The sequence below is a fragment of the Pyrus communis genome, chromosome 1 (assembly GCF_041283825.1).
Source record: "Pyrus communis isolate YQ-2024b chromosome 1, ASM4128382v1, whole genome shotgun sequence".
In the NCBI taxonomy this organism is placed as follows: domain Eukaryota; kingdom Viridiplantae; phylum Streptophyta; class Magnoliopsida; order Rosales; family Rosaceae; genus Pyrus; species Pyrus communis.
Window position 1 is genome coordinate 2,808,800 of NC_142565.1, and position 58,744 is coordinate 2,867,543.

Below are 58,744 nucleotides of genomic sequence, written 5' to 3' on the forward strand. Positions count from 1 at the left end.
CAATTATCCAAAGGAAAGGAGGCAGAGCTCAATATAGAATGTAACGCAAAATTGGAAAAATAATAATAATATAAAGGGTACTTTGGATATCAGCCCAAACAACACTTATTTTCTTGACAAAACCCATCTCATTTTAAACATCCAAATAAAACCCAAATTTGAAGTATATTGCCATGAAAACAAATAAATACTTATTATTTTCAAACTAATTACAATTGTGCCACAACATTTTAATTACGTTAATGAATTTAATTATCCACTATAATTGTGGGAAATAGGAGCCTTATTATTATAAAATTATCTACTTTATACTTCTCTTATCATCATATGTTTCATTTCTTTTATTTGTTTGACAATCATTGTAGGTAAATGATTTTACATGTATGTATTAGGCAGACACACCCCGATCGAGATCAGGGCATGTTGGCCGTCACGTGGAAGTGACGTAACCATGTGCACAGTGCGGAAGCTAATAAAATAATAATAATAATAGTACGAATAAATAAAAACCAGCTTTACACAAGTAAAAACAAACATGTGCAAGCGTAAGTGTGAACACAAAGTTCAAAGCACGAAGACCTAATGCAGTCCGGGAAAAAACGACACAACAAAAGCACACCCGAAGGTGGTCCTACACTGGTGATCGTCTGTCAGATATGCCGGGGAAATCCTCAGGGAAGCCACCAAACGTGCTAGCCAACTAGAACCTGGAGGGGCGCAAAACAAAAGCGTGAGTGGGCAAAAACAAAGCTTTTCAAAAACCATTTCATAAACAAGTTCTAACCCCTCGCCGTAAAACCTGTATACTTCCCAGAAAATATAATATACATATATATATATATATATATATATATATATATATCAATCATGCTCAGAAAATATCCTATGCCAAAACCTCAAAGTAAAATGCAAGTGCTCAGGTAATGTCACATCGATGCCATATAATCTGTCAGCCGAAGTCACCTAACGTGACCTGTACGGCTGAATCTAGAGCTCAAATCTCCATCTCACTAACTATACCTGCACACGAGTCGGAACCACCTAAAGTGGTCTGTACGACATGACTGGGTGTAATATAAGTACGCTCAAGTGCTACGATCACGTGAAGGCTGGGCGAATAATCGCGGGTCACCTACGAGTCGAAACCACCTAAAGTGGTCTGTACGACAAGACTGTGCACCTAACTTGGATCCAAGATGAGCGTGTGGTGCAGGAGGTGAACATCACGTGAAGGACTGTGCCCGACTCTAGGCGGGAGCACTAACACCGGGGGTGCAGGTTATGAGCTCTCTAAGTGTCTCAAATCACTACTGAACATAAACAAAGATCATAACTCACCTGGCACTTACCTGTGCGTCCGCATCACCAAACATATATAAACATATGCGATTCATAATGCGTAAATCAATGACAAACTATAAGCATGGCATATAAACGAATAAACATTTCATTTCACTTTCTGGGAAAAGTATAAGTATATAGGTATATACGGAAAACCAAAAGCCCACTCACTGGTATGTGGAAGGGTCGTAACCCCCTTGCCTCGAGTGATCACGCTCGTCCTCGGGATAGGTATCACCTATATGCGAAACAACTATAAAAACGTTAATTTTAAAGCACATAACCAACCTTATGAAATAACTTCTCATACAATGCTCAAATGGGGTGTATGAATACACCAACGTGATCTACTCAACCTCAAGAACATCCCCATATTTTAGAAAAAAATTTCACCGTCGCACGCGCCCCCAAGCGCCGGCCAAGGCACGGCCACACGCACCGGCCACGCGCAGGCACGTGCCTGGCACGCTGACGGCGTCAGTTAACGCCGTCAAGAATATTCCGTTAACTTTAACGGAATCTGTTAACGCTGTTAGGAATATTCCGTCCAAACTGGCGGAATATTTTGTCGTCTTCTCCGGTGAGGCTCCGGCGCCGTCGCCGGAAAATCGGGAAAACTTCAAATCGTGATATCTTCTTCGATTTTCAACCAAATTTCACAAAATTGGTACCAAATTGAAGCTTACAATGAGAGGATCAAGTTCATACCACTTTCAAGTGCTAAAATCCACGAAATCTCACCGGGAAAACACCACCAACTCCGGCCAACCTCGAAACTCATAATCCCGACGTCCAAAACCTTCAAACGAACCACCCCGAGCCTCCTAAGGACCTCACCAAGCTTCCTACAAGTTTGAAATTCCCAAAAACATAAGAATTTACGTGTGCATGAACAGTGACAAAAATCGGGTATCCCGAGTTCGACGTGAAAACGAAGGTATCCTTACTTGAAATGGGTATGGTTGAACTTCTACGGACCTCACGAGCATGAATATGTACTTTGTTTCTTCGATCTGTGAAGATTTGGGTGGTTTCTATGTAGGTCCGTACAAATGGAGGGGAAAATGGGAGAGAGAGGGCTCGGGACAGGGGGGTGCAGGGCAAGGAATGGTGAGGGTGTGTGTGGAAATGTGTGTGGTCCACAACTAGCCACACCAAGCTCAAAACAACCACACAACGTAAAAATCACACTAGGGGCAAAATCGTCCTTTCACACGTACGTTTTAAAAATTTTCGGAACGGGCTGTCACAACCTACCCACCTTATTAGAATTTCGTCCCGAAATTCAAAGCAACCATACAAAACAACCCCTAGTGATCAAAGAACAATCGAGGATACAAATCTCTCACCCGATCTTCAGTTTCCCACGTAGCTTCCTCCACAGAATGATTCATCCACAAAACTTTCACCAAGTTCACTGTCTTGTTCCTCAAAACCTTTTCCTTCCAATCTAGAATCGTCACTGGTTCCTCATCATAAGTCAAATCCGGATTGATTTCCAAGGGTTGAGGAGGTATCACATGAGACAGATCAGCAACATAATGTCGAAGCATGGACACGTGAAAAACGTTATGTACTCTAGCCAACTCCAGAGGTAACTCCAGCCTGTAAGCTACCTCGCCAACTCGCTCAATGACCATGTATGGTCCGATATACCTGGGACTCAACTTACCTTTCTTTCCAAACCGTACAACCCATCTCCATGGTGAAAGCTTTAAAAATACCCAATCGCCAACCTTATACACTCTGTCTGTAGCATGTCAATCTGCTAAACTCTTCTGCCTGTCCTGGGCCGCCTTCAGGTTAGACTTAATTACTGAACATTTTGAGTAGTCTCCTCAACAATCTCCGGGCCCACCAAAACTCTTTCTCCGACCTCTGACCAACACAACGGTGTGCGACAAGATCTGCCATACAATGCCTCAAATGATGCCATGCCGATACTCGAATGAAAATTGTTGTTGTAGGCAAATTCCATTAAATCCAACCGATTGTGCCAAGCATCACCAAACTGTAACACCGAAGCTCGCAACATATCCTCCAAAGTCTGAATGGTTCTCTCTGACTGTCCGTCCGTCTGAGGATGATACGCCGTACTATAAAGTAGTCTCGTACCCTAAGCTTCCTGAAAAGCTACCCAAAACTTAGATGTAAATCTTGGATCACGATTCGAGACAATACTCACGGGGACACCATGGTATTTCACGATCTTCGAAATGAACAACTCAGCTAATCGGCCCAAAGAATACTTCTCCCTCACTGGAATGAAATGTGCTGACTTAGTAAGCCGATCAACAATCACCCAAATGCCGTCAAAACCATTATGTGTACGCGGAAGCTTGTACACAAAATCCATAGTAATGTTTTCCCATTTCCACTCTGGAACGGGAAGCGGTCGCAACAACCCAAACGGCTTCTTCCTTTCCGCCTTAACTTGCTGACAAACAGCACACCTGCTCACATACTCAGCTATCTCCCTCTTCATACCCTGCCAATAATAGAATGGTCGAATGGTATGATATATTTTAGTAGCTCCTGGATGCATAGCATAAGCCGAGATATGTGCTTCATCGAGAATTGCTTTCTTTAAATACAATTTATTAGGCACAAACATCCTACATTCCTACATCAGCATGCCATCCGAATCACGAACTCTGAGGTCTCTCCTCCTCCCTCGATCTCGAGCTTGAATCAGTTCTTGAGTTTCTCTATCAGCCACCTGAGCTTCAAGCACCCGATCAACTAAAATTGGTCTAACTTGAAAATTAGCAAGTAAAGCCACCTCTCGATCTTCTGCCTCCAACCTCACTCCCGTAGATCGTAAATCTGCCAGAAGAGGAATGCGACTAGCGTACAACACATTAATACGGCCCTGAGACTTCCTCCTAAGTGCATCAGCCACAACGTTTGCACGACCAGGGTAATTATCAATCGTGCAGTCATAATCACTGAGCAGCTCTATCCACTTCTGCTGACGAAGATTAAGATCTTTCTGCATAAAAAGATACTGAAGACTCTTATGATCTATAAAGATCTTACATTTCTCTCCATAAAGGTAGTGTCTCCACAACTTTAACGCAAAATAATGGCAGCTAACTCCAAATCATGTGTAGGGTAATTCAACTCATGAGGTTTCAATTGTCGTGAAGCATAAGCAATTACCCTACCATGCTGCATCAACATACATCCCAGACCATTCAAAGAAGCATCACTATAGACCTCGAAATCACCACTATCGTCTGAGAGCGCCAAAACAGGTGCATGAGTTCGACAATACTTCAACTGCCGAAAACTCTGCTCACACTTATCATCCCACTCAAATTTAACGTCTTTCCTCGTCAATCTCGTCAATGGTAAAGTAATCACAGAAAAATCCTTAACAAACCGTCGATAATACCGTGCTAAACCAAGGAAACTCCTCACCTCAGTGACGGTTCACGGTTATTCCCATTTCTCCACAGCTGCCACCTTTTGAGGATCCACCAAAATACCCTGAGCTGAAATGACGTGCCCTAAAAACGCAACTTGGTCTAACCAAAACTGACACTTGCTAAACTTAGCATACAATTGGTGTTCCCTCAACCTTTTCAACACCAAAGTAAGATGTCGAACATGCTCCGCTTTAGATTTAGAATACACCAGAATGTCGTCGATGAAAATAATAACAAACCTATCCAAATATGGCTGGAACACCCGGTTCATCAAATCCATAAAAGCAGTTGGTGCATTCGTCAAACCAAATGGCATAACCAGAAACTTGTAATGACCATAACGAGTCTTGAACGCTGTCTTAGGAACATCATCCCTACTAATCTTCAGCTGATAATATCCAGACCTCAAGTCAATCTTGGAGAATACACAAGCACCTCGAAGCTGATCAAACAAATCATCAATACGCGGCAATGGATAACAGTTTTTAATCGTCACCCGATTCAATTGCCGGTAATCAATACATAGCCTCAAAGTTCCGTCTTTCTTTCTCACAAACAACACTGGAGCTCCCCAAGGTGAAGTACTAGGCTGAATAAAACCCTTATCCACTAATTCCTGCAACTGAACTTTCAATTCCCTTAACTCAGCGGGAGCCATACGATAAGGAGTCAAGGAAATAAGATTAGTACCTAGAAGCAACTTAATGGTGAACTCCATGTCTCGGTCTGGCGGCAAACCAGGTAAATCCTCAGGAAAAACAACTGGAAAATGTCTGACTACCCTCACATCCTCAACTCTACTAGAAGCAGCCTTATCCAGCACCACATGAGCTAAGTACCCCTGGCAACCCTTAGATAACAACCTTTTCGCTCGCACGGCCGAAATAACGCCATGTCTCACCCCACTCTGCTCGCCCACAAAAGTAACCACAGGCAATCCAGGACGATGGAACGTAACTATTTTCCCGTACTAATCAATATTGGCACGATTGAAATGCAACCAATCCGTGCCCAGAATCACATCAAAGTCAACAATATCCAACGGGATAAAATCAGCTAGCATAACCACATCCTCCACTATCACTGGACATCCTGGGTACACACGATATACAATACATCTCTCCCCTCTAGGCATAGCAAACTCTAAATCATACCCTAGATGTGTGGGGCGAGGTTGCGTCACTTGAGCAAATTTATGAGAAATCACAGAATGTGTAGCACCACAATCAATTAATACTCTAGCAAAATAACCAAGGATATTTAACGTACCCATGATCAAATCTGGATTGTTTTGAGCGTCCTGCAGAGAAATATTATGAATACGCCCCTGGGTCTGCTGTCGTCCACCTCGACCTCTGCTCGTCTGGCCACCACGACTCTGACTGCCACGCCCCTGACTAGGCTGACCAGACTGCCTCGAAGACCCCGCACTACTCGTAGCAATCTCCCCCTGCTAAATCTGTCATCCCTGAAACCACTGAGAACCGCTTGCTGGAACTAGAGGATACGGCGTATAGCCACCAGAATACTAGGGATAACCACCCTGAGAATATGGGTCATGGGGATATTGATATTGTCCCGGGGCATAAGGAACAGCATCGCCCTGATAGTAATAGGCACCACCTCGACATGTCTGCCCATAACTACCAGGACCAGGAATCTGCTGGATCGGTACAGGTGGTGGCAAGAAAGTTTGCTGCGGCTTCTGCTGACTCTGGGGACAATTTGCAGCACGTTGTCCCATCTGCCCACAAGTAAAGCAACCACTGTTGCCTCGCCTACACTCACCAAAATGCCGATTAATGCACCTGCGGCAAACTAAGGATCTACCTCTACCAGCATCACCCTATCTCTGGCCTCTAGCACCACCAGCAAACCTACCACCACGTCCCTGACCAGTGGCGCTGAAACCACCGCTAGAAGAGCTAGAACTAGTGCCACCCTTCTTGAAGTTCTGGGTCCTCCGAGGTCCGAGCGACGCCTGACCTTTACCCTTATCATCCTTCCTCTGATTACCGTCTTTCTCTTCAATTCTCAGCAGAATCTCATAAAACTCCTGGTAGGTATCACAAGGGGTAGTAGTCGCCATCGAACGCCACTTCTTCTTAGTGCCTAAACGGAAACGACGAAGCATCTCCGCTGGATTACCAGCAACATCTGGATGATAGCGAGACAAATCAGTGAACCTCCGGTAGTACTCATTTGCTGTCAACTTCCCCTGTCTCAATTCAGTGAATTCCTGCTTCTTTCGGTCAATATACTCAGGAGGCACAAACCTTCTCCTGAACAACTCTCGGAATACATCCCAATCAGTCTTCTCAGCTGGAGTCAAACGACGAAGTTCTTGCTCCCACCAGGATGTAGAATCCTTACCCAAAAACCACGATGTCGTCTCTACCCACTTCTCGACAGGGAGATTCCCCTGATTATGCAAAACACGAAAAGTCTTCTCAATATACTCTAGCCATCGCTCCGCACCCTCATAACCCTTGTTGCCTTTGAACTTACCCAACTTCAAATTATACATAGTCTCCAGAGGAGTCCTCTGGAGAGGGCGGATCGCCGAATGAATAGATGTGGCAATAGCTTCCCCCAGCTGAGCTATATCGGGGAAACTAGGCTCAGCAGAGCGACGTGGTTCCCGACGAGGCGACATAATTCTGACAGAAGACGCCAAAACCATTAGAATACTCACAAAAGTACAGGACTGCCAAACCTAGGCTCTGATACCAAACTGACACACCCCGATCGAGATCAGGGCATGCTGGCCGTCACGTGGAAGTGACGTAACCATGTGCACAGTGCGGAAGTTAATAAAATAATAATAAAAATAGTACGAATAAATAAAAACTAGCTTTACACAAGTAAAAACAAACATGTGCAAGCGTAAGTGTGAACACAAAGTTCAAAGCACGAAGACCTAATGCAGTCCGGGAGAAAACGACACAACAAAAGCACACCCGAAGGTGGTCCTACACTGGTTATCATCTGTCAGATATGCCGGGGAAATCCTCAGGGAAGCCACCAAACGTGCTAGCCAACTAGAACCTGGAGGGGCGCAAAACAAAAGCGTGAGTGGGCAAAAACAAAACTTTTCAAAAACCATTTCATAAACAAGTTCTAACCCCTCGCCGTAAAACCTGTATACTTCCCAGAAAATATAATATAATATACATATATATATATATATATCAATCATGCTCAGAAAATATGCTATGCCAAAACCTCAAAGTAAAATGCAAGTGCTCAGGTAATGTCACATCGATGCCATATAATCTGTCAGCCGGAGTCACCTAATGTGACCTGTACGGCTGAATCTAGAGCTCAAATCTCCATCTCACTAACTATACCTGCACACGAGTCGGAACCACCTAAAGTGGTCTGTACGACAGGACTGGGTGTAATATAAGTACGCTCAAGTGCTACGATCACGTGAAGGCTGGGCGAATAATCGCGGGTCACCTACCAGTCGGAACCACCTAAAGTGGTTTGTACGACAAGACTGTGCACCTAACTTGGATCTAAGATGAGCGTGTGGTGCGGGAGGTGAACATCACGTGAAGGACTGTGCCCGACTCTGGGCGGGAGCACTAACACCGGGGGTGCAGGTTATGAGCTCTCTAAGCGTCTCAAATCACTACTGAACATAAACAAAGATCATAACTCACCTGGCACTTACCTGTGCATCCGCAGCACCAAACATATATAAACATATGCGATTCATAATGCGTAAATCAATGACAAACTATAAGCATGGCATATAAACGAATAAACATTTCATTTCACTTTCTGGGAAAAGTATAAGTATATAGGTATATACGGAAAACCAAAAGCCCACTCATTGGTATGTGGAAGGGTCGTAACCCCCTTGTCTCGAGTGACCACACTCGTCCTCGGGATAGGTATCACCTATATGCGAAACAACTATAAAAACGTTAATTTTAAAGCACATAACCAACCTTATGAAATAACTTCTCATACAATGCTCAAATGGGGTGTATGAATACACCAACGTGATCTACTCAACCTCAGGAACATCCCCATATTTTAGAAAAAAATTTCACCGTCGCACGTGCCTGGCACGCTGACGGCGTCAGTTAATGCCGTCAGGAATATTCCGTTAACTTTAACAGAATCTGTTAACGCCGTTAGGAATATTCTATCCAAACTGACGGAATATTTCGTCGTCTTCTTCGGCGAGGCTCCGGCGCCGGAAAATCAAGAAAACTTCAAATCGTGATATCTTCTTCGTTTTTCAACCAAATTTCACAAAATTGGTACCAAATTGAAGCTTACAACGAGAGGATCAAGTTCATACCACTTTCAAGTGCTAAAATCCACGAAATCTCGCCGGGAAAACACCACCAACTCCGGCCAACCTCGAAACTCACAATCCCGACATCCAAAACCTTCAAACGAACCACCCCGAGTCTCCTAAGGACCTCACCAAGCTTCCTACAAGCTTGAAATTTCCAAAAACATAAGAATTTACGTGTGCATGAACAGTGACAAAAATCGGGTATCCCGAGTTCGACGTGAAAACGAAGGTATCCTTACCTGAAATGGGTATGGTTGAACTTCTACGGACCTCACGAGCATGAATATGTACTTTGTTTCTTCGATCTGTGAAGATTTGGGTGGTTTCTATGTAGGTCCGTACAAATGGAGGGGAAAATGGGAGAGAGAGGGCTCGGGACAGGGGGTGCAGGGCAGGGAATGGTGAGGGTGTATGTGGAAATGTGTGTGGTCCACAACCAGCCACACCAAGCTCAAGACAACCACACAACTTAAAAATCACACTAGGGGCAAAATCGTCCTTTCACGCGTACGTTTTAAAAAATTTCGGAACGGGCTGTCACAACGTTTTGTTAAAATTATATATACGTTTACAAATAATTCATCTATATTTTTTTATGTAAAATAATATGTATTTAATTTATTTTGAATCAATTGGCTAAAAACATTTATTGATTTTGTAGTTAAATTATTTTTCACGTGATATTACATATATAATAGCCACGTTTTGTTATTATTATATACAGTGTGCAATCAATCGATATTCTTTTACTTTGTAGGTAAATTATTTTATTTTATTTTTTGCACAATATTGGTCTTTAATTAATTTTGAATAAAAAATATTTATTTATTTATTTTGCAGGTAAATTATTTTGCATGTATCATTACATAATTTACTAGGAATTTATATTGTTATTATATATATGTTGTGCAAAATCATTTACTATGTAGGTAATTTATATTGTTATTATATTTAAAATATTGATAATTTTGAATAAAATTACTTTTTTCATATTCGTAGGATATACTAATTTACCTGTTAGCATCATTTGAAAACAACTATATAAGGAAGATTGGCATCATGTAAATTTTTGTTATTAAATGCATAGGAGTCATGACATTTAAATTTTTTTCCAAACCTCATAAGGTACTTGAAGACATTTAATTGAATGAAATAATGTAAAATAAATGTAGATAATAAGTGAGAGACCCAAGGTAAGTGTTATTAGGGGTAATTTAGACGTCCAAAAATACAAATTTTACCAAGTCAAACTTAATTATGGATATTGCTTAGTTGGAGCCTAGTCATTAGGTTTTTGTTAGAGAAATTTATCATGACGGGTTTTAGTTAAACAAAATTGAATTTCAAGGGTATACTCATATTTTCAGTAATATGATAATTGTTGAAAACCGAGAGGATCCTTGGGTGCCTAGACCACCAACATTCAAAGTCATGCCACGGATCTCTCTTCAGTACGAAGGTGGCGGATTTGATGGCTGATGATGGTACGGTGTGGAATGAGGAGGTGTTGAATGTCCATTCCGATAGTGCAGATGTGAGTCAAATTTTGGGGATTCCGATTAGTAGACGGGATCGGTTTATCAGGCATTTCACACATAATGGGGATTATACGGTAAAATCGGGATACAAGATAGCTATGCAGATGATGGAGGCGGGGGAGTTGGGAAGGAAGGCTTTGGGATCCACGAGTGAGCGGGATGCAAATAGCCCAACGTGGATATGGGGGTGTGGAAGTAGCGAATTCCAAATAAGTTGAAGAATTTTGTTTGGCGTTGTTGTAACAATGCATTAGCTAGCTGTGCGTTGGAATTTCCAACGTCGACATCTTCGAGTCCCTGAAACGTGTGGTCTCTGTGCAATGCATACGGAGACGGAGAATCGTCTGTTCTTTGAATGTGAGTTTAGTAGGGCTTTTTGGTTTGGCATACCGGTTCAACTAAATTTGCGGAAAGTGGTGGGGGTGGATTTCATTGATAGTTGGAAGCAAATTTGTTTGAAAGTGAAGGATGTGGTGGAGAAGGAAGATATTTTGCAGAGTATTGTGTTTGGGTTGTGGCGCATTTGAAAGTGCAGGAATGCTATGATATTTAATAAACAAAGTTGTCATCCTACGGAGGCGCTAGAACTGTGGAGGCAGCAGGTGGTGGAGTTCAGGGGGAGTATGAAGGGTGCAGCAGTTGAAGGGTCTTTAGGGGGAAGGAGAGCAGCGGGGGAGAAGGAGGGGGTGCGAGGTGGCTGGAAAAAACCGAAATTTGGCACATATAAACTGAACTGCGACGCTGCTTGGTGCAGTAAACGGCATGGGGGGCGCTGCGGGGTGGGTGCTGCGAGATTTTGCTGGTTTGTTGGTTGCTGCTGGAGGGGTCGGGCAATTGCAGGCGTCCTCTGCTGTGATGGCAGAGGCGGCTGCTATTAGGGAGGCGTTATGGTTCTGTCGGCAGGAGGGATATAGGAAGGTGGTTGTTGAATCTGACTTGCAGGTGGTGATTCGAATGGCAAAAAGGATAAACAGTGTGGATGTAGCAATGGAAAACATTTTATATGACATCCGGGCGTCGGCAAATGAAGTTGGGATTAGGGGTGGTTCGGTATGGGATACCATACCGAAACTAGTATCCCGAATCCCAAACCGAAATTTTTCGGGACGGGAATTTGAAGACCAATCCCAAACCAAATTTTCGGGATTTTGGGACAAATCGGGAATCCCAAATTGAAATATGAAATTATGAATTGTTCTTCAAATATATAATTCAAGAACACATTCATGAACTAGGAATTTCATTTCATTCACACTACCATTTAATTGAACACTGGCATGCTTGACTCTTTTTATCATAATCAAAATTCAAATTAATTAAACTCTTTTTGCAATCCGTTGAGAGACAAAAGAATCAAGCCTTCTGAAATCATCAGTCATGGCAGCAGCAATAATAAAATCCACATGAATATCAAACAGAACATGAAAAATATGCAAGGTGTAGGGCATTCTAGGTCACTGAGCATGAATTAGAAACTAATAGCATCAATTATAAAAGAATAATATATATATGTATAAATATATATATATATATAATAATTAATATTATATATTTTCGGTTTGGTATGGGATTCCCGAAATATCGAGAAGTCAATCCCGAATCCCATACCGAAATTTTGGGATTGGTTCGGGATAGCATCCCGAAAATTTCGGGAATTTCGGTTTGGGAAATTTTTGGTTTGGGATCGGGATTTTTTCGGTTCGGTTCGGGATTTTCGGGAATTTTTTCCACCCCTAGTTGGGATTGTTTTGTTCGAGTTTACTTGTAGAGAAGGTAACCAAGCGGCGCATATAAACCCTCGCTGGGTCGTTTAACTGAGACTGTATTGGCCCATAGTTCTTTTTTAATAGTCTAGTTAATGATGTAAACTTTTCAATTCGTATTTAATAAAGATTTGCCTTTCGACTAAAAAAAGAAGAAGATTATTGTTGTAAAAATAAACATAAATATCATTTTATTAATGTAAAAATCAACATTGAATTGTGACAGTTGTATCTTTATTAAGGGTTACGGGTTAAGTACCGAAAACTATCCAACTTTTATGGGTGATTCCAAATTGGTCATAATCTTTTAAAACATTCCAAATAACTACCTAAAGTTTTTTTAAAAAATGACATTTAGTAGGTCCACTAGTGTTCAGTGATGGCATGGATAAATATTGAACGTATTTTAACTCTCGAGTCATTTATGGAGATTTAAATCTCCAAATTAACATCATTTAGCTAAGCAAATCTATGGTTTAACTTAGCTAAAATGGGTCAATTTGGGGGATTAGAACTCCAAGGATGTCAACTAGTGAAAACCAACTTTAGGATTTGTCTACCTCATCATTTAATGTTAGTAACGTCATCATTTAATGTTGGTAAAGTCGCTTGGTGACCTATCAGATGTCTAATTTTCAAAATTTTAAATAGTTATTTAGAATGTTTTAAAATGTTGAGACCATTTGGAATCACCCCAAAAGCTTGATTGTGATCAAGGGCAGGATGAAATTCTACATAGCTTCTCAAGGCCTGGAAAGGATGGATAATCGTGACTTGCCACCAATTGTCCTCCTTTTACAAAGAGAAAGGAAAAAAAAGCTTGGATAGTTTTTTGTAATCATTTTTTTTGTCAAACATGCTTCATTGATCAAAAAGAAAATGTAACTAGAGATAAACATTAAAAAAAAAAGATGTAAATAAACCAAGTGAACATAGAAGCCCAAGCAAAGCACATAATGATCCAATCATACTCGGTGTATTGATACAAGTCGTCATCGCCACAACCACATGCACCATCATTTTGGTCAACTAATTCACTGTCGGCACCAACAAAACACAATGACCCAAAACAAAAACGCAGATACGGAACAACCCTAATTGAAAAACAAAATTGATTCCTGATTTCAACAAATATCCACAAATACATAAAATTGTGTCTAAAAAACTCAACCAACACCAGCAACCATATCCACCACCCGAAGACCAGCAAAGGGAAAATTTTGATGCCAACAAAGTAATTAGACAAAACACCATCAAAACCATAGAAGAAGGCAGCGCAAAGACCTGAACCACCAAAGTAGTTTTGCATACCTTCATCTGAGTGAGAGACAACTCGTTCTCAAAGTGGGTAGCAAACACCGTGGCTAGATAAGGCTTCTCAATTGAAAGAAAGTATCTAGCAGGCAATTGAAAATTTTGTGGGTGGAGGATGAGAAGGTAGAAGAGATTAGTTGTGTAAGGCACAAAGGAAGGAGATCCAAGTTGTTAAGGTTAGGGTTTTGAGATATTTTTTAGGCTAAACTGAATCTGGTGCAGCAAACTAAAAATCTATGTGAGATGAGCGGAATACTAAAATAAGGGAAACCAAATGCCCAATCTGAGACCGAGCTTAGGCCTACCACGACAGAAAATCGAGAATTGGGACTCTCGTCTGGCGGTTCTCAGTTCAACAGAGAGATATAAAGAAGACTACACTCCATAAAAACGGAGATAGAGAAAAGACAGAAGACAAAGGGAGACAAAGGAAGATGATGTAGGCACTACAATAAGTATGGTCCCTATATTACATATAGATGTTGGTGGCTTCTCATCTATCAAAGCCATGCTTTTATCTATTAGCTTGTTTGGATGTCTTTTGAAAATGATTGAAGACGTTTTTAGAGAAAATATTTTTGGATTCCAAAAGCACTTAAATTGTTTTTTTGCATGAAACACCAATTATTCCAAGAAGCACTTTAAGTGTTTTTTTTTCAAGATTTACTTGTATTTTTATTAAGGATTTCTTCTAAAAATATTTACACCAAAAGCGCTTTCAATCATTTTAAAGCACATTAAAACAGGCTCTTTTAATTATAAGTTGCATTGTAACTATAATATGTTATTAATTGTCTATCCAACCATTTAAGGTACCCTTATATTTAAAGGGCTCCATATGTAAGATTAAGTAGTCAATTAGTAAATTAAAAGTAGGGAATTTTTAACAAAAAACTCCCGGTATTATTCACTTTAACGAAAAACCACATTTTTACACTAAAAAGTCAATCTTGATACTATTCACTTTACCATTGATTTTGTCCTTATCGTTAAAACTCAAAGTTTTCAAGTTATTTTCATTAATTTTCCTTTAAAAGTAATCTAAGAAGAGGGTCTTCTCCTTCTTTAAATCAAGTATTAGACTTGATGATGTTGAGCGAATCCACGATTAGCAACGTCGAACGATTCTGTTGCTCTTGGTTGAATGATTCCCAGGTTATCTCATCCGCCTCTTGGAGATTCTCGATTTTCTCCTATGTCAGAAGACATAAGAAAAGACTGCCACCGACCCTAATGCCAGGAGGAGGAGGATTCTCTACCCTCCTATTCTCATCCCCTTCCATCCCCTTCTCTTACACATTGTTTTTTGTCTTATTATCTCTATTAAAAAATATCAATATAAGATGTTAACGTGGCTTAACCGTGACCATTCAAATAAGAGGGCATGGAAGGGTAGAGAGATTAAAAGGGTAGAGAATCTTCCTCCATGCCACGAGGGGTCGGCAATTGGTGATGGGGGTTTCTTTTTTTGTTTCTAGGGCAACAATTGTTTGGAAGGTTTTAAGAATTACGTAAGATTAAGAGAGAAACCGTACCAGAAAAGAATGTGTAAGATTTTGGTGAAGAACAAAAAATGCGTACAAATTTTATGACTTTATGCAAGTAAGATCCACTTATATTAAGAATGTGCCAACAAATACAATAATTGTGTTGAATTCAATGTCATATAATATAAGGAAAACTAATGAAAATGACTTGAAAACTTTGAGTTTTAACGATAAGGACAAAATAAAAGATAAAATGAATAGTATCAGGTTTGACTTTTTAGTGTAAAAATGTGATTTTTTGTTAAAGTGAACAGTACCGCGGACTTTTCGTTAAAACTCCTTATAATATATAGCTATCAAAGAGAATAAATAAAGAAACAAAATAGAGTAATTAGGGAACTTAAAATTCTGCAATCCGGTTAAAAGACTTTATGACGCGTTTACGTACCCGTAATCGGAATCAATTTACGGAATTGGATTCCGATTACGGGATACACTTTTGTTTACGTAATCTTGAGAAATCAAAATACATGTGGGGTCCACACATATTAAGGAATCCAACTCCTAATTTTGGAGGAATTGGACTCCCTACATGAGGGAGGTATTTCAATTCCTTGACACTTAAGGAATCCGGAATGGATTTCTTCTACCAATTATACCCTCATTTGTTTCTAATTATTCCAACATTGCCCTTCATTTGACACTCATTATATCATCTTTTAATAAATAAATAAAACCTATTTATATATTTTTATATAGGTGAATTTTATTATATAAAATTAATTAAGAATTTAATTTAATTAATTAGTATGAAAATAATTTATTTATGTAAGGGCAATTTAGTAATCAACCTAGTTTTCATTCCGATTGAAGTAAATTAGTAAACAACTTTTATAGACTCAACATCATTCCTGCCATCTTTTAATAAATAAATAAAACTCATTTATATATTTTATATAGATGAATTTTATTATATAAATTTAATGAAGAATTTAATATAATTAATTTGAATGAAAAAAATTTATTTATGTAAGGACAAAATAGTAATCAATCTAGTTTTAATTCCTATTAAAGTGAATTAGTAAACAACTTATATGAACTCAATATCATTCCTATTCCGATTCCAAACTGTTTTAGTAAACAACTTCAACAAGAATCTGATTCTGATTCCACCTCAATTCAATTCCTCTCAATTTGATTACAGATTAGTAAACACGCTCTTAAAGAAGAGAGCATATGTATATGTCCAAATAAAACTATGCCTTATCCTACATAAACCCTAATAGATCATATATCCAAGCCCATTCCCAGACGTACGCACCTATCAAAACCCTCAAATAATTTCTGAAAATATGTGAACTTGTGAAGAATACCCATCAGGCATCAGCTTTCAGTTTTCAGTGCGTCTTCCGCAAACTGCATTTCTGACCCTTTGATTTGATGGAACTAACCGTCGAAGCAGGCACCAGCCAGTGGCAGCTTCTGCAACCGCCGCCATTTCGCCTCCCACACAAACCTAGAAACCAAGCCCTTTTCTTCTTTTTTAAGGTATCTATAAAAACCAATTATTCAAGAGATTTTGACACATAAAATAGTACACTATGTATTATTATACAAATGATAAAACATGTGTTAAAAAATTAATTACTTATATAAAAACATATTGTGTATCACTTATGTTCCTGTCGCAATTAAAAATTTCTCTAATCATCCAACCAAAACGTGTCCCTCCATAAAGACAACACATAACGAAAAACAAAATCCAATTAATTAATTAATAATGTATTTTTGAGAGAGATAAGAGAGAGTCGCGGTCACATCAAAACTCCACCAGCTGTGGCTGACTGCAGAGACGACTGCAGCTGCAGCAGGTGGTGGTAGCAGTCGGCTGCAGTTGGCCTCTTCTCCGGGTTCTGATCTAAACACCGGTTTTGGAGCTCCCTCAGCATCTTCGGAACACCTGTCAACCCGCAACTCCTCACTAGATTCCCTACTCCCCATACGTCCACCTTCACACCATGCAACCCTCTCTCCATTTCCGGCGCATGCCTCCCACGCGCCGCCGCATCTCCCGCCATCACCAACTTGTGCGGGTATATCTGCGGAGCCCCGACCGCCTCTTCGAAGCCGCAGACAAACCACTCGTTGTCCCTCTCATTCCTAATCACTTTCTCCCAACATATATCCCTATGCATAAACGACAAGTCGTGCAAAGCCACAAGCGCTTTAGTCACGTACATGAGAGCCTCAACGAGCTGGTTGCAATTTGTAGGCTTGAACTTGCACCCTCTGGGCTTAAACACCAAAGCCAAATCTTTCTCCAAGGATCTGTGGATGTACTCTGCATGGGGTATTCGTTGGCCGAGAAAATCGTAGATTTCTTTGACCGCGGTCGCCTTCCGAATGTTACTATAAAATCTAGTCACTGTGGTTGGCGTCATTTCGATTGCATTTCCATTCCCCATGTCGAACCTCTCAAAATCGCTATAAGGTAGCTTGTTGTCAGAGCCACCATTGCAATTAGTACTGGGGTTGAGGCATCGATCGGCTAGCAATGGCAACAGGCTTGCAATTCTGTGACATGGGACTAGGGCTTTGAGTCTCTCCGAGGGCGATGACAGGTCAACCGTGCCCAAATCAGTGCGAATTATTCGATCTTGAACACGACTCAATGCACAAAATGTTACAACATGACCGATTGCGTAGTACCCTAATATATAAGGAAGATCCACGTAAGTCCACAGAAGTTTCTCAACTATTGAGCTTGACGGATTAATGTCGCGGACATCTTTTAAATTATGGGCTTCTTCCCCTCTCCATAGACAAAAATTTCGAACAAAGCCTGTCAGGTTTGGCCATTGATCCTGTAATGGTTCAGTCGGTGATGAGGAGTTAGGCTTGCGGATGAAGACCATTTCAAGTGAACAAAATTTGGAGACGATTCGGTTGATGCAGTCGTCCCAAATGGTAATGAAGGAGTCTCTACTTGTGGCAGTAGCAGCAGCTAGACTTGGATTGGTTCGGACTATAGGGCTTAGAATATCGTATGTGATGGCTCTACAGTCTAGCAATTCTGTTGAGGTGGTGAAGAAGATCTCTTTCCCTTGTGGTAAGTCGCGGTACACGTCTTTTCGGAGTGGGAAACGGAGTTCCTCCGGCGGTGGCTCTTGTACGTACCATTGAAGCTCGAGTAAGGTAGGAAGTGATGGCGGTGGGACTCGAAGACACCCCACGTAGTACTCCGTTGGGTCTTGAAATTCCCATGGAGGCATTGCTGCAAAAAATACACATGCAAATATTCTATAGAACATAATACAACCTTTAACCAAATCAATGTGTAACATAAAAATTGGACAAAAGTTAACACAACATTACCAAATAAATTCAAATTGGTTTTAGGGCTTACATCTTGATGAAGATTCTGGTAAGGAAAGCTGGACTTTTTCATTGAACCCTAATTAACATTGATTAAACACGTAGTGTTAGATGTGGAATTATAAATAAACCAAGATTTTGCGACATGGGACTATATATCTAATTTAGAGAAGCTGGTTTTCACCGGAAGTAGTGGAGGAAGGCTTTCTTCTGCCAAAGACTTTGACTTGTTGACCCGATACGAATCGGTCAACGGAGAAGGCTCCCAAATGGCCATCTTCAAAAGCTTCCATGCTGCAGGCAACCATGGAATCATCAAAGAAAGTGAGCTCGTCGGCGTTCAAGAAGCTCAAGCCTTGCAGCCTCACTCTCCCTCTGTGGTGCTCCCCTTCTTCCGCCCACAGACTCACCGATTCTTCCCAAGTCATTCGAATCTTTCCGATTCGACGAAGCTCCTTGGAAGAAGATGAAGAGAGGCCAGTTGTAAAGTCTATGGAAGACTGATCATGGTGATGAAACCCTAGAAAAGTCCCTCTTCCTCCGTGATAAAACGGTTCCCCTTCACCGCTCATGATCATTAGTTGCTTTACCCTACCTGCATATAATAACATATATATAGATATCAAATCAAACTAAAAGTTAAATAAATAAATGGCACAACTTAATTAACTTGTTATATGAACTAGCTAGTAACCTCCATTGTTTAGAGATATTGATCATAAAATTTTGTTTATTTTAGGTATACAGCTTGTGTTGTGGGCATTATATATATAACCAGTTAGCGGTTCAGCATTCCTCTATGTACCTGAGAGAGGGAAGTCGTCTTCTTTGAACGAAGGCGGTTGGGGAAGACTTCTAGTCGTAACAAGAGCCGATCGGCTGTCGTCCCCAACCGACCCTAATCTGCTCTGAGGAGTTCTCGTCCTTGACCCCATGAACTGCGAAAGTTCCTCGAAAACTTCCTCATCGAAAGAAGCAGGCAACCTATGTAGCTTTCTCTCGTACGGCGAAAGCCTGAAGTAACTCTTCCCGACTTGTTCTCTCTCAGAACCTCTCTCCCACTCATAAACCTTTCTAAACTCTCCCAGCATGTTATCCCACTTGGTTCCCGCCGTTTTCGCGTCTCTGTTGATGCCATGCTTCTGAAGGAAGTCGGCGACTTCCATGTCCTTGTCGCCTCTAGTTTTGCCTCTGGTGTGAGGAGTGGTGGTGGCGCCGCCCGACTCTGTTTGTAACTGCTCTGTTCTGGAAGATGAGCCCGACCCATGATCCGAATACCCACCTTGATACTGAATCCTCCACGCCCTCGCCAGCCATAGCATCTCGTTTGGTTTCCAAACCGGGCTTACGTACTTTCCTTTTCTGAACTGGTGGTGGTGGTGGGCCGGGTTTTGAGGGTCTCCTGCTACTGTCTTGTTTGTGTCCTGCCCTGACGTTGCTGACACAGACGGCAGATGAGAGTACGGCGGCGACGATGAGGCGGTGTCGGAGGAGGAAGCTGCTCCGATGGTGGAGACATGGGGTTGGGATAATTGAGTATTTTTTTTATTTGGAGATGGGGTTGATTCTGAGGGCAGAATTGGTACTTGGGGTTGTTTCTGTTGGGAAGACGGTGAAGGAAGAAGTTTCCATTGTCCGGTTGTACTCGTAAATCTTGGCCTCTTTGGATTCACAGCTGCCTCAAACTGATGCTGATCAAAGGGTGATGAAGACGAGGTTGTTGGAGTACCGGTGGGGACAAACAAGGGAGGAGGAATATTGAAGGGGACACCAGCTGCAGCTGCTGCTCCACTGATATTAACAGCCGTTGGCGGCGGTTGTTGGTCATTGGGAGAAGGTGAAATCTGTTGCTTCTGTTGTTGCTGCTGCAGCTGCTGGGGTTGTTGTGGGTTCTTCTTGGTTGTTTCTGCTTTTTTGTCACCCATTTCAAATGGGCTAAAAAATAACGGACTTTAGGTAAAGAGAAACCTTGGAGAAGAACTAAAACAAGTTCGGAAGAGTAGAACTGGTTTGGTTTTGTTGTTCCAATATAAAGCTAATTAAAGTTGAAATCTGATTACAAGAATTGGGGGTGTAAAGATAAGTGGTTCAAATTCTACTGATATATGTTTTGAAAAAAATTTCAACTCACATAGAGGAGTTAAAATGTAAAATTTTTAATCCAGAAAATTAAAGTTTTAATTTAAAAACAGTTTTTTCTGCTCTAATAATTCTTAATTAAAATTTTAATCCAAAATTATTAAAATATAAATCTAGGCTTTTTACCAAAAAAATATAAATCTAGGCTAAATTTTTTTTTTGGTAACTTGCTTTTAAAATAAAATTTGTGTATATTATTATAATTTACTTTTATAAAGATTTTAACTTAAAAATATTTAGATACCAATAAAAATTGAAAAGTTACTAAACGACTCGTGAAACATGTATTTATAGAGTTTTTGGGTGAATTTTGATTTATATAAAAAAATTTAATTGTTTTAGCCTTTGGATTTAATTTTGAACCATTAAATTTTTTTCTACCGTTAGGTTTGATCATATTCGATCTCATTCGCTGGATTTAATGTATTTAAAAATTTAAAATAAATAGGTTTGAATGTGGACCATTTAAAACTATCAGATCGAAAAAGCGCCGTTAGGCTTGTTTTGGGTGGCTAACATTCTCATCAGAGGCGGGCCTCACTTCCTGTCAACCTTTGCACGTTGCGCGCGTCGCCTTACTACGACCTTCACTTTTCTGGGCGCATCCACGCGCATAAGGTGGGCCAACCTTTTAACTTTGTCGAAATTCTTAGTTAAATTTGTTCAAATTTTAAGTTTTAAGTTGAAGAATAATTTTTTATTTTTTATTTTTTTTGTCAACTAACTATTGGAGAATAATTCGTTGGTTTAAAACCTAAATTTTAAATTTTACCCAAAAATTAGAGATTCTCTAGATGCCTCACTATAATATAGGGTTTTGGAGTTTTGAATGCTTTTTGGACTTTTGAGCACTTAGGTTGCAGCCATTCTCCAACAGGGAAAGTCACAAAAGAGAGGATATAGCTAGGGATCACAGAGCTAGGCCAGTTAAAAGGAAAGATCAGAAAAGCAGTAGATGGAAAAGTCGTGGTTGTGGAACTGCTATTGAATAAGACCCTTCAATCTAATTAATCACTTAATTTAGATAGCCCACAAAATGGTAAACTTTGATTTGTCACATTTTGTATAGCGTGTCTGAGAGAGAAAAAGTTTCTCGAGAGAGAGCGAAAAGAGTATGTACAACATGTGCATGATTAGGGAAGGGGGTCATGATTGTACTGCCACTGGAAAACGCGGCTCGGCTCTAATAAGAACTTAACATCTGCTTTTTTGCAAAGCGCTTTAATGTATTTTGATGTTTTAGAAAGAGAGAGAGAGAGAGAGAGAGAGAGAGAGAGAGAGAGAGTTCCACGGTTTCCCGCGCCAGATGAAGAGTGAGTGGAGAGTGAGAAGAGAGGGACGCCATTTTTTTGGTTCAGAACGATGGGGACCGGACGAATAGATGGGTCTGCTCCAGTGAGTGACTCGCAGGACTATTTTTTCGATAATGTCTTATTTTTTTCTATTTATTTTTATTTTCTCCACTCTATCACTCACTCCAAATTTATTCAATTTTTGGGCCCCTTTGTGGAGTAGCTTACTTTTCAGATTCTCTGCGCTATTTGATGATTTGGTTTCCTTTTGATTGAAACACAGCTCAAATTAGTGAATAAATGGAAATCTCAAAGAAGAAAACACTTTTTTCATTTTTTGTTCAAACTCATATGAATTCGTATACCGAAATAGATGCTACTTTTTTTTTCTTGTTTATTTACTGCAATAATGCCTGCATAAAGCTTTTGCAGCTTGCACGTTTTCTCAACTCTTTATAATTTAGATCAAAATTGAGTAATGTGTGCATGCCTTTTATTTGTTGATAAAAGTCATGATCACTTTCTTTAAGATTAGCTAGCATTGCATGCACATTGAGTTATTTCTCATGGAAGAAAAGAACTTTCATTCAATATAGATAACAGAGTGATGGGTTTTAAGCATAATTACACGTTGTTAAGTGAAAAAGTAAAATACACATATAAGTCTCATCGCTCGCTATTAGAGATGTCATATAAATGTGATATATAACATGGTAAAAATTACACTTTTGGATTACAATGCAGTCACAAAGATATTTAAACACAATCAAACGATGTTATGCAAAAAATTTAAAACACATAATAATGCGTAACTAGTTTAAGATACAATCAAAATATTATCTCCGCTGTAAGTAAATTTTTCTCTTAAAAGAGGGTCCAACATCTGTCTTTTAACTTTTCAACTCAGAATGCTTTCCTTGTACCTTTTTTTATGGTGATTAATACAAGAGGCATACATAATTAAGATTGTAAGTTTAGTATTGGGTACTTGTCGGATTATGCAGAGAAGCAAGTGCGTCCGAGGGTGGAGCACAACTTCTTAATGCCATTTGAAGTGAAAGTGTGTTCAGATGATGCCCTCATATGATCAATATCACATTCTGACATGACCACCACCATGGATTTGGCAATCAAGCACATTTCGAATACAAGCATTACTTTGTTTGCCAATTGGTAAGAAATTTGATCTATAAATCCATATTTATTTCGGATCTTTTCCGATCATATTGATTTCATTGGTAAGACGTAGGTTGTTCGGTTCTACCAAGAAGTAACTAGGAAGACATCTGAATTGTAATTTTTGTATAACCAAAAGCGAATAAAAAAGAGCCAATTTTTCTATAAGATATAGACTCAAATTGCATCAAATTCTATTTTCATTCGCATACATGTACAAAGAAATTAAGGAAATTGTTATCAAACAATAAGGTTGGATCTTCGTTTAACGCTATAATTCAATGTGGGCATTACCAGAAGATGGCTGCATGGTACTGAAAATGTTGCAACAGTTTTGCTATTATTCAGGTTTAGTATAGGATGTTTTTTCTAATATATTGGCGAGACATAAGGGCTGTTGTAGCTAATCGTAATTTCTTTCTCCTAAACCTAACTCGAGGGACTCATATTTTAGTTTCCCAATCGGTATGGACTGGCATTTTTATCACATGTTTGCTTTTCACTCTCTAAAATGTTTTTAGATAATGTAAGGAAAAAGAGTGAAAAGAATTGATCAACTCCGAATCAGTTTTGTTCTATACTTTTTATTAATGACTATTTGAAACATGCGTAATAAAGTAAAATTTGAAAACAAGGTCCTTTAGTTTTTACATCTTTGTCGTTCTATTTCGGCTTGAAATATGCATACTGGAGCTTCCTCTCCTCTCTTGGTCATGTCTACGATGTTTTGGATAAGTAATTCTTAATCTCTTTGGAGATCTCGGCTAAGTTGTGTAAAGCTTCTTCTATTGTTCCCGTTTTTTGGCATCTTACTGTGTATTTTTGGGTTGGATAGGCTTGCTAAGGCTAACGCAGATTATACGGCTTGTAGTGGGATTTTCCGAGATTATGCGGGGTTAGTTTTTTTTTTTTTTTTTTTTTTTTTTTGTTTTGATTTTTCCAGAGTTTGGGGCATCATACATCTTTCTATGTAGATCTTCATGTTGTCATCATGTTGTGGAGTTAGCTTTCACACGTGCAAAGTTGGCAAAATCTACGGCTTGAAAATGACTCTTATGGTGTGATCTCTTATTTTTCGCCATGCTCAATTTCTTCTCCTTGGCCACTTCAAAATCGTTGGAAAAGTTGCTTTTCTCAGTTGCAGCACTTCATTTGCTTTCGTTCTCACTTGTTTGGCATGAGGCTTCACCCTTAAAGACTCTTCCTTCTCTACATTGCCTCCCTCCCTCCTTCCTTCCCCTCAAATTATAAGGAAAACTAATAAAAAATGCTTGAAAATTTTGAGTTTTAACGATAAGGACAAAATAAAGGGTAAAATGAATAATACCAGGAATGACTGTTTAGTGTAAAAATATGATTTTTCGTTAAAGTGAACAGTACTGGGAGCTTTTTGTTAAAGTTCCTTTAAATTATAAGGAGTAAAATTTATGTCTGTATAACTTTTAATTAATACATAAATAATAAAATGGATCAAGTTCAACATAGTTTAATGCATGAATATTTTATCTTCAACTGAGATCAATATCTCACTTGCCACTTCCTAACACATTTCCAGGAAACTTCTACAATTGCAACTCATTGACCAATTCCTAACACATTTATGACTTTAAATGGAAACCCCAACATTTTCCACTCATGCCACAATACACAGAAAACGCTATATTAGATCGTTCAGTTATAAGCTTAATGTGGTGTGGTTTCTGGATCTAAATTCATAACCCAAATGAAAACCCTAATTGTTTTGTTTGTTTCTCTCCGCGAGATCATAATTCCATTGTTAAATCAAACAATACGTAGTAGTGAAGGAGGGGGCTGGCAACTGGCAAGCAGTTGAAGTGTGAAGCACCAGCAGCAGGCCGGCGCAGAGCTGCCATTTCAGCAATGTGGGTGGTTTGCTTTTGCCATATATAATATATTTTAGGAAATTTCATTTTAATCCTTGGCAAGGATGATTTTTAAACTAAAACTATGAAATCAAAATATAATTTTAGTCTCTTGATACATTAATCACCTCATTTATTAATTATATTTTTTATGTTTTTGATATTTCTCTTTTTCTTTCTAATTTTGATGTATTAATTTTATTTCATTATAATTATAATTTTTATTTCATTCATTGTAATATATTTTGTTGTAAACATTTAGATAAATTAATTTTTATTTTTTCAATATTTCGATATACTTTATCTTCTTTATTTAGGTACATTAAATTCATTATAATACATTTGAGTGCATACATTTAGGTACACACATTTCGATATATACATTTCGATACAAATATTTAGGTATATTAATTCAATATAATACATTTCGGTACATTAGTTTAATATAATACATTTCGGTACACACATTTAGGTACATTAGTTTAATATAATACATTTCGGTGCATATATTTGGGTACATACATTTCAGTACTAACATTTAAATACATTAATTCAATATAATACATTTCGGTACTAACATTTAGCTGCATTAATTGAGTTTTTCAAGTTTGAAGAATGTTAAGTAAAATTAATAAATTTAAAAAACTTTGGTTCGGTCAAAAAATATATTAAAATATGTATATTAATAAATTTAAATATTTAATGGGGGACATTGAATACAATACACATTAATTATTTTAAATTAAGGACACATCAAGGAATTATAATCAATATGTAATCTAATACCAGGTTTATTTTAAATTTCAATCTTCTTCAAGGACTAAAGTTAGAAAATCCCTATATTTTCAATGCCTTGTCTTATTTTCCATTTTCCCTTTTCTTCTAATATTCCCATGATCATTTTTGCTCAGTGGTTTATCTATAAAGTCGTATAACTTTTTATGGTGAAACATCGCATGCTTGCTGCTTACGCATCTTGTTTTGGCAAATTCATATATATGGACAACTAGCTACAATATCATAATATGCCTAGCTACTTGACAACTTGAATATTGTGTTTTGAGCCTGCATTATAATTGTTGTGATCCAAGTAAACTAAAGAATTCATACATTGTTTTTCCGTTGGGACATATGTCAAGCAAACTAGAAGGACTGCTCTTCGAAAGTGTCTTCTGCAGAAGCTAACTTCCCTTTACGTTTCGTATTTAAGAGAGTGCTTTTGATCGGTTTCTAATAAATGCAACAATATTGATTAAACAAACAGTATACCTAGGAGTGGCATTAATACACATATTGCCTGTACAATTATCCAACTGAAAATAGGAAGGGGCATGCACTCAATTTTTCTTTGCTTGGGCTTTTGTGGAAATGCCTGGCTAAAGCCTAAAGTGGAACCATTTATTGGTGGGATTGTGAATTGTGATATATAGATTCCTCATCAAAGAATAAAAAAATGAAAGAAATCAGTTAGAAATGAGGATTTCACAAATCTCAGCTGATTAAATACTTAAAATTAAAACGGCTAGACATCGTCCAATATTAATGATATTATCAATAAAAAGTGGATGAAATATTGACGAAGTCTCAAAAACTGTTTTAGCAAAGAAGTGATTTTGTCGCGCACATTATTTCTCTGTCAGTGATTTGATTTGTATTTTCATCATTTTGACCAGTTTTTATATATGAGAAATGCTAAGGAGACTCTCTCAAAAATGACTCTTAATGGACTCTCTAACATCTCATGTTTTTTATACAATATTTTATAATGTTGAGAAATGCGAAGGAGACTCTCTAAAAATGATACTCTTTAGAGCAACTTCACCCCAATGGGGTAGGTTGGGACAAAGCCTGAAAAATAGGCTAGCCTGCACAAAATCCACTCCAGCCGAGCCAAATAGGCCAGACAACAGCCTAACCAGCATGTAGCCCGGCTCAAAACGTGCTGAACAATGTCTCGACCTATGTGACGTCACACTGGCATCAACATGACGTCAACGAGGCCCATTGAGTTCTTTTGCGTCAGACGCATGGGAAACACGCACGCGTGGGGGCGCGTTCTAAACAGAAAAAAAAAACAGCGGGCTCGTCGTTGCAGCGCAATAAAGGGGAGCAGGGAGAAGCCACGTGGCGCGTCTTTGGATTTCCAATGGCTAGTTTTCTGGACCGTTGGATTTCCAACAATAAAAAAAAAAATTCAATGGTAAAAAAATTTTGAATTTCAAAACCAACGGCTAGTGATGTGGCGCGTTTTGGATCGTCCGATTCCTAGATCAACGGTCCACGATTTTTGGCTAAAAAACATAAATAAATAAATAATAGCAAATGGTCAGAATTATGATCGTTGGCCACGTGTCCAAATCTGAGCTGTTGGATTTCAATCTTTTTCAAATCCAATAGTCCAGATTAATTAACTTAATAAAAATTAATAACAAATTATTAAAAATTGTTTAAAAATACAGAAAAATAAAATAAAATATTATTATTTTTTTCTATAAATACCTGACCATCATCTTCCACCTTACACCACATTTCAATATTTTCAACACTTCCAACCAAAGCCTTCGTATACTTTTCTGTGCAAAAAATGGCTACATGGAAGGTCATCAAAGATGTTACATTGTGTGAATGTTGGGTTCAAATTACTCATGACCCGATTACGAGTAATGAGATGTAGTTGCGAGAACTGTGGGTTAGAATTACTGCATCATTTTGCGATATGTTTGGAAAAGACGTAAGAAGTAATCAAGGTCTTCAAGGTCGTTGGCAAAAACTCAAGAACTCGCTTACTAGTTGGAAAAACACCCTCTCTCATGCTTCCTCTAATCTGAGCAGTGGAAGAAGTTTAGCGAATGAGGTTTTAGATAATGCCACGTGGTACTACGTGATTGGTTGAAAATCTTATTGAAATCGTGGTTAAAGGATTGTAAACCGATAGTGACACGTGAAGCGTCGAGATTGGTTAAAAATCCTATTGGAAATCTATCCACAAAATAGTATTTTTGGATAATACCACGTGACACTACGTGATTGGTTGAAAATCTTACCAAAATTTATCCACAAAATAATACTTATGGATAATGACACGTGATGTGACAAAATTAGTTAAAAATCCAATCCAAAATTAAAACCAATTTTTTTATTATTCTATAAAAAAATTAATAATATTTTAATACGAATTGATTAGGCTTTGTGCTAGCACATTTTTTAGGAGTGAAGATGCATTTAGCCAATTACTATTTATTGGGGTCAATCACTATTCATTTGAGTGGATTAAATGGGTTGGGTGCCAACGCATTTTTAGGGGTGGAGTTGCTATTATGAACTCTTTACAATCTCATGTTTTATATATAATATTTTATATTGTAACACAAAAATTAATATTAAACTGTGAAATGACAGAAAATATATAAATAGTCATGCTTTAAGACAATCTTATTATCATAGGAAAACTAATTAAAATAGCTTGAAAATTTTGAGTTTTAACGATAAGAACAAAATAAAGGGTAAAGTGAATAGCACCATGATTGACTTTTTAGTGTAAAAATGTAATTTTTCATTAAAATGAACAGTTTTGCGGACTTTTTGTTAAAACTCCCTATCATCATTCATCTTTATATATATAGTTAACACTGAAATTGGATTTAACAATAGCTGCACAGCTAGCTAGCTGCGCATGCTTCTTAGTTCTTACACCCAAGGCATGTGATTCTGCTCCATGATTGTCGTTTTAATAAATTATATTCTTTAAATGATAATGTTAGAGAAACTAAATTTATAAACAAAATTTGCAAACTAAATGATGTATCACCAATATTATTCACATTTATTAACGCTTAAATAATAATACAATCATCAACTTCCATATCATTTAATTTATAATATTTTATCTACAATTTTAATATCCCTCGCGTTACTCTTTATCTCATGTATAAGATGCTCTTGACATTGCCGCTGCAACAACCAACAGACTGAAAGAGAACCGATCCAGGAACATTTTTCAAGTTTGAAAATGTACTGGACGACTTCATTCCTCAAATTCAGCTGCCCAAATATTGTAAAATGTTTCTGCCTTCGAGCTGCATATATCATGAGAGTAGTATTACATCAATTTCTGTAGCGTGGAGGATAGTGAAATTTCATGTACGCATGAATATGATAGTCACCGAATAAACATGGACTTTAGGGTTTTGACTCTATTACCTCTCGCGAATATTACTCATTCTATCTCTATCTTGTGCAATTTCATGTACGCATGAATATGATAGTCACCGAATAAACATGGACTTTAGGGTTTTGACTCTATTACCTCTCGCGAATATTACTCATTCTATCTCTATCTTGTGCACAATAAGGCTGCAACCCTGAAACCATAGTGTAACCATGGACCACCATAACTAATAAGTCGATCCCTTCTGTATATTCTTACATGATTACTTTGTGGGTGTTAACAAATTAAAGAACGAGAAATGAAAAAAGAAAAAGCTGATCACAAACTAAATCTTATTTCATTGACTAAAACTAAGAAGACTATAAATTGTTGCATAGCGAAATGATTTTGTATTGCCAATACTTAATTTTCATTAAGATAAAAGAAATTTATTTATCAAAATCTAATTAGGAAACGAATAGGAAAATAATGTTGAACCCTAGTAGCTAGAAAAAGGAAATAAATTATAATCACTATGCTAACCCTAATTTGTAAAATACAAAAAATGCTCTAACATACATTAAACAAATCTGAAACAATTAAATATTTTTTTCTATGAAAAAAAATTATTTTACATGCACCAAACTGACAATGCATAAAATGGTTAAATACTTTTAGATTTGAGTACTTTTAAATAGGGGTAGGCAAACAAATCATAGACCCGCAGCTCGAGACGGATCCAAATATTTCAAAGATGAAACGAGACAGGGTAGGGTCGGGCAGAGAAAATGACGGGGCGGGGTGAGTCCAACGGACCTGGCTTCTCTGCTCTCTCTCATTTTTCATAAACTTCCATTTTCTTTTATTTGTACGATCATAATTAAATTATGTTAATATTTTATATTATTATTACTTTTTCTCTTATTATTTTTATAAAAAAATTAATATAAAATATTGACGTGTCTTAACGTGACCACACAAAATAAAAAAAAATGGAAGTGTATGGAAAGTGGGAGCCCACAGAAGCCGGGTCCGAGTCCAACAATCAGGAGAGACGGGGCCCAGCTCGAACCGTTTCTATCATTTTTCTCGTTCAGCTAGTCTCGGACGGTCAGTCGGACAACAGAGTCACTCCTCACTGAGTTTCTCTCGTGACCTCGTCTCTCCCATTCATTCTCGACAACAATCACAATTCACCATCCCTTGACTCCGTCTCCCTCTCTAGCAACTTGCGACCACACCACCACGTCTACGGCTAGCGCCTGAAAATTGAAATCGACCAGGAGGAGTCGTGTTTGATAAGCTCATGCCTCCCAAATCGAAATCGTCTACGGCCACCGTCTTCTAGAAACTCGTGCATGAGGTGTCGCGTTTGGCTAGGTATAATAAGAGCCGACATTAGGTTCATACTGCTTGTTTTGTAGGGAGATCTAGACCGCCGTTAGGTTGGTGCTGCCCGTTTCTGAGGGTGGCCCAACCCGTCCCGTTTTATTTCTAACCGGATTTGGTCCGATCCTTCCAATTTTGCCCAAACACGAGCCCTAATTTTTAATATCTAGATGATTCAGATCATTCGATATGCCTTAATATTTGATCTTTAATCTAGCTAGCTAGGTATACAAAGCACCTCCATTTTAGGAAAATGATTTTAACGCACCCCTCTTTAACTTTTAAGACACCTATCTTTATTTAAGGTTATCTTATTGAATAAATTAAATATAATCAACGGCCATGAGTAAATAGGGGTGTTTAAGTGTTAGATTAGATTTTTTATTTTGAATAAACGATATTATCTACACTAAAAGGAAGGGGGAGTGAGCTAAGCCTCATAATGGGCTAGTAATAATATTGTTCAAATTCACCTTTGACGAGAATCGAACCTAAGACCTCTCACTTACAAATGAAGAGGAACCACTAAACCGTAGTACTAAGTCGCAATATTAGATTAGAGTTAATTAATATGGAATCATCTCTGAAATTATCGCATATATTATAAGAATATAATTTTTCATTATAATTAGTGTTGAATTTCTACCAAAATAAAAATTCTTATAACCATATATATTATTTTGTTTGCTACATATTAATACAAGAAGTCATATTGTTACATGTTACCATTTATTTAGATTTGCTGCGTAGTTCATAGAGTTTTATCTCTCTCTTTCTCTCTCACGCACCAAGCAACATCCACAAAACAAAACAAAAAAATACAAGCAAGCAAGCTTTGTTGCCGTCACCATAGTAGGTCAAACCTAAATTTCTTTCGTCTCATCTACACTCTTCTCATGGCTTCTTTCACTTCCCCACTTTTATTGCCATTCACATACAAATCACTGCAGGCATCATCAATATTACCTTGCTAGTATCCTTTAAATTTCTCAAAGCTTTAACCCTAGAAGCCACGATGATAAGTACGTAAACGGCATATCTGAGAAGCCTTTCGAGGCCCCCTACTTCATGCATCCTTATTCGTAACTAGGTTGGCTACGTACTTCCTTTTCATCCAGGCCCACCCGTCTCCAGCTCGTTTAAATGTTCCCTTCAAAGGGTACACAAAGCAAATGCTGTCACAAGCACTATATTGTGTGTTCTTGCTTTTAAACAGAAGCGGTGCTTTTCGGTGTGAATACATACAAAATTGGATCAGTCCTGATCAAGTTCACTGCCGTAGCCAGCTATTCCTATATAGCTATATAGCGACATTTTATGTGTCGTATGATCCAATATATATAGTCCAACAACGAAAGCTTCCTTGCTTTTCACCCAATTCGTAGAGGGTCCTATCGATTCTATTTGGGCTGTAGGTTTACTAGGTTACAACTCTTTTAACTACAAAGCTTGTTTTCTTTGGGATTTGGGACTGTAAAAAGCTGTTCTCCCTTCCATTTTTACTGGTTTCTTCCTAAATGATCTCTCTCCCTCTTGTCAATTGACTAAGCATATACAACATGAATGTGGTGATTTGAACTTTTTCATTGATTTTAACGTCAAAGTCCACTCTCTTTTTGTCGTTAAGTTTTTTTTTTCAATGTTTTTGTCGTTAATTTTTAGCATCTGGATTCAATATTTCTAATTATGTTGGAAATAAAATGATTACAGAGATAAGAGAGACAAATAAATTAGAGTAGAAATATGAAGAGTAACTCAACTTCATATAAGTTTTTGTTTTTTGTTTTTTTTTTTTTACTGATATGAAACTCTTTTGCCTTTATATCCTCATATGTCTTTTATGTGTGACAAATTTTTAAGTCAAACACGTAAACAATACAAATTAGGTAACATAGAACACGTAGCCGTTAGGCTTCACACGTTGAAGAAAGTTGAGGATCCATCATAAAACCAATTGACAATATGAGAATTAGTCCAACCTCTTATAAGCCCTTGTAATTGGTTTCTCCTGTTACCGATGTGCATGTGTGACTTGTTTACCTTCACATTCTCACAAATCTCCTCATGTGGAGCGAATTTTCAAGTCAAACACATGGACAACACAATTGAGTGACGTGGATTACGTGTGGTCGTTGGGCTTCACAAGTGGGTCAACTTGCTCTGATACGAAGAAAAAGTTGGGGTTCCACCATAAAACCAATTGACAATATGTAGAGTAGCCCAACTTCTTATAAGTCCATGTAAGGTCCCTTCTCCTATTAATGTGTGATTCATTCTCAACACGCACCCTCATGTGTAGCAGAATTTTTAAGACAAACAAGTGGACAATACAAATGGGGTGACGTTGAACATGTGTGATCGTTGAGCTTCACACATGAGACAATCTGCTGGTCTTACTCTGATACCATAAAGAAAGTTGAGGTTTCACTATAAAACCAATTGGCAATATGTGGAGTAATCCAACCTCTTGTAAGCCCTTCCAAGGTTTATCCTTTCACTAGTGTGAAACTCTTTTACCTTTACATCCTCAAATATGTGGCGTTGATAGTTGAACTCTTTATTTAATGGTTTAATTAAAGAAGAAATTCAACCATCAACTACCATATCATACGGTTTACAAGATACGGTTTAAGTAGACGATCTCTCTAGCATTACTCATATAAAAAACTAGAAAAGTCTAAATAAACGTAATGGACTGCTAAAAATAAATTAAAGAGACAAGCTAATAGGAGATAACTCAACCGTTAATTGCTTGTGAGATCAAGGTGGGAGATAGAACTCAACCGCTAACAATCAGATAAAATGATTATTCATTTGTATCAGAGAACAAGTCCGAAATCTCAAAAGTGTGTAATGTCCACTAAATTCAAATTCATGAAAGAATTGTTAATTTGTTTCAACTATTTTTCATTTTTCTTAAAGTGAGAGTCGGTAAAAATACACCAAATGTTTTGCGAACGGCAAAGTTGTGCTCAATGCCTACTTTCAATAGAATAAGTATAACCAAAAAAATTTCATTTGGTTGGTTATGCAATTAAACTGAAGAACTTCATACCATCAATTATTTAAAATCAACGAACTCTAAGTTTCGATTCACTCCAATAATTTGGCATATAGAATGTACAACTTCATACCATCAAAAAAGGATAAAATATTTTTTTTCATGTCGTGAAAAAATACTCAAGGTGGTTTGAGTTTACCGAATCAAACATATTCATATACCCATTCGGTTATGAACTTCCAATTGCTTAAATATGAATTTCATATTCATATGTGGGCTATTAACCTCCAACTCTAATTGATGAGAATGAAGAATCAATGGAGTGAAGTTCATTTCTCATTATATGATCTTTACCTGTATAATCGTTCAAACTAAAAACAGATGAGCATGAGGAAGTTCTTGGCGAGTATATATAAACTCTATCAAGGGGTGACTGTAGCTCAGATAAAATATAACATCTAAAGAAAAATATCATATTAAGAGCGCATACTGATAGTAGTGTTGAAAATAAAATTGATTAGAGAGAGATGAAATAGATTGGGAGGAGAAATATGAGTATATACTCTTGCCTATTTATAGGTGTACATCAATAAAAGACTAAAATAGTTAGATATTACATGTTGAACCCAAATACATATTTGTGGACAACCACATAAGTAACAATATTTACAAAAAATTATAATTAATTTTCTTGTCACAAATCCTTCTTCATTGATTTTAATGGACGCGTTTTACGTATTTATTATATTAATTGTTGTGATGAAGATTTACACAGAAATTATGGGTTCCTCTGGAAACCTAATCGTATTTCGATGGTTAATTAAAACAAAAGTCAAAAGCATTAAACCCTAATCTCGGAGAGTATTGAGATCATGTCGAGCTTACCCTACATGATACATCATAGATAAGACAAATTCTTGATTGTAATTGAGATGATATGCCGTAGTATGACCGAATACTTCTCCATAGGTTATAGATAGAGTATGGGTACTTGGACGTTTAATTACATTCAAAATCTCCCATAAGGGGAAATTTTCGTAGTAAGTTTATTAATTTTCATTTTATTCTCGGGTTAATTACACTAACACCCCTTAGGTTTATCGTCTTTTTAGAAAACCCTCTCACCTTTAAAACATAATACTAACACCTTTTGAGGTTCTAATTACTTTCACATAACCCTTTAGGGCTAACATCATCTTAAAATATTTTCTTAAAGACAAATTTGCCCCTCATTTTTAATTACTTTAAAAAATAAAAAATAAAAACTTTTTTAAAAATCAATATAGAGTTTAGGGCATCCCCTCCGCATTCACCACAACATATTGGAAATTCTTAACATGCTTCACCTCCTCCCTAGTTGTCCTCACAAGAAGCTACTCCTTCGCCTCCGTTTTTGGATTAATTAGCCTCTCCACAAGCTTGGCCTCAGTGGCGGATCCAGGATTTTAAACTCGGGGGGTCCCAATAATAAAGGTTAAAAAATTTATAGACAAAAATAACATTGAAAAGTTAAATATAATACATTTTATTCAAAAATCATTTGCATAACAATATTACAAGCTATAAAATCCTAATTCAAGCGTCCACGACGAGGTTTCATGGTCTGAAAATGTTCCATGATAGCTTCATTACCAATACATGAAAAAACATCTTTCTCAATGCAAACAACTAAGCTGTCACTCAACCATTGATCTCCCATTTTGTTGTGAAGTGGACCCTTAATGATATTCATAGCGGAAAATGCCCTCTCCACTGAAGCAGTTGCAACCGGTAAAACCAAAGCCAACTGAACAAGCAAATATACATATGCAAATGTTCGATGCAACCCTTTCTCCACCATTTTCTTAGCAAGATCATTAATTCCCAGCAATTGAGAAAAATCATCATCAGAACGCACAAAATGAATGTAAATATCAAGTTGATCTTGAAGTGCCGATCTATCTCGATCCGTGAAATCTTTAGGATATATATGAGCAAGGCGAACAAGCTTCTCTTTATCAAAAGCTACAAATGAATCATTCGGACTCAAGCATGCCAAGCAAATAAGCAATTCGGTATTACCTTCAGCGAAGCGATCATCTAATTCTGTAAGTTGGAAATCAATGACCTCGAAAAAGAGCTCCACTTTGTAATGATGATGATTGGTCTTTCTTGGAGCCTTACGCAATGACTTCCCTTGAATGACATATAAATCATCCATATTAGGCACCTCAATTTCATGTTCAACACAAAAAGATGATACTTTATCAACCAAAAGATCAAAATTTTCATCATTCCTCATGCAACGTAGTTGTTCTTTACATGTCTTGACTAAAGCCATTGCATTCACAATCTCTTGATCTTTTTTTTGCAATGCTTGTGACAAATCGTTTGTAACTCCTAATATGGATTTCATCAAAAAGAGGAGGAACACAAACTCAAAAGATTGTAAATCTTTTAATAACCTTTTTGCTTCACCAGCACTATCATTGTAGCAATCTTCAACAATCATGTCAAGCACATCCACCACAGATGAGAACATTGTAATCAAACTAATCAAAGCACCATAATGTGAATTCCACCGTGTATCCCCAGCACGTTTGAGACTAGTTTCTTGATTTAACCCTTGCCCCGTTTCAAGACAATCATTTTCAATAGCTTTCAAGAGATTTTCTTGTTGTTTCTCTCTAAGTGCATCACGACGCTTACATGAGCATCCAACAACATTTACCAAACTATTAGTCAATGTGAAAAAAGCGGCAACATCGGAGTTTTTCTTTGCTACGGCAACAAGAGCTAATTGTAGTTGATGAGCAAAACAATGAACATAAAATGCACAACTTTCTTCATCCAAATTTTTTTTTTTAAGGCCATTGAACTCACCTCTCATATTACTTGCACCATCATAACCTTGACCTCGTAGGTTGGAGTAGCTCAAGTCATGTAGTTTCAAGAACTCATCAATGGACTCCTTTAGTTTACATGAAGTTGTTTCGGTAACATGTTGGACTCCCACGAACCTTTCAATTACTTGACCTTTGTTGTCCACATAACGCAAAATCACCGCCATTTGCTCCTTTGTTGAAATATCACGTGATTCATCTACCATTATAGAAAAGAATTTACTCTCTTTCACTTCTTTCATAATAGCCTTAATAGTTTCGAAGGCACATGAATTGACAATATCTTTTTGAATTGAATGAGCTATTAGCTTGAGATTTCCCGGAGCATTTTCCAACACAACTTCCTTTATTTTCTTATCATGATCTGCAAGGAATTGCAAGAGCTCTAAATAATTCCCCCTATTATTCGAAGTGTCACTTTCATCACGGCCACGAAAAGGAAGGCCTTGTCGCAACCAGAACTTAGTGCAATCTATTGATGCATTCAAGCAAAGACGATATTTCATACACTCTTCTTCTGATTGTTTGATCACAACTGCTTCAATATGTGTCTTTTGGTTCATTAGATAACTAGCCGCTTCTCTAGCTTTATTGTGGAAACTACCAATAGGACCAACATGTTTGTCAAAACATTCTCTTGCATTCTTCCATTTCTTAAAGCCTACCCCAGTGAAGGCATCGCTTCCTAATTGTGAAAAGTTGATTTTAAAGAGATAGCAATGAAGACAAAATGCCGCATCTTTAGATATACTATACTTCAACCAATCATATTCTTCAAACCACGAAACAACAAATCGTCGCTTTTTCTTTGCATGCAAAGTGTATGGGAACTCATACTTTGTAGGCCTACAAGGTCCCATTTGCAAATATGCTTTGCGGACCTCATCTTGAATATTAGAAGGATAGCCCTTCATTCAAATTCTTTTTCCCGGGTCTCTCTCAAGATTATTAAAATCAATGTCACACTCATTTTGTCTTGAGCTCGAACTACCCGAACAAGTAGATGGTGCTATTGGCTTTGGCTTGAAAAATCTTTCCATATTTCTTATTTCTAAACTACACATTTAACCAAAAACACAAAACATATACCAATCAACCAATAAACAAAAATTCCATCTAAATTTCAATTATAAAATGAGTATACAAACATAAAACACATCAACAATCATATCAATAATAGACTAAAAATCTCCACCAATATCTAATATAATTTAATTGAGATTAGATTAGAATACCAAAAAACTTACTTGAATTTGGAACCAAATAGTGGTGGCTTGGAGAATTGAAACAAGTGGAGGTATAATATTGGAGTAATGTAATTATAATATGGGATTGGGTGGGATTAGAAATTTAGGGTTTTGGGTGAATATAAGAAAGATGGGGGGATTAGGGGGAAAAGCAATGGAACGGGGAAAGGAGAAGTGAAAGGGATTCTCGGGACAGGAAAGATGGCCCATGTAGGGCTAGACTTTCAAAAAGAATATGTAATCATGTTGCAAACGGTGGACCAATTGCAAACGTTTGTCTCATTGGTTTAACAAAAAAAAAAAAAAAAAAAAAGGCCAAAACACTGCATTTTGGACCAATTTTTTTAAATGCCCTGTTTTCTTTCTTCTCCCTTGTTTTCTTCTTCTCCGTTGCAACCTGCAACCTGCTGCTGCAGCAACACAGACAGTCTGCACAGGCCTCGTGTTCAAGTACGAGGGGTCATCCGGAAAATTTCTAGCAACATTTTAGGATGGCCGAGGGGTCCTGGGACCTCCCAGGACCCTCTGTAGATCCGTCCCTGCTTGGCCTCACTCTCCGCCATAAAAAACAAAATATGAAAACCGCCAAATTCCCAAGAATCACCTCATGAAATGCAAGTTGTCATTGGAAACCTTGAACTTTTTTATGCCGAATTCCAAAGAAGATCCGAGTCCATGGTAGAGGAAAAAAGACAACAATATTTCTTTAATTTTCTTTTATTTATTTATTATTGTTTAATGTAAGATTTTAATTTGGATTTTTATTCTATTTATTCAAAGGATTTTCATTTTTTTTAAAAGTATAATTACTAATGAGGGCAAATTTGTACTAAAGGAGTTATGTAAAGGTAAAATAAAACCTCAAGAGGTGTTAATGTTATATTTCATACGTGAGGGAGTTTTGTTCATTTTTCAACCAACAAAAATAAAACTAAGCCCAAGAAAATGCCTTAGTTCATGATGGGCCGAAGCGGAATAACAATACAACGGTTATAGTCGTTTGTGGTGAGTGTGGAACCTAGCTAGGTTAATGGAAGTGTTCTTTGCAACTTTTTTTTTTCTTCTTCTCCATACATATGTTTGTTTTCTAGCCTTTGAATTATTCGAAGAATGAATCAAGTGAAAAATATAATTAAGGGTATTCAGAAAGAAAAAGAGGGTGTCTAATACGCATTCTGTAATCTTTGCATTTTTGGTCACTTTTCCTGTTGTGACGTAAAGTATTAGCCTCTCAAACTAATCTTGAGAATGCCACATGTCATCATGTTGTGAAGTGATTAGTTAGCTTAGTAAGGTGGTAAGTTGATTGTGGTGTTGCTTAGCTGCGAAGTTTATTAGTTTAGTCTTGAGTATATGGACCGAGTCGTAAGCATTTGTGGCATTAACGGAACTGATACAATACAGAGCATTCATTTCATTTCATTTCGTCTTCCCCCTTGCTCTCTCTCTCTCTCTCTCTCTCTCTCTCTCTCTCTCTCTCTTTCTCTCTCTCTCTCAAGCTTTCTTGCTTTAAGCTTTCTCTCACTAGAGTTATGATAGTATGGTAAGTTTCGATTTTGTCAATTTTGGAGATATTTGAGATTTATTTCAATTTTTGGTGCGACTCATTTTTTTGTTTCATATAAAAACCAACACATCCGGTAGCCAACAAATACAAGCAATCTCATGATTTATTCAACATGCGAAGCAAAGACATAATTTATGTTATCAATTAAGGTGACGTTTGCTTACAATCTTTCAAATTTTCAATCTGAAAAGAATAAAACACGTAATATACCGACCAAGAAAATTTTTAAAAGAATAAAAGTATAAAACTATGGGTGTTCCATTGGCCTTTTCAAATTACGGCAGATAAACATTCGTCGATCGGAAGTGTAGCAAACTTCCAAATAATTAAAATTGGTTCAAAAGAGTTCAAATAATTATAATTGGTCCAAATAATTAAAACCTCGGAATCTTGATTAGTGCTTAACATTCTTTTTAGAAAAAACTTGATATAGATCTAATTTTGTGAGCCACAATTGAAAATAGTCCACTTATGTGAAATAGGTCTAATGACTAGGATTACACAACATCATATTTACATTTTCATACCAATATAGCCCTAAGATTATAAATTATCATAAATATGTAAATGCACATAATCCCTTAATTTTAGGATTAACAGTGTATTTTGTCTTCCTATATAATAGGTATATATGAAGGTAGACAATATTTTTGTTTATTTACCTCTATCGTAGATTTTTTTTCATAATCAACCTCACATGTTTTTTTTCTTTAAAAAAAGAATCAACTGGTGACTTCACTACGGCAATCCACCATTCCGGGAGTTGGAAAGACTCATAGAGGTATTTCAACCTCTCATGGCCACCATTGTGTGATTCACCAGTGCTGTGATTCACCAACGCCATGAATAGAACCCAAGATGTTCCGTGTGAAATACAGGCCTGAACTTCATCCCTACCCATTGAGGCATTGAGCCATCCCATGGTAGTTTATGTTTTTCTATTTTATAATATACCTATATTATAGATTAATTATATTAATTTCTTGCCTCCCACAATTTTAATTTTTGATGAACTTATCATATTTGTTGTATATGAATTTTTAAAATGTTTTTATTAGAAAATGGGTAGATAAAGGCATTTAAATTTTAAAATCTAAATAATTAAAATCTAATTTTATTTTTACTCTAAAGGGCAAAACGGGTATAATATCAAATTAAATAAAACCGGACTTGTTCTGAAAACAACTGATTTTTTTTTTGGACAAATGTCCGTAAGTTTTATCATAGTTCCCAATACAAATTTAATAAAAATAAAATTATATTGAAATGCCACACACTACCAAGACAAACAGATGAGCCAAAAAGGAATAGTACATATGGATTAAAGAATTTTAAACCTGTACACGGTAAGACCAAGTCATGTTTCTAGACTTCTAATTCTTTTTTAGGATACATGACTCACGCCATACAGCAATAATCTAAGGCGTTATCCACACATATATTTTTACCTTTTATACATTCTTCTTAATTTTTTAAATATTTGGATCAAATTGAAGAATATCAATAGACACACAATTGATAAGGATATGTAAGAGATAAAAAAAGATATGTGAATAAAACTACCCTAACCTAATTAAACTCACGAAAAATACAATATTTCAATTTCGCAAACAAAAAGCAAAGGCCAAACATATACATTTCAGTCTCACAAAATAAAAAGATCGAGATTTTTGAAGTTATCTTCTCTGTGATCTTGCCCTTGTAATATTCTCTCTAGCATCAGATAGCTCCACACCATGAACTTCATGCTGGGTATCAATTCCGTCCTAACCTTCGTCTTGATCATCCTCAGTGTCCTCCACTTTTCTGAACTCTTTTTTCCTTCTTCCTATACCTCCCTTAAGCCAATCCACCACTTCTATCATGGTGGGACGATTATCGGGGCTATTGTCGGTGCATTTCATAGCAACTAGGACTGTCGATTTCACTTGTTCTTTATCAAACTTGCCCTTCAACCTTGGATCAACAATTTGATTAAATGCACCCTTTTGGACATAGGGGGTGACCCATTGAACAATGTCACGTTTCACTCCGCCTGGTAGTTTTTCTATCGGCTTTTTTCCGCTAATTATTTCTAAGAGCAAAATCCCAAAGCTATAAACATCACAACTCTCAGAAACCTTCCCCCACATGGCATATTCAGGAGCTAGGTATCCAAGAGTTCCCTTTACCCTAGTGGTCAGATGAGTTACACCGTCCGGAATCAGCTTTGCAAATCCGAAATCAGCAACTTTGGCTTCAAATTCAGTATCTAGAAGCACATTACTGGCCTTTATGTCTCTGTGGATTATATGAGGACTGGCCTCATGGTGCAGGTACCTTAACAATGAAACAGACGAAGAAAATTGAACAATGCTAAATCATACTGAAAATTACTTCATATGATTTATGCGTAATTAGATTATCATCAATGTATAAGAATTAATAATAGACTTGATTTTTAATCCTAAAGTTATGAACATACACATGAATACGTTAGTATAGCTACCATATCAATGTAAGTATGTGTTCATATTTCAATGATAATGTACATGTTAGTTTATAAAGTGGATGGAACAAAATTAGAATCAAACCTAGAACCAAGTTTGATGACAAGTAGCTCTTGACGTCCGTGTTTAAGGATGTGAACATACTTCCAATAACTTTAATCATAAGTCATAACAATTTTGAAGCTCATAAATTTTTTATCTAGCTAGATCCTTAACATCTTTAACATCTATATTCTATATATTAAGAATGGCCTGAATTTTGAATGAGTTGTCTGAATAACATTTGGCCAAAAAGGAACACACAGAATAAGGTGACACAATCAAGGGTTTATTTTCATATTTTATAGCAATTTGTAGCACAAATTGACGATTAATTAACTTTTATATAACTTACGATAAACCTTCAGCTGATCCAATGGCAATGCTCAGTCTTCTTGGCCAATCAAGAAGACAATCTGCTGCAAGTTTGCCATGTAAATGGGTGATCAAGCTATGATTAGGCATAAAATCGTACACTATGAGCCTTTCATCACCTCCGGCATAAAATCCCCGCAGGCCTAACAAATTTCTGTGTCTCACCCTTCCAAGTATTTCAACTTCCACTGCAAACTCCATCTCTGCTTTTGGACTCATCGTCTTTAATCGTTTTACTGCGATCTGAACACATAAGTGTATGTGACAAAGTTAAGTGCGATTATTAAAACTAACCGATTGAAAAAAGAAGAAGAAAATACTTTGTTGTATAAATTGGAAATTCATTGATCATGCAGTTTGCTAGCTGCTCGTGATCGTCAGAAGAATCGAAAATCAAAGGTAAAAGATGGACATGATTGCCTTGCCTCAACACCTTTACTTGTTCGACCCCAATAAACACTTCCAAACCCTCCTTCTCCAATTTTGTTATCATCGTGGAAGCTGTTTGTTGCATGAAGAAGCTCCTTGAGAGAATATATTTCCCACGGGTAATCCCTATTCTTGTGAACCCTACTAAAATGAACAAACAAACCCCAGACTAATAAATACATGGAACTTTGTAACAATTAAAGATATAATTAATCAACAATTAACATAGATCAGGCTATAATTAGACTGTATCAAGTGTACCTGGTCTGAGCAGGTTCTTGATCTTCTTCGGCAACGCAACAAAAGCAGTTCCAGGGCATTTTGGTTCTTGGAAAGAAAGAACAAGCCTTAATAACTGGTATATATGGAGGGTAGTGGTTAAACAATAATGGAATGTGACTAAAGGATTAGAGAAGAATACAAGAAGAAGGCAAAATCCTTCGGAAACTTTGAAGCAAAAGGAAGGAGTCTTATGGTGAAGACAAAAGGCAGCAGCCTTGGAAGTTAAGGAACTTTTGTGTTCAATGATGAGAACAAATCTTTGGCTGTTCACCAGCAGCCTTCAAGCTCATGTATTCTAGTTATTGTTAGCTTTTCCCAACCTATAGTTTTTCATTGGAAATGTCACATTTTAATCTTCTGATTAATTAGAATTTCTTATAAAAATGTTATTTCGTATGGTATTAGTATTTGGTATAAATATTTATTTTTTGGAGAAGTTATATAAACATTAATTAAACACCAGTACACTATTTTTTATGGGGTAAGTGTAACTTTTATTTTTGGATTGAAAGAGACTGCATCACCCGCATGGAAGTTGGGTAGTAGACTCTTTAGCCATCAATCCAAACCTTTCAAAATTATGACGCAACACATATTAATTAGGTTTTTGTTTGGTGATAAAAAAAAAATAATCGGGCTAAAACCAGCTAAGGATAGCTCACAGTCAGATACATGTATATAATAGCTGTAATTAGCATATTTAATTGAATAGTGAACACATCAACACTCTAGATTATACTTAATTAAGCTAAAATTCCAATGACCTTAAACCTGATGGCACCTCTTTCTTTTCTTTTAGATCGAAGAGTACAAGATGTGAGATCAGGATTCAATATTCCTCAATTGGTTTGTCTTGCGTTCCCTGACAATTTTATTACAAAAAAAAAAAAGAAAAAAAATATTGTCAGGGTTTTAAAAAAAAAAAAAAATGTCACGTAAAGAAAAAAGAGCTAAGTAAAAAAGGCATTAGTCGCTTAAACTATAGCACATTTGCAATAACAGTTGGGGCTCTTCAAACCATATGGTCGCATATACATTCATGTGGTAGTGGGGAAGGCATTGAGTCCATGCTGCTGGTCTCATGTTATTTATATTTTAACGATTTGACCCATGAATATGATTAGGATAAAATATTTACGAAAAGAGCAATGTTAAGGGGACTATTTTAAAAGTGAAACTCTCTATGAACTTGCTATTGTTGAATTGAGCAGTCTTGAGCTTGAAGATCAACAATGGTGTTTTAGAGAGAAATTGTAAGCACATAATCTAGAGAGAGAAAGAGAGATCGAAGAGAATGAGAGAGTATTTCACTGATATTATTTCCTCACTATCTCAATGGATACAAGGATTTCCTATTTATACTAGTTACAATACTTACACAGTAAGTAAACTAATTCTTAATAAACCAACAAAGCTAATCTCTTGACAAGTGGCATCTTCTTGATCGTTGGATTGAGCTTGACTGTCTATAGCTTTACATCTATCAACTCATATTTTAACGTCAATTCTCGTGTTAACATTAAAAAACATTGTGTAAAAAATATGAGGTGGATGAAAATTTATGGAGAGTTTCACTTTTAATAGAGCCATTAACATTTGTCTCACGAGAAACTACCCTGTTACACCTTCCTAGCAGAGAAAGGTAATTTCATTGCTAAGTTAATGGTAATACATAATCAATGACGTTCTAATGAGGGTTAAATTGAGAAATTGCATCCTCACCAACTCTCATTTGTCGTGCATATCAGCCGTTCTATGTCCAATTTGACAATTAAATGTGAGCTCATAAGTCCTCAACTTTTCTTATTAAAATGTTTCCGTTGCTTTAACATAGAACAGTGAAGCATTTAAAATACTTTGCAGCTTGTAGCAATTTGGGTCGCACTCTTGAGAAATTTTTGGTGTTTTGTTACATTGTCAAGGGACTTAGCCTCAGTTTGATATATATTTTTTATTTATAAAAAACTGATTCACTTTAAAGTTAAGCAGTAAAAAAATGTTTGATAAAAATAAAATATCATGCTCATTTTAAAAGCATCTTGCGAGTTGGTATTAAAAGCTACTTTAATAAAAAGCCGAGTTGAAACTTTAATGAATATTTTTAATTCCTGTAATATGCTCATTAATTTTAAAAATGACATTATTTATTCTTCTAGACATATTTTATCCTTAGAGAACAAAGAGACCCCTACAAACCTTAGCCTCTTACACTACCATTACCACCACCATTGTTTCCTCCACCAAGACACCACAATCGCACCACCACCACTACAACCATACTCATCACCACAACCACAACTGTTACTACCATCATTGCTGCCATTGCCATCACCACCACCACAAACACAAACACAAACACAACCACAACCGCCACCATCGTCATTTCCTATCACCATTGTTACCTCTGTAACCCAATCACCACACTCATTTATTGGCACCACCACCACCATCATCACAACATTGCCCTTGCCACCGTTGTCGTTGTCACTGTCCACATTATCATGTCTATTTTAAATCACTTTTACATTAAAATTTACCAAACGTCTTTACATTGTTTTTCCTAATCACAACACTTTAATTAAAGTTTATCAACACTCAACTGTTTTATTTTACAACTGATTATTTTTAAAACACAGCAGGAGCAATTTTTAAAAAGAGCACAACAATCCCGAATTGACCCTTAATGATATCACGCGTTCGAATATAGATAAACGATAATGTTGATATGTCTATTAATAAGTAGATATAGTGTTATTACACAACGGTGTGACATTGTGCTAAAAACTTCACCATACATTCACGCCGCATTGTTGGGATTCATGGCAGGGTTTCTAGCTAAACAAGGATAAATTAAGCTTGCATTTGGTCTCTACCTTTACATTCTGGGTTCGAAATTCTTTCTCTCTTTAATTATTGTAATAATTTCAAACTCTCCCTCATCTTCTTAATAATAATAATAATTATTATTTATAAAAATAAAAAAAAGGATAAATTGGGCTGTGAACTCTGATGCATGAACAATCTGTAGTAGGACTTATAATAATAATAATAATAATAATTGGTCTCTACCTTTACATTCTGGTTCGAAATTCCTTCTCTCTTTAATTATTGTAATAATTTCGAACTCTCCCTCATCTCCTTAATAATAATAATAATAATTATTTATAAAAAAAAAGGATAAATTGGGCTTTGAACTCTGATGCATGAACAATCTGTAGTAGGACTTATAATAATAATTGGTCTCTACCTTTACATTCTGGGTTCGAAATTCCTTCTCTCTTTAATTATTGTAATAATTTCGAACTCTCCCTCATCTCCTTAATAATAATAATTATTATTATTTATAAAAAAAAAGGATAAATTGGGCTTTGAACTCTGATGCATGAACAATCTGTAGTAGGACTTATAATAATAATTGGTCTCTACCTTTACATTCTGGGTTCGAAATTCCTTCTCTGTTTAATTATTGTAATAATTTCGAACTCTCCCTCATCTCCTTAATAATAATAATTATTATTATTTATAAAAAAAAAAAGGATAAATTGGGCTTTGAACTCTGATGCATGAACAATCTTTAGTAGGACTTATAATAATAATAATAATAATAGTCATCCTATTGACCAAAATTAGTCTTCTAGCTTCTGATTAGACTATCCAACTACTCCAAGTTAACTACTAGTCAGAGCTAAACTTGCCTCTAATTTGGGTACGTGACCAAGACCAAGTACTCCAAGCTAAACTGCCTTTGGGACCTGTATTATATGTAATCCTTCGGAAAAAACGCTTAATTGCTGACTTTACTACGACGTTAGTTTAGCACAATATGGAGTTGAATAAAAAATCTTACATGTAACAAAAGTTACTGTCACTCTAGCGTTACCGTTATATGTAAGTCGAGGTGCCATTCATAATCCGTTGTACCCTCTAGGCTTACATGCATAAAACTAGCAGCTGTGGAAAGGATATTTGCTTTCATGATAATTAGACCACTTATTGGACCTCTACTGAAGAATTAGGCCTTATATCCGAAGACTTAATTATTGGGTTTTGTGTGGGCTCTATGCTTTTTGGTAAAATGTGGGCTGAGGCACGACAACATTAGTTTATGGATTGTTCAAACTTCAAAGGCATAGATCCAAAGAATTAAAGACATTTTGAATAAAGAAAAATACACGCTTCTGGAGGGAAAAAAAGAAGGATAGATGGTTTTCTATAATATAGTTTGGTCGATGGATATTCAGTTGTTTACCTTCCAATCTTGAGTCATGACTAGTTAGGGTTTCTCAGCGGGCTATTATGTTCGTTGTAGCATGCGTTACCTCTTCTCTTTCGGAAAGATTAGTATTCATTACGATGATCATATAGACAGGGGCACAAGTGCTAAACAAATTCAAGTGATACATGTTTGGAACTCACATTATGTTACGGTGTTTAGTTTGATTTTTCATGCTTTTCATCATTAGTGAAGGTGCTTGAATTGATTGTTGATCATTATCACTATAATGATGGTGTGTGGGTGAAACAAATACGTTGTTTGTATTTCACTTATGTTTTACGTTATCTATATTGACTTGATGCCGACCTTCGTGCATGATTTCTTCGTGAAGATGACATATTATGTTGCCAACGAACTAGCGACATCCTTTTACAACAGAGACATTCTTTTCAACATACAACATACACTAGTTTTATGACAGATGGAAACATCTCAACCTTATATTCTATCACATATAACAATTGCATCGCGAGGAATATTGAGTTTGATTTTTGGTTGATCAAGTATTTTGTTTTTGTGTCAAACATGATCTTTGCAAGGGAATGTTTCTAACATCTTGGTCATAGTAGCTGAAAGTATATAGTAATATGCCCATGTCAAACTCACCAATTGCTGGGAAATAATGAAATCAGCACTGAGGTCCAATTTAATCAAATAGTTGAGAAGATGTGGTTAACGAAAGTAATTTCCTTTTTGAACGTACGCATGCAATCCAGCTGTAACTATCCCATCTTAAAATGACAGTTGAGACTGATATTATTTCGATGCATGTATAAGTACTAGTTTGGCACAACTGAAATTATAAAAAAAGCAGCTATGAAAAAAAAGTTGGAGTGTAAAATATGTTTGGTAAATGTAAAAATAAGCGCTTCTTTTCAAAGTTCTAGCCAAAATAAACAGAAAAATGGAAGCAGCATTTTTGCTGCTTCTCAAAGCCTACTTTTTTTCAAAGTAGGCGGATGAACAGTAAAGTTTAATGAAACTTTCTTAAACCCAATTATACCCTCTTCGTTTCTCCTTCTCGCTTCCCTCATCGTAGTAGATCTTCGAATCCGATGGTTCGAGAGGATGAGTCGAGTCCGGCTTCGCGAGGAATTCAAGGCTGCATGCGATTATGTTATTGGGGAGGATGATCTTCTGGAGATTTCTGCTTTATGGGAACTGTTCCAGGGACAAAACGCTTGCGATCCAGAGGGCTAGAGCATAGGCAAAGCTATAAAGGGATAGGAGGGGCGACGGGCCCCTTCCCTCGTCGGAAATGAAGCCTAGGTGCCCCTCTGGTCTCGTCGAATAATCTACCCCTTCCAAATTGGCCACAAAATTGGAAAGCAGGATGCCTGGGCGGGACTAGGAAGGACTAGGTGGCGGTATGCAAGTCTACGCAGGCGTACATGAAGACGCCGAAATCGGATTTTTTTATTTTTATTTTTTTCTGTAGAGTCGGGCACGAGGAAAAAGATGACCTTGGTCTCATTTTAATTGCACGATTCCATTTGAGATGGAGATGGACGATAAAAATATAAATAAATATAAAAACAAAGATAAACGAGAGATATGGAAGCTAAAATTATAAATAAAAAATAAAATAAAGATAAATGATGAAGATTGAAGATGAAATTATAAATAAAAAATAAAATAAATTATTATATCACATTTAACATTATACCCTATAGTTACAGTATAGCAGAAATAATTTTTTTAAAAAGCACATCAATACCAAACTAGCCCTAAGTCTTGTCCTATAATATTTGTCCATGTCAACACAAATAAAACCATATATTACACACACACGCAATCACACGCATATTCTAGTTATCCATTTATGCATATATAGAGGGAGGGAGGGAAATAAACGCTATCAATAATTGAAGTTGGTAGGATCCTGATTCTAGCCTCTACTGCACTATCTTTTCGACCCTCGTTTTTGGGAAGAAGAATCTTTACATTGAGTTCATTAAAAATGTTAACACATCATGCATGAATTTTGATTCTTGCAACCACTTTATCTTTGCTTACAATAGATATAATCACAAGGAAAAAGAAAAATCGTCAAACAAATCACAACCCTATCCAATTTTATATGATGGATTCTAACGCATGTATGAGATGGATCCAGCAATTTAATGAAACAATAATTCATGCACTATAACTATATAGAACATATACAGTATACTGACCAGTCACGAATTTTGTTTTGTTATCTTAGCTTAAGATCAAAGGTCTAAAATTCATATAATTAGAACATTTTATATGGATACAACAAGTAATGAAAAGAATTTGTATGAATTGTAAAATTTTAGGCAGCAGCTTAACTTAATATCTGTTGATCATGAGTATATTAATTCTGCTAAGATTTTGTGAAAGATTTAGTAGCGACTTGCTAAAAGGAAGATTATTTGTTGTTACGAGTACTACTTTCTGTTACTGCACAAACTAATGAGCATAGTATCTAATGTACTTGCAATGTTCTAGATAAAAGAACAATAATTTCACGGAAATCACGTTTCAGAGAGTTTTGCGTTTTCTAAATAGACCTTCGAATTGTTGGAATTAAAAGAAATTAAGCACTGCATGCATATTAAGAGTGAAAAGTCAGAAAATTTGAGCAACATGTTACGCAAATCACACCTTCCGAGTAGGATTTTGCAAATTCCTCTTACATGCCTTCATAATGCTCATGAAGAGCTTTTCCAATCCCTCCTATCTAATTTTTATAATCAATTCCTTGCTAACTTGGCCTTCATCTCGTGGAACTTGGAAAAACCTCACCCAAGCACAGCCCTGGGGTTTTACTATAATCAAAGGGAATCAAGATTGCGAAGGGATCGAGATATACTTTCCGATAATTGAAGATATTTGGTTACCCGGAATTGTAATAGTTATTTAGTTTCAGTTGCAACTCAGACAAATCCAGACATGCCAAATCGTTGACAACCTGTGGATTGAAGAAAACACACTGTAAGATTTTCTTGCATTTGTAATATCATGATTCGGTGGTAATTAAGATTAAGTCAATGTCTAAATAATATACCAAACCTATCGATAAATATAAGTAATTGAATTTATATGAAGAGGAACGAGCGTACCTCACACTGAATGGTGTGAAACAAACTTTCATTTACTCTGGTGGAAGCATACTCAACAACACTAAGGCCTTCCGCAAGCAATACTTTGAGCACTCCTGAAAGAAGCAACCCTTCCTCCTCACCGCAGCTACTACTTACCAAAACCTCCACTCCTCCCAAACAAGTTGGGCGAACCATGATAGAGTACTTGAGAAAATTGTGACCCGAACTTTCATTTCTGAGACCAAAATCTTGAGAATCACATTCATACAACTTTTTATTAATCTTTTCCTTCTTGGCATTCAGTTCTTCGATCTTCGCCTTCAAGTGATTTATATAGTTGACGGCCTCATTCATGTGCTCAGTGATTGAACGTTTTCCCTGTAACCCCACCCCAAAAACCCTAGAAACATAAGTAATCATCTATGTCAAATAATTAAAACAACGCAATATATCCGTGTAACCCCAGCACAAAAACCGTCGAAACATAACTAATCATCTAAATCAGGAAATTAAAACTCGACCCACAAAAGAATATTACAGAAAAAGACTGAGGAGAATATATAAAGAGGTTGATCTCGATTCTTGACCTTGATCAATTCATAGGGGAGGAGGGATCGAAGTGATGCATGAAGAGCTGCCATATGTTGTCGTCTTTGGCGTTCGTTGTCCCTACGCACGATCTTCCTTTCAGTCTTACCATCACTAGGATTTGCTCCATTATTGTTGGAATTAGGTGATAATATCATACGATGTTGCTGTTGTTGTTGCTTGCCTTTCCCCATCATCTTATTACGGGATGGATTCTTCCCCTCTGGAAACACCTCATGACCCCGCATCAGATCTTGTACATGCATCATATCTTCCCGGTGGGGAAAATTGATAGTGGAGGTCTGGAATACCAAATCTTTGCTTTGACCACGATGATATGAATTGGGAAACATTGAACAAAGACGGTATGAGTCGCCTGGGAGCTCTAAAGTTTTAAGGTTGTTTGAAACTCGGATGGTAATTAAATACAGAGACTCGGGATCTATTTGGATGGCTTGGAGAGGCTTAATTAATAATTAGTAGGCTTAAGATTGTTCGAAATATTGAGAGAATTTTTACTGTGATCATTCTCGGCACACAAACATTTTTCCAAAAAATCTTTCCTTGATCTGGTAAGGAGGGGCAAACGTGGCGTTCGAAGTTTGGAACCACATAATAGCCGCATATTATATTTTCTTTGTGGGGTACAGTCTTTTCACTTTTGTACTGAACCAATTATTGTCCATTTACTTTCACATTTTGGTGGACCCCCGTATGTCGGAAGTCGGCAGGCGAACATCGGATGGGTTCAGACCATCCGCTGGGTTCAAACCTCCTCAATATAAGGAAAAAAACGTGTTCTATATAAGTAAAAAAACTTAAGTAGGAATTCTCTTGTTGCATCACAAAATTGAAAAGTAAACTTAACATGGATGCCATTAAAATTTTCAACAATGCCCTCTTTCCACTGAAATAGGACCCTATCCGGATCTTCTTTGTCGAATCTCGAAGATCATTTCATCGTGTCTGTTCATCTATTATTCTGCGGTCAGAAATCATTTTGAAGTTTTTTATTTAAAATTGAACGCAAACGATACTCGGATGAAAATTGATCGTATGATGTACGACGAACAAACACGATAAAGTGGTCCACGGTATCCTCATAAAAGGGATTTGGAGAGGATCCTCATCCCTTTCTACTTTACTGAAATTATTTTTTTGTATTATTTTAATATATTTCTTCTCCTTAAAACTCTAAAACATATCAAATTATAGGGGTATGGGTGAAAGGGTTCAAGAGTTGCAATTGCATAGGCCCCAATTTAAGAGGTCCCCAAAATGTTCCACTCCCGCATTATCCCATGATATTGTATATTATAATTTAAGATTGCCTACATATTATAGGATTAGCTACTGAATTACTTAATACTATAATCATCTCACGATCATATATATTTCTTATAATCATTATAACATATCTGACTGTTAAATTGTGATAGTACCAAGTAAATGTTGTTTTCGAATTTTTGGAAGTGAAACATTAATGCTTGAGGTTGCTACAAGTGGTTATCTAAGATTTTTTTAAGTTTCTGTTGATATGCTTACCGAATATTGAACTAATTGTTGATTATTTGATGATTGATGTTTTCTACTTGTTTGCAGACTAAGTTAAGGAAGACCTCATTTATAGTTTTTTGCATATACCCCTAAAATCTCAGACACGGTCCTGTCAAATTATCAAGCATTATAATTCATAACATTACATTAGCATACAAGCATTCATAAATTGCAGCATGCTAGCAAACCTTTCATAGCGTAAAGCATTTTATCCCACCCCACATTCATAGCCCCCTCAAGAATTTTTTAAATCGAACTAAAACCACTTAGTACTACGGTCTAAAGATCATCTTCACTTGTAAGTGAGAGGTTTTGGGTTCGATTCTCGCCAAAGGTGAATTTGAACCACATTATTGCTAGTTCATTGCAGGGCTAAGCCCACCCCATTTTTCTTAGTGTTGATAATATCGTTTGTTAAAAAAAAAAAAAAAAAAAAGACAGTAAAGACACAAGGGCCTTGGCCTTTAGTCTTCAAAGTTATCATAAATGTTTATTCGTTCCTCTCTTGTGCTTTTTCATTAAAGTATGAATAGATTTATGTAAGTTAACGTTAGAGACTTTGAGAAAGGGGTAAGGAAAGTGTTGAGAGTGAGAGAGAGAGAGCTGTGTTATGTACACAGGCTGAGATTCTAGGTTGGTTATACGCACTTCTAAGTACTCCAGAAAAATATAATGATGAAGTGCCTTTCGAAAACAGTTCCAAACAAAAAACTTGTTGTTTGTTTGAACGCAAAATGTCTAGTCCTCTTCAATTTTTACAGATGGCAACAAATGGAAATATTTTATTTGCACCTATATAATTCCATTTTACACTCGACTTAGTTTTAAACGTGATTATCTTTTGTCTTATTGTATAGTTATTATCAAGTTTAAGATAAATTAACACCAATACCAAAATTCACGTGAACTTTTCTAATATGCTGAATAGAAAGACGTTTTTTAGGTACTGGACAACATCCATGGTCAAGCTAACCCTTCCAAATTGACAAGGATATCCATACTTGTAAACTCACAAGTGCTTCCAACTCATGCTCTTAATTATATTTTAATTTCACATCCATGTCCGGCAGCACTTTTGCATTTCTCATTCAAGTAAGGTTCCTCTATAGTCACACAACCTGAATCAAAATTAAGAAAATGTATTGAATACCTCAACGCTTGGGTTTAATCAATGGAAGAAGAGAGCAACGGAAATTTTCTATATGGTTCCACGCGTTTTCTCTTTGCTTCGACGATTTCTCGACTCTTTAGGAAATTTTACGACGCCGTTTCACGTTTTCTTTTGCTGCTCCGACGTTAGATTTTGGTTTTTTTTCCATTAATTGGGTGTAAAGCTATATCAATACATACTGAGTTGAGTTTGTGAGGGTAATTTAGGTAGTAAATTTAGATTTAAAGAAATAATGATAGTTTAACTAAAAAGAATATAAGTATAGAGAATAAGTCTAGTGTAAAATTTAATTATATGAATTCAAATAAAAATTTCTGTAACAATAAAATAAGGGGAGTTTTAACGAAACACTCCGGTACTGTTCACTTTAATGAAAAATGATATTTTAACTCTAAAAAGTCACTCATGTTACTATTTACTTACAATACATTTTCATCATTTTTATTAAAACTCAAAATTTTTAAACATTTTTTAGCTTTTTATTAGTTTTCCTTAAAATAAAGCCCAAAATCATACTCAATTCTTTGCTGCCGCCATGTTTATCCAGCTAATTCCACGGTCCACCTTAAATTGAATAATAAAATATCCCAAAACAATAAATGATATCGACTAATGGGCTAGTTGATTTAATTCCCTTATTCTAATGTTTTGCATTCTCGTTCATAACAAATAAACATGTCACAAGAGAATACTGTACAATATTCCCTTGATCATATTTACTTAGGGCCTGTCTTGATATATTTCTGCTCAGTAAACATCTAAATTATATTACTCATATCATCAACCAGCACCGTAGCAACAAAGGTTGATCTACCAGGTCAGCACAACCCTGCAATAGAGCCTCTAACGCATGCCTAACACACCGGCAACTAAGTCTGCAATTATACATTAGGTCATCAAGCTAGGGTTAACTAAACAATACAGATACATTCAAGGGCCACTCCCTTATAGTGTGTGTGTGTGTATCTTAATCCTCTATTTCCGAGTAAACATATTAAATTGAATTATTGCTTTATCTGAGAGTTGGTAACAAAGCACAAAACATATATGAAGATGCACTCTATGTGTTAACTACCAAATACTAGAAAATTGCATAACTTGTTGGGCCAATGTTTGTAAATTGTTATTGAAAATTTTAGCATGTGTTCCCATAAGGACGGTTGTCATATTATAATTCCAAGATACGGATATTATAGAAGGCAATATTAAATCGAGGATGGAGAGCCGCAATGGCTACAGTATCAAAGGCAAAGATATGACAGATACTATTGCTCTATTTTATTTGTGGCCAAGGCCAGTCCATATATAATTCACCTAAACTTTGCTTTACAATTACTTCAAGGCAAGATGCATAAAGTCGTTAGCCAAATGAAAGGAATGTGCATAAAGACCCAAGATTAGCTTCGCTGTCAAGTTTGTGGCTTTTCTCTTTGAAAAAAAGATTATTTATGTGCATGTTAATGAATTTTAAAACATTGCAACTTATTCTAACTTTATATACATTTGTAATTGTATCAACATCATGAATGTCACAGTTAGTTGTCATGCATATCTCGTTCATTTTATTTCATAACATTTCATGCAATGTTGTGCGAAAATGGATGATATGTCATTATAATGTTATATTACTTATGAATGCATGTTCTTAAACAGAGTTCAAAATTTTTCCACCTAAAATTCTCTATGACCTTTCTAGCTACGACCTATTTACTTAAGTGACACATGTCTTTCTGACTTAATTTGTCTTTAGTTTTTTTATTTTTTAGGAGACAAATTGAAGTGTTAATACTGTTAAGTGGGGTTTAAATGAATGACCAAGTGTCAACAATGACATAGGTCACAGAGATGTCACATAAGATTTTGGGTGCAGAAGATTTGATCTCTCTTACACTAGGCATACAAGATATCGAAGCAAAAACATACAGATAATTAATTGTAGCTAGCTAGTTTGGAAGATTCATTTGTTTAAGTTAGGAAATTAATGTTGTGATTAGTAGTGAAGTAAAGGTCTTTATAGTTTGTTACTGGGGTTGATCTGCTGGCTTGTTGTATAAGCGTGTGACATGCTGAGAGCTCAGAGATTTTGGGTCCCGTCTGCTCGTACAACATTTGACACAAAATTAAATCAAATACATCAGGGAATCAAGATGAGTGGTATGCATTGTTCATTTGATGCTTCAATTATCCTTGTATTATTGAGGATAAAAGGCAAGACACTAGCTAGCTTGGAGACATGCAGATTATAGATTGTCTCAATGTTTTGTTGTCATCCCATTGAACCCAAATTATTAATAATTTAAAATCTAATAAGTTGCCCACAGGTTTATATCATGGGGTTACACTGCTAAACACATGTAGAAATTGATGATTTGATCCCACCGATCAATTTTCAGTGCTTAATTGTGTCAAATCTTTATGAAAATTATTCGAGACTTTTTTGGTTTTTTATACTAATAACAATCATGAGACCTTAATCATTCCACAACTATATTAAACAATATGGTAAAAACATCATAACACTAATAGCAAAATCTATCATTTTACCCAAATAACTATTTTCCCACTTTCACTCGAAAAGTAGTAATATTCCATGCATAATCAATTGTAAGATCCACAACTTTATCATTTCAGAATTCTCTTCAATTGGCCTAATGTAGTTTTCCAAAGCAACATTTCTTGTAAGGAATTATACACTAATCTCTTACTTTTTTGTTTACTTTGTGATGCGAGAAGAGATATGCACATGATTGTATACAACTGTTACATATATGCCACCTTCAACATCATTAGTACAACTTGAGAAAACAATTTGCGTAGAAGAAACTACCCTTGAAAAACAGATTCAGCATTCAGCAGCTCCCAGTTGATATACACAACTTGAGAAAACGATTTTCGTAGAAGAAACTATCCTTGAAAATCAGATTCAGCATCAACAACTCCCAATTGACATAAATAAAATTTTCATCAGAAATTAAAATGGTAGAATGAGCTCAACTGTAGGTATGGCTTTCAATATAACACATATGGTCCTTGTAAGCTGAAGTATGATACATAAATTAAACAAAGCAAAATTCAGTTAATCAGTTTGGATACTCGTACAGTCACTCATGAAGAAAACCTACAAACTAATAGACCCTCTGCGAACCATATGGACACATCCAGGTTGAAAACGCAGCTAATTAAGTTGTTACTTGAAAATTTGTCAATGATGACAGGCTTCAGTCAGAATCTGCTGCAACCCAGAAAAGTCTATGCATGTTGGATCGCTAACCTGTGAAGTTACAAATGAAAAAATTGAAGTAATCTTGTATTAATCAGAACTAATTAAGCTGCGAAACATGTACTACCTCAGATTGGATGGTGTAGACAAGTCTTCTGTTAACCTGGGTAGTAGAACAGCTGATTACATTAAGTCCTTGTCCAAGCAGTATTTTAAGCATTCTTGATAGGAGAAAACCTTGCTCTGGAGATCGGCCGGTACTGACTACAATCTCAACGCCGGCTAAGCAAGGGTGGACTGCAACTAGGGTACTTGCTGCAGTTGATGAGCTACCACTGCTCCCATGGCCAAGAGTACTAGCACTCAAATTGGACAAGGCTGACCCCATCTTTAGCTCACCTCTCTTGGCACCAAATATTTTGATTCTCGTTTGCAGCTGTTTGATATAATTCACTGCCTCGTTCATATGATCCGCCAACGAACGTTTTCCCTGAAATAATCCAACAACACAATTATGGTCGAGGATAAAGCCCTAAAATTTGACAAAATTGGTCAAAACCCAAGAAAAAAATTTACAAAGTAATAAACACTTACCGATCGTCCCTAAAAATCTGTTTAATAGGCAAGAAACAATTTTTGGTGCCTAGGGTACTTTAATCACAAGGAAATTGAACCAAGTAGGGAGAAATCAAAGTGAAAGAAGTATTTAAGGTTCGATCTTTACCTTGATAAATTCAAGAGGAAGTACAGATCGAAGTGATCCATAAAGGTTGCCCATTTCTTGCCTTCTCTTCTTTTCGATTTCTCTATGCATCACCTTCTTTTTCTCATCATCGTCATTTGACTTATCTTGATTTTTCGCACCATCCGAAGTCAGGGCTAATGATGATTTTCTCCGCTGGCCTCCTGTATTAAGGTTATTGAACATACCGACATCCATTGAAGCAGCATATATGTGACAATATCAGATCTCCTGAGATTCTATTTTGGTCGAAGGAATAAATAGATGAAATACGGAAGACCAACTCTCATATTTCGTTGCTGTAAAGGAAACATTGGATAATAGAATACTCAAACCGCTCTTCAAGTTTTATTCGCAGAGCGGTAAAGAAGGCAAAATAGTTTATCTGTTAGTTAGGGTTTTAGATCTTCGATAGACCAAATAAAAGATTCCCCAAAAAGTCTCTTGTTGGGCGCTGTGCCTATGTTGAAATATTGCGAGTTTGCAACCCAGCCACCCAACCCAGCCACCCACTTTCTCTCCAGTCCCCTATCTCCCCAACCCACGTTTGTGTTTTTTAATTTTTTTATTTTTTAAATTTAAAAAAAATGTTATGGCACTTCAAAATTGTCATTCTATACTTTTTATAAATGTATTTTTCTGTTAAAAATAATAAGTTTGGAATGCATAATAACTTTTTGGGTAAATCTCAGTTTATTACCCTCAAGTTTCGTGGTTTTCAACATTTAGTACATGAAGTTTTTTCATCCCAAAGTTATACCCGAAGTGTTAATTTTGGGATAGTCTCATACATCCGTTAGTCTGACTGTTAAATTATTCGTTAACTGATAACGTGGCGCCCACGTGGGTAATGACTGGACGCCACATGTCAATATGGGGCCCACGTTAATATTAAAAAAATTTAAAAAATAAAATAAAATTTTGGGCGTTCACCCCTCTCGACCCCCTTCCTCTGTCTGCCTCCTTTCTCTTCCTTACACCCATCCTCCCCATACACCCACCCATTCCCCTCATCCCTCTCTGGGTATAAAAAAATGGGTCGTTTGGTTCGGCTCATTCCCTGTTGCCATCGAATGGAACCGATTCAGGGAATGGAACAGGTCGGGTTCGGGTTCATACCGAGCCGACTATGTTGGAGAATTGCAAGGTTTTGTCAAAGAATTATAAGGTTCGATGGACGTTAAGTGTTGAGGACAATCTGATCGATATCGGATTGGA

The 58,744-nt window shown here is 36.6% G+C and overlaps 5 protein-coding genes across 6 annotated transcripts; all 5 read right to left on the bottom strand.

The window, feature by feature from the left end:
• Nucleotides 1–16,853: 16,853 nt before the first annotated feature.
• LOC137721129 (uncharacterized) lies at nt 16,854–20,568 on the bottom strand. The gene is made up of 4 exons (XM_088692427.1): nt 19,373–20,568; nt 18,752–19,162; nt 18,599–18,646; nt 16,854–18,466 (listed from the first exon to the last, which is right to left on the bottom strand). The coding sequence occupies exons 1-4, from the start codon at nt 20,490–20,492 to the stop codon at nt 17,007–17,009; spliced, it is 3,039 nt and encodes a 1,012-aa protein (XP_088548553.1). The 5' UTR covers nt 20,493–20,568; the 3' UTR covers nt 16,854–17,006.
• Nucleotides 20,569–35,095: 14,527 nt separating this feature from the next.
• Nucleotides 35,096–37,221, bottom strand: LOC137725364 (uncharacterized). Its single transcript, XM_068464027.2, has one exon. The coding sequence runs from the start codon at nt 37,037–37,039 to the stop codon at nt 35,165–35,167; it is 1,875 nt and encodes a 624-aa protein (XP_068320128.2). The 5' UTR covers nt 37,040–37,221; the 3' UTR covers nt 35,096–35,164.
• Nucleotides 37,222–40,805: 3,584 nt separating this feature from the next.
• On the bottom strand, nt 40,806–43,248 carry LOC137720887 (PTI1-like tyrosine-protein kinase At3g15890). The gene is made up of 4 exons (XM_068460008.2): nt 42,884–43,248; nt 42,619–42,766; nt 42,174–42,436; nt 40,806–41,609 (listed from the first exon to the last, which is right to left on the bottom strand). Exons 1-4 carry the CDS (start codon nt 42,940–42,942, stop codon nt 41,057–41,059), a joined length of 1,023 nt encoding a protein of 340 aa, XP_068316109.1. The 5' UTR covers nt 42,943–43,248; the 3' UTR covers nt 40,806–41,056.
• A 6,398-nt stretch (nt 43,249–49,646) lies between these two features.
• On the bottom strand, nt 49,647–51,434 carry LOC137720888 (transcription factor bHLH118). Its single transcript, XM_068460009.2, has 3 exons — nt 50,836–51,434; nt 50,267–50,626; nt 49,647–50,115 (listed from the first exon to the last, which is right to left on the bottom strand). The coding sequence occupies exons 1-3, from the start codon at nt 51,187–51,189 to the stop codon at nt 50,041–50,043; spliced, it is 789 nt and encodes a 262-aa protein (XP_068316110.1). The 5' UTR covers nt 51,190–51,434; the 3' UTR covers nt 49,647–50,040.
• A 5,115-nt stretch (nt 51,435–56,549) lies between these two features.
• LOC137720889 (transcription factor bHLH118-like) lies at nt 56,550–58,016 on the bottom strand. 2 transcript variants are annotated; one of them, XM_088692433.1, is made up of 3 exons: nt 57,509–58,016; nt 56,912–57,274; nt 56,550–56,796 (listed from the first exon to the last, which is right to left on the bottom strand). In XM_088692433.1, the coding sequence occupies exons 1-3, from the start codon at nt 57,722–57,724 to the stop codon at nt 56,767–56,769; spliced, it is 609 nt and encodes a 202-aa protein (XP_088548559.1). In that variant the 5' UTR covers nt 57,725–58,016; the 3' UTR covers nt 56,550–56,766. The 2 variants fall into 2 exon arrangements, with proteins under 2 accessions (XP_088548559.1, XP_068316111.1); XM_068460010.2 differs by having other exon boundaries at nt 56,550–56,835.
• Nucleotides 58,017–58,744: the final 728 nt, after the last annotated feature.

Excerpts from the sequence above, each read along its gene's own strand:
- LOC137721129 (XM_088692427.1), bottom strand. The coding sequence starts at position 20,492 with ATGGGTGACAAAAAAGCAGAAACAACCAAGAAGAACCCACAACAACCC. Across the intron at positions 19,163-19,372 it reads AGACGACTTCCCTCTCTCAG|GTAGGGTAAAGCAACTAATG; the intron begins GTACATAGAGGA and ends TATTATATGCAG. Across the intron at positions 18,647-18,751 it reads GCCTTCCTCCACTACTTCCG|GGTTCAATGAAAAAGTCCAG; the intron begins GTGAAAACCAGC and ends AATGTTAATTAG.
- LOC137725364 (XM_068464027.2), bottom strand. The coding sequence starts at position 37,039 with ATGAACCAAAAGACACATATTGAAGCAGTTGTGATCAAACAATCAGAA.
- LOC137720887 (XM_068460008.2), bottom strand. The coding sequence starts at position 42,942 with ATGCCCTGGAACTGCTTTTGTTGCGTTGCCGAAGAAGATCAAGAACCT. Across the intron at positions 42,767-42,883 it reads CAAGAACCTGCTCAGACCAG|TAGGGTTCACAAGAATAGGG; the intron begins GTACACTTGATA and ends TGTTCATTTTAG. Across the intron at positions 41,610-42,173 it reads GGATCAGCTGAAGGTTTATC|GTACCTGCACCATGAGGCCA; the intron begins GTAAGTTATATA and ends TTCATTGTTAAG.
- LOC137720888 (XM_068460009.2), bottom strand. The coding sequence starts at position 51,189 with ATGTTTCCCAATTCATATCATCGTGGTCAAAGCAAAGATTTGGTATTC. Across the intron at positions 50,627-50,835 it reads TCCCCTATGAATTGATCAAG|GGAAAACGTTCAATCACTGA; the intron begins GTCAAGAATCGA and ends GTGGGGTTACAG. Across the intron at positions 50,116-50,266 it reads TTCACACCATTCAGTGTGAG|GTTGTCAACGATTTGGCATG; the intron begins GTACGCTCGTTC and ends TTCAATCCACAG.
- LOC137720889 (XM_068460010.2), bottom strand. The coding sequence starts at position 57,724 with ATGGATGTCGGTATGTTCAATAACCTTAATACAGGAGGCCAGCGGAGA. Across the intron at positions 57,275-57,508 it reads TTCCTCTTGAATTTATCAAG|GGAAAACGTTCGTTGGCGGA; the intron begins GTAAAGATCGAA and ends GGATTATTTCAG. Across the intron at positions 56,836-56,911 it reads TCTACACCATCCAATCTGAG|GTTAGCGATCCAACATGCAT; the intron begins GTAGTACATGTT and ends GTAACTTCACAG.